The sequence below is a fragment of the Microtus oregoni genome, unplaced genomic scaffold (genome assembly GCF_018167655.1).
Source record: "Microtus oregoni isolate MIOR12 unplaced genomic scaffold, Mior012 000001F_ref0000356, whole genome shotgun sequence".
NCBI classification, from domain to species: Eukaryota; Metazoa; Chordata; class Mammalia; order Rodentia; family Cricetidae; genus Microtus; species Microtus oregoni.
In genome coordinates this window covers 63,319,821-63,379,352 of record NW_024543060.1, presented here as the reverse complement: position 1 = coordinate 63,379,352, position 59,532 = coordinate 63,319,821, and the positions used below count along the sequence as shown (strand labels likewise).

Genomic DNA, 59,532 nt, shown 5'->3' with positions numbered 1-59,532 from the left:
CAGATCTCTTTACAGATGGTTGTGAGCCACCATGTGGTTGCTGGGAATTGAACTCAGGACCTCTGGAAGAGCAGCCAGTGCTCTTAACCTCTGAGCCATCTCTCCAGCCCCCTTATTCCATTTCTTAATGCTCTTTTTCTCCTCAGAATTTAAATTTTGTGATTTACCCTTCTCAGCTTGCTCCTTTCCATTATAAGTCTTTCCAAGCATGGACACAAGTAACCACATGACAGAGTCTGTAGTGGGCTGTTCTGAGATTTCCTCTGCCTACAGAACTAATCCCAAACCTTTCACTTTAGCCTCCAGACTAACCCAGTGTAGCAAAGACCATATTCTTTTACACAAAAACATGGTCAGGCCTATAACAGCAAGAGCCCAGTCCCTGGTACCAACTTCTGTCTTAGTTAGGATTTCTATTGCTGTGAAAAGACACCATAACCATGGCAACAACAACAAAAATACACTTAATTGGGGCATATCAATTATAGTTTCAGAGATTCTGTCTATTATCATCACGGTGGGGAGCATGGCAGCTGTAGGCAGATGAGAGCTGAGAGTCCTATATCTTGCAGGCATCAGGAAATTGACTGAGATACCGGGTGGTATCCTGAGTATAACGGTCTGTCCTGTCCCTTAAAGAGACAAGCCCCACCCACTCCAGCCTGAGCTTTTTCTTTTCTGTCTCTCTCGAGAAGAGGTAGCTTCTCCTCTCCTCTCCTTCTCCCCGTCTCTCTCTTTCTCTCTCTCCCCTCCCCTGTCTGTCTTCAGAAGCAGCGCTGCTGCTGTGACTCTCCTCTCCCCCCTCTCTTTCTCTGTTTCTCTCTCTTCTCTTCCCCACTCTCCCCTTCCCCCTCTGTAACCCACTAAATAAATACCCACTTTCTCCACAGGGCAAGCCTATTTGTCTCTGTCTCTCATCCACCGCCTCCCACCCACCTTGAACCCACAGAAGCCTCGGGTGCTAAGGACCGGCTACCCCTCGTGGCCCTCTGTGGCCTCCCACCTGCTGCTGCCCTAAACCACCTACAGTGGCCTGCTGCTGCCCCTTGGGGAACTGCAGCTTTTACCATTACACTGAACATAGGAAACCTCAAAGTCCAGTGACACACTTCCTCCAACAAAGTCACAGCTCCTAATAGTGCCACACTCACTACAAAATTGTGGGGGCCAATTACAAAAAAAGCTTCCACAGTAGCTCATGATGATTTTGAACTTCTGAGTCCCCTGCCTCTGCTTTGAGAGTAGCGGGGTAACAGGCACAGACATGCATGGCTATGTTTACCATGCTTCGTTTTGTGATACTTTATACTTAGAAATTCTTTTTTGTTGTTATTGTCTTTTCTTTTTTGAGACAAGGTTTCTCTGTGTAGCTTTGGAGCCTATCCTTGAACACACTCTGTAGACCAGGCTGGCCTTGAACTCACAGAGATCTGCCTGCCTCTGCCTCCCGGGTGCTGGGATTAAAGGTGTTAGCCACCACTGCATGGCTATACTTAGAAATTCTTGAAAAAGAAATAAGCCCATCAAAATAAATAAAACTAAACTGGGCCTTAGTGGCATATGCCTTTGATACCAGCAGGAACCTGGTGGCAGGTGTTAATGCAGAGCCCCCAGTGGGGTGCTGCTTACTGGCTTGCTCCCCAAGGCTTGATCAGCCTGCTTTCTTACAGAACTCAGGACCACCAGCCCAGGGGTGTCCCCACCCACAATGGCTGGGTCCTCCCACATCAATCACTAATTAAGAAAATTCCCTTGAGGCTAGAGATATGGTTCAGTGGTTAAGACCACTGACTGCTCTTCCCAGAGGCCTAAATTCATTTCCCAGAATCCATATGGTGACTCACAACCATCTGCAATGAGATCTGGTGCCCTCTTCTGGCCTGTAGGCATACATGCAGGCAGAACACGGGATACATAATAACTAAATCAGAAAGAAAGAAAGAAAGAAAGAAAGAAAGAAGAAGGAAGGAAGGAAGGAAGAAAAGAGAGAGGAAGGAAGAAAAGAGAGAGGAAGGAAGGAAGGAAGGAAGGAAAGAAAACGCCCTACAAGCCAGATCCTGTGGAGGCATTTTCTCAATTGAGACCCCCCTCCTCTGATGGCTCTAGCTTGTCCCAGGCTGAGGTAAAACTAGCCAGCATTCTGCCCTGCTGAGCTGAAGCTACAGATTCTGTGGGTTGAGCCTGACTTTTCTGAGCGCTGGGTGTCGAACTCAGGTCCTCATGCTTACACAGAAGCCCTTTTCCATCTGCTCTTACCCACAGTCATCTCTCCAGACTCCCTTTCGCTTTTTCCTTTCTTACTTGCTTGCTTTGGTTTCTTTCTTGTATATTATAGATTTTCCTTAAAAAGATAACAATGTGGGCTGGAGAGATGGCTCAGAGGATAAGAGCACTAACTATTCTTCCAGAAGCACTAAATTCAATTTCCAGCAACCCCAGGGTGGTTCACAATCATTTGTAATGAGATCTGGCGCCCTCTTCTGGCCTACAGCCATACATGCAGGCAGAATACTGTATACATAATAAATAACTCTTTTTTAAAACTACGTAACAATGCTTGATTTTCTGTATATTTAAGAGTGAGGGCTTACCAGGCGGTGGTGACACACACCTTTAACCCTAGCAGAGGCAGGTGGATCTCTGTGAGCTCGACGCTAGCCTGGTCTACAGAGTGAGTTCCAGGACAGCCCAGGGTGATTATGATAGCAGAATTCGTGTCTGTTTCATTAACAGAAGTCTGATGATTTCCTCCCTCAAAGGCTTATTATTGCTCTCATTTGCCATTGTTTAGGGATTCATATTTGCAGGGTTGCTAAGCCAGGCACCGTTCTGTTTGCCTTTCTAAAATACCCCTATTCTAGTCTCATTCCCTTTCGCTTTGTTCTCAGAGATTTTCCCCTCACGGTCTGGAGAACTTTAACTGGAGTCCCCTTTATTTTTCCCCTCTCCTCTGCTCTCCTTCCTCACCCATGCCTGCCTTGATTGTTTTTCGTTTTCTTCAGGATTTTGCTATATATAAGCTGGGCTGGCCTCCAACTGTCCATCTTTCTGCCTCAGCCTGTAATTATAGGCTCCCAACTCCTGACTCCACTATTATTTCTTCTTCTCCTTTTGAGATGGGGTTCTCATGTATTCCAGGCTTGGACCGAACTCTGTGTAGCCGATGGTGACTGCTTGGAATCCAGCTGTACACCAGCATGTTTGGTTTATACTGTGTGGGGGTGGGGGTGGTATTGTACCCAGGGCTTCACACATGCTGAACAAGTCATCTGCCAACATATCTGTGTGTATTTGAGACAGGGTCTCATATATCCCAGGCTAGCCTCGAACTTATCGCATGGAGGAGGGTGACCCTGAATTATTGATCTTCTGCCTCTGTTTCACAAGTGCTGAGATTCCAGGCATGCACTATCACACTCAGCCCATTAAGATAATTTTATTGAAGGACAAATTCAGGCTTTGATTCAGATTATTTGGTTGCCCTGAGTAGTATATATGTGTGTGTGTGTGTAAATATATATATATATATATATATATATATATATATATATATATATGAGAGAGAGAGAGAGAGAGAGAGAGAGAGAGAGAGATGGCTCAGTGGTTAAGAGCACTGGCTGCTCTTCCCAGAGGCCTGAGTTCAATTCCCAGCATCCATATGGTGACTCATCTGTAATGAGGTCTGGTGCCCTCTTCTGGCCTTTAGGCATACACGCAGACAGAACACTGGATACATAATAACTAAATCTTTAAAAAGAAAGAAAGAAAATGCCCTCCAGGCTTGCCCACAGCCTCCACAGATCCTGTGGAGGCATTTTCTCAGTTGAGACTTATGACTCTAGCTTGTGCCAGGCTGAGGTAAAACTAGCCAGCATTCTGCCCTGCTGAGCTTCTGTATAGTAATTGTTTTGAAAAGGGAATTAAGTTACTTTAAAAAAAAATATCCCCGACCCCACCATCTGCCTCAATACCCTGCCCGATGGGGGCGTCATACATTGCAAGAAATAAGTGAAAAAATAATCAGAAGCGCTACGCTGGGCGGGGGCGGAGACAACCGGCAAAGAACACAGGCATAGACCACGCCTCCTGGGAATAAAGAGCGAGGGGGGCGGGGGTTTGATCTCGTTGATGATTGGCTGTTATCCATGGCCAATCATGAGCAGCGATTGATTTTTTACTAACCATGGTGATCCGCCTCCCTGGAGGCTTTGACGCCACGTTTACAAATGAGGATAGGTTACGTAAGAGAGATGGGCCGGGCAGCCAATGAGAGCTTGGGGCGCTAATGAGAGGGTGAGGCCGCTGCCAGGTTTGGGGCGGAAGGAATATCTCTAGCAAGAACGGAACGAAAGATGGCGACGGAAACGCTGCTGTCCAGGCTGCTGGGATTGCTATTGCTGGGGCTCCTGTTACCTGCGCGTCTGACGGGGGGTGTCGGGAGCCTGAATTTGGAGGAGCTGAGTGAGATGCGTTATGGGATCCAGATCCTGCCGTTGCCTGTCATGGGAGGGCAGGTGAGGGGTGTGGGGGCGAGGGTGCTGTGCAGGAGGAAGGGGCACAAGGCAGAGGAGGAAGGGCAGCTGCGAGCCCCTTTCTCCTCCCGGAGACTAAGGGGATGAAGCAGAGTAGGTGGTGTTCCTACGTCCTGCTGTGAATCGCGGGCAGACCCATTCCCTGGGAACCAGGCACCGGCAGGGGTGGGGCTTCCCGCTGTGGCCCTCGGGTCCCTTGTCACGGTGAAAGCACCCAGACTCCCTGGTGGGGAAGTGAGAGCGCCCTTCCCTCCGCTCACCGAGCCCAGCTGGAGAGGACTTGTGGCTTATTCTCTCTTTGACTGGGCACTTCCCCAGGGTCTGAAGAGGGATCTCGTTGTTCTTGATCCCAGCCTCTGCCTCCCTGCCCCCCTTCCCGACCCTTCTTTCCCAGAGCCAAGCTTCAGACGTGGTGATTGTGTCTTCGAAGTATAAACAGCGCTATGAGTGCCGCCTACCAGCCGGAGCTATTCACTTCCAGCGCGAGCGGGAGGAAGAGGCACCTGCTTACCAAGGGCCCGGGATTCCTGAATTGTTGAGCCCCATGAGAGATGCGCCCTGTCTGTTGAAGGTGAAAGACCTGGGGTGGGTGGAATGTAGTCTTGAACCGGAGTGGTAGGAAAGAAGTGGGACCTAGGGGGCCTGTGGGAATTAAGGGGCCACTGGTGTTCTAGTTCTATTTACCAGGGGTGGGGGAGCAAAGCCTCTTGTATCCACAGATGACCCCTTGCTGAATGCAGGGAAGGGTTATGATAGACAATCTCAAAACAGGTTAAACCAAGATCAAAGAGAATAAAGAGAGACGGAGGTGGGACTGGGGAGTAGGACCTACCTAGAACGACACCATCTCAGGATCCCATTGTATTTGAAGTTCAATTAATTCTTGAGCCTGTACTTGAACCTGCTGAGTCTTCATCGGAGAGCTTCAAAGATACCATGATTTCTTATCTTTATGGGGGGCAAGGGAGTGGCTCATGTCTGTCACTCCAGACTAGACCACATAGCTTGGTTCTGTCTCACTCCTCTCCTGACCTAAAGGAAAGAAAAAGAAGGGACCCATGTGGGAAGTAGTTGTACTTGGATGTGTGTCTGCAGCCATGAAAAGGAGACAGCTGTCCCTTCTCACAGAGTCTGGGGAAGGAAGGAGAGGACAGAGGGAGAAGAGAACGAAATGACAGTTTCTGTATTTCGGAGCCAGGAGACTCTGGTTTCACAAAGAAGGATTTTCATGTCCCCTGACTGTGTGTTTTCCAATTGTCAGACCAAGGACTGGTGGACGTACGAATTCTGTTATGGACGCCATATCCAGCAGTACCATATGGAAGGTGAGTCGGCTCCCATTTCTCCCAGGCCTTTGCTGTCCCTGTCTGGCGTGACGGGCAGCCTCCCTCCCAGTGTCCTTCCCTCTAGACCTCAGAATGACAATGTGCTCTACCATATGCCTTCTCTGACAGACTCAGAGGTCAAAGGTGACGTCCTCTATCTCGGCTATTACCAGTCAGCCTTCAACTGGGATGACGAAACAGCCAAGGTGACAGGAGTGAGGGGTCGGGATGGGCCGAGCTCAGGCAACAGGGGAGGGTCAGATTTAGCTGGTGTGTTTCCTGGGGCTTGGTGCCCATCAAGACCTAGTGCCCTGGGACCGAGATCGCTGTGTACCCCAGGTTCCTGCGGGAGGCTGGCGTCGTTCTACCTCACTTCTTTTCCTCACACCCTCCCCGTTCCGCCCGATGTTTTCTCCAGGCCTCCAAGCAGCATCGGCTAAAGCGCTACCACAGCCAGACCTATGGCAATGGGTCCAAGTGCGATCTCAACGGGAGGCCCAGAGAAGCCGAAGTTCGGGTGAGTCTCCAAAGAAGGAAGGAAAATGGTCCCCAAATAACAGTCTCTGGGAGGAGGGCAGATCTAGCTGGCGGCTGGGCGCCATTGTCTGGATTTCTAGAGGTAATTTAACGCCACGTTTCCCATATGCTACCCTCAGTATTCCCAGCCATGTGCGATCTGCCCAGCGTCTCTCCTGACTTCACCTGAGCTGTTCTTAATGTGTCTGCCTTTGACTTTCCGCCCTCTGGCTGGAGCCTTGCATTGGTCTCAACTCTTCTGGTGAAGCGGTAGCAAACAGGAAGCTCCCGCTTGGGTGGAAGGCCTGGTGTAGGGGAAGACAGATGCTAACACAAGCAATGAGTCTGAATGAAGCCAGGAAGGCAGGGGTTCTCAACCTGAGAGTCGAGACCCCTTTTAAAGGCTGAATAGCCCTTTTCATAGGGTCGCAGATCAGATATTTTTGTTACAGTCATAACCGCGACAAAATTACAGTTACAAAGTAGCAATAAAAATAATTTTATGGTTGGGGGGGATCACCACAACACGAGGAACTGCATTAAAGGGTCTCAGCGTTAGGAAGGTTGAGGACCACTGCTACAGAGTGAGGGTGAGGAGGAACGAGGTCCAGTTCTCTCTTCTAAGGATCTAGAAAAACTGTCTTCAGGGCTGGGCATGATTGCGGCAATGCCTTTCGTCCCAGCACTCTGGAGACAGAGGCAGGGGGATCTCTGTGAGCATGGTAGCACATTCCTGTCATTTCAGTAAATTGGAGTCTGAGGTGGAGGCATTGTGAGCTCAGGGCTTTTGTGAACTATGTGGCAAAATACCGTACTAATGAACTAACAAACATGCAGAAGAAAACCCCAATTCAGTCCTGTGCTGGATCTCTGAATTCCCACCTTTATCCTGGCCGACAGCCTCCTAACCAATGGTCCTTACCTCCTGCCTTGTAGCTGAGTGGGGAGGCAGGAGAGGGCCGGCTGGCAGATGTACACAGAGAGAGTCTCTCGGTCTCCGTAATCGTAGACACCTGGGGAGAACCACGAGCCTCCTCTACCAGCCCTAGCTTTGTGTAAAGTGGATTCTCACCGTCAGTTGTACCCAATCCCAAGGGTGGGAAGAAGCGTTCAGTTAGCAGTTCCCCGTGTGTGAATACACCCTCCATGCCCGGAACAAGCTGTTGGTAGGATGTGGACCGTCCTGCGACGTTGCCAGAACTTTGCCCATTGGTGCGTGTGAGGTGTGCGCCAGCTCTGATCACTTCTGCCTGGTTCTGGAAACCCTCAGAGCCCCTGCTCCACAAAGAAAATCCAAGTGCGTCCCCAGTGACCAGGTGGGACTGGGACGTGACAGGAAACAGCCAAATTCTGGATTTACTTTGTTCTTTAACTTTTTATTTTGTAAAATTATTTTTATATAAAATAGTGAGTTTCATCATAACACTTAAAAATATTTAAAGAAGAAACTGCTCTAAAGCTTTTTTAATGTGTGTTGGTGTTTTGTCTGCGTGCATGTTTGTGTGAGGGTGTCAGATCCCCTGAGACTGGAGTTGCAGGCAGTTGTGAACCTCACATTGTGGGTCCTGGAAACCGAATCTGGGTCCTCTGCAAGAGCAGTATGTTCTCTTAGCCACCGAGCCGTCTGTCCAGCCCCTTGTGACGTTTTCATATGTGTATATTACTGTGCTTTGCTTACGTCAGCCCTCCGCCATGGCTAGACACGTCCTGATGGTAAAAGAATGAGGTTTGCTGTTGGGTTGGACATGGGGCAGAGTTAAGGATGATGGATTATGACCGTGTGAGCTTCAGTGGCTGCAGACAATGGACTGTCATTTACTGCAGTGTGAAGGAGCAGGTTGCAGGAAGAGGGGTTGGGTTTGTGCGTATGGAGGTCAACGGACTGTCAGACCTCCCCCTGGTGATCTGCAGTCAGCAATTAGCTCTGTGATTCGGAATGAAATCTAGGCTGGAGATAAAAATACTCATCGTGTTTCTGTCAGTGGCCCATCCCTCTGCCAAGGATGGTGTAGCGCACTTCGAATGGCTCTCTGTGTCCCTTCATTCAGGTCATACTCAAATGATACTTGTGTGGATACACTAACACAGGTCCCCTTTCACCCTGGTAAACACTTAAAGTGTTTTATAGTGTTCGAAGTCAGTATCATAAACTGGCCATGGGATGTCTCAGCCCTATAATCTCAACACTTAGGAGTCTGAGGCAAGGGATGACTGCCATGTTTGGGGCCAGTCTGGCCTCCACAGTGAGTTCTAGGCCATTCTAGGTTACAGAATGAGAACCTATCTCAAAAACGAACAAACACAAGCAAGAACATGTATCATTGCCTGAGCTGATCTCTCATTTTGTGTTTTTGTTTTTTTCTGAGAAAGGGTTTCTCTGTAGCTTTGGAGCCTGTCCTGGAACTCGCTCTGTAGACCAGGCTGGCCTCGAACTCACAGAGCTCCACCTGCCTCTGCCTCCTGAGTGCTGGGATTAAAGGCGTGCGCCACCACTACCTGGCTTTTTGTTTATTTTATTTTATTTTAGAGACAGGGTCTCTATGTAGCTCTGGCTATCCTGTATTTTCCTGCCTCTGCCTCTCAAGTGCTGGGATTAAAAGTGCGCGCCACCATACCTGGCCTCAAATGTTACCTTGGTTGACTCACCCCGAAAGTCAGTCTTGTTCCTTCAGTGCCTCATATGCAGAGAGGCACATCCATGTGTGAAATCTGTTCCCACACCCCATTGTATTCTAACATTTGGCTGTATAGCATCTTCCCCTACCTACTGAACATACGCCCTGCGCCTTGGGATAAAAAGGCGCCTGCGTCTTAGTCTTTGCCTTTGGGAGGCAGATGTTCAAAAACACGGTGAAGCAGGATGAGTACCATTCCAGGTGAGGCTCACTCCACAGGAAAGCAGTCAGGGGAGCCGATGGAAGGTAAAAGGAAGGTCTACTAAGAAAGTGACCTTTGACCTGCAGGTGTAGGGGGCAGGAGAGAGGAGGAGGCCATGGCAGTGGGAAGGGCGGTCAAGTGTAGAAGGAAGGCTTTGGAGTCAAAGGCAGTGGTGTGACCCAGGCTCTGAGGCTCAGGGAAGAGCTATGTGGGAGATGGAGGTGGCAGCTGTTAGGGACAGGGTACAGGCTGTTAGAGGCTTTGTTCTTGTGCTGAGCCTGGGACAAGGCTCGATGCTCCCTAGACATTGGGGTGCGGTGACAGATTGTAAACACGGTGATGACGTGCTCACTCTGGCTTGTAGCCGGTGATTGAGAGATGAGTTAGGTAATACAGCAATCCACATGAGAAATAAAAGTGACCCGGGGTGAAGAGTGAACTTCTGGAGAGGGCTTTAGGGGGAAGAGGCAACAGCATAAGAATTAAGACTGATTCTTGGGTAGGTGATGGGCGGAGAGGAAATGTGGCGGAGGGGAGTGGTGGGTTTGGTTTTCCATACTTTTAGTGACTTTCAGGCACGGATGGGGGCGGGGATTTCCAAAGGAAGGAAGATCTGCAGATCTAGAGAGCTGAAATCACAGCCAGGGACTGATCCTCATCCGAGGTTGTAGAAGCCGTGGGTGTGGATAAAATACTCTAATGAAAGCATGGACTTGGGAAAGTGGGCTAAAAGTTGGACGTGTTGGCTCCTGGAATCCCAGCATTTAGAAACTGAGGACACTAGCCTGCGACAGAGATCTGAGGAAGCTATCGCAGCATTCGAGAGAGCAAGTCTGGAGGGAAACTTTCCTAAAATGTGGCCACAGAAAGCATTACCAGGAAGGACAAGGCCATGGTGATGAGTACATCTTTTTTTGTTTTGTCTTGTTTTTTTGAGACAGGGTTTCTTGCTGTAACAGTTCTAGCTGTCCTGGAACTCACTCTGTAGACCAGGCTGGCCTCGAACTTACAGAGATCTGCCTGACTCTGCCTCCTGAGTGCTGTGATTAAAGATGTGCACCACCACACTTACTTCTGATGTTCTGATGCACATTACAGCAGTGTGGGTCATTGGGCAATGCGCAGGGATTTTTGTTTTTTTTTTTTTTTTTTTTTTTGGTTTTTTTGAGACAGGGTTTCTCTGTGGCTTTGGAGCCTGTCCTGGCACTAGCTCTTGTAGACCAGGCTGGTCTCGAACTCACAGAGATCCACCTGCCTCTGCCTCCCGAGTGCTGGGATTAAAGGCGTGCGCCACCACCGCCCGGCTGGATTTTTGTTTTTTTGAGACTGGGTTTCTCTGTAGCTTTGGAGCCTGTTCTGGAACTAGCTCTTGTAGACCAGGCTGGCCTCAAACTCACAGAGATCCACCTGCCTCTGCCTCCGAGTACCGGGATTAAAGGCCTGCACCACCATTGCCCAGCAGAGCATATGTTTTATGAATGAGTCAGAGCCATCTCCCCGTTGTTCCGTGACCTTCCTTTTGGATGTAGAGACATCCTTTTAATTTTATATTATTTTTATTGTGGGAAAGAAGTCATACTGCCTAAGTTACCGATCTTACACTCAGGTGTACAGTGTGGTGGCACTGGGTATATCCCCAAGGTTGTGTGCCCGTTATTGTTTCCAGAACCTTCTCATCGTTCTGAACAGAAGTATATCTCTGTAAGCGGCACTTCCCCGTTTCTCCCTCCCCAGCTTTCTTCTCCTTTTCTCTGTATGGATATACCCATCCCAGATACCTCACGTGTCTTAGTCAGGTCACCGTTGCTGTGAGGAAACACATGGCCAAAAGCAAGGTGGGGAGGACAGGGTTCATTTGGCTTATGCTTCCACAGCACTGTTATCACTAAAGAGGTCAGAACAGCACCCAGGCAGGGCAGGAACCTGGAGGCAGGAGCTGATACAGAGGCCATGGAGCGGGTGCTTATGAGCTTGCTCACCATGACTTGCTCAGCCCCAGGATGGCACCTCCTACCATGGTCTGGGCCCTCCGCCATCAATCACTAAGAAAATGCCCTACAGGTTTGCCTACAACCTGATCTTATGGAAGCATTTTCTCAATTGCAGCCCTCCTTTAACTTGAGTCGAGTTGACATAAAACTATCCAGCACATCATGTAAGAAGGTTTATAAGGTATTTGTCCCAGTGTATTGTTTTCATGGCGTAGTATTTATGGGAGATCTGTTCCTTTTATGGCTTCATGGTCCGCCTTCTGCCGCTATCCCGTGTGTGTGCTTGTTCATGTGTTGCTGGGTACACACCCAACTGTTACCACCTTGGAGCTAATGTGAGTGATGCAGCCAGTGGGAGCACACACGCTGCTTGGCGATGTTTGCAGGGTTTCATCTGGTCTCTGCCTGGGAGTAGAGTCTGGCTGAGTGCTGTTTGTTCAGTGTTTAATTCCGCGGCAGCTGCCTCTTCACATTCCTGCTGCCAATCCTGAGGGGCTGGACCCCACTATACTTTCTTTTTTATTTTGGTTTTTTTTTTTTTTATTTATTATGTATACAATATTCTGTCTGTGTGTATGCCTGCAGGCCAGAAGAGGGCACCAGATATCATTACAGATGGTTGTGAGCCACCATGTGGTTGCTGGGAATTGAGCTCAGGACCTTTGGAAGAGCAGGCAGTGCTCCTAACCTCTGAGCCATCTCTCCAGCCCCCTTTTGGTTTTTTTTTTGAGACAGGGTTTCTCTGTAGCTTTGGTGCCTGTCTCAGAACTAGCTAGAACTAGCTCTTGTAGACCAGGCTGATCTCGAACTCACAGAGATCCGCCTGCCTCTGCCTCCCGAGTGCTGGGATTAAAGGCGTGTGCCACCATCGCCCGGCTGATTTTTTTTATATAGTGAGTTGAGTTGTATTCTAAAGCTCATTGTTTATTCGTTACATTTCTGTAGTAATGTACAGTCATAATCATGTTTAAAGACACATAAAGGTATGGTGGTGCACATCTTTAATCCCATCACTCAGGAGGCAGAGGCCGCAGATATCTTTGAGTTCAAGGCCAGCCTGGAGGATGTGGGGTCAATTTTTAAACTGACACCTTCACTGCCCATGGTAGGTTCATAAAGCCATTATTGTAAGCACATAATATACTTTAAGCTCCCTCCCTCCACTTCCTCCTCCCTTTCCTTCCACACTTGCCTTTCTCTCTGTAGTTGGCTTTGTCCCCTTGACAGTTTGACTCCTTTCGTATCATGTGTACATGTGTGCGAGATTTACAGATATGAGAAGAATGGGCATTTGTCTTTTTGAGGCTGACTTAGTTCACTTAATACGATTACTTCAGTTGAATGCATTTTCCTATAAACAGTTTGGGGTTGTTTGAATAAGAGTAGCCAGCTGGGCTTTGGTGGCTGCATGTGCCTGTAATCCAGGAGGCAGCAGCACGCAGTTCTCTGAGGTCGAGGCCAGCCTAGTCTACACAGAGAAACCCTGTCTGGGGTAGTGGAGGAGAATGGCTCCAGAGGCTCATGTATTTGAGTGCTTAGTCACCGGGGAGTAAAACTATTTGAAAGGATTAGAAGAATTCAGAGGAGTGGCCTTGTTAGAGGAAGTGGGGATGGGCTTTGAGGCCCCAGGTCTGGCTGCCTGTGGACCAGGAGTCTAAAGCTCCTACCACTGCTCCAGCAGCACCCCACCATGGCGGACTAAGCCTCCGAGGCTGTGAACAAGCCCCCAGCTAAATACTTTTTGTAGGAGAATTTCCTTGGTCACGGTATCTCACAGCAATAGGACAATGACAAAGACATAGCTGAAAAAGTATTTTGATTGTGTGTGTATAAACCGTATTTGTTTTAATCTATTCCTCTGGCTTTTTTTGACACCCAGACTTAGCTGTTGTGGATAGACCTGAAGCAGACACTGGTCTGCAAATGTCTCTTGGTGTGCGGCCTTAGAGTCCTGGTCAGGCCCAGCAGGCTCATTTGATGAACATGTTTTTTACTTACATGTTTAGTTTGTTGTGATGGGGTCTGACTGGCCCAGAACTCCCTCTGAAGACCAGGCTGGCCTCGAACTCACACAGATCTGCCTGTCTTTGCCTCCAGAGTTCTGAGGCTCACAGCATGTTTTTAGTGTTTGAGGAGCCTCTCCATCCTGACTTCATTCCCACTAGCGTTGACATCTTTGCAGCATCTGGAGGCGCTTGCTTCTTTATGGCCACCATTGCGCGTAGGGTTAGATGGAGGCTTAGTGCTTTGTTTGCAGCCTCGAAGGCTGCTGGGGTCGGTGTTTTCCATGGTCCCTGGTCATTTAGTCCTTATCTTTCGAGGACTGTCCCCCTTGTTTCATTAGCCCCTTTGTTGGTCATTTTAAAGTTTTCGTGCTGTAGAGCTCTCGAGTCCTTTGTAGACTCCTCTGCGGGATATTTAGCTAGTGAGGATTTTCTCCTCTTCCTTGGGGTATCTACGTCTGAGCGAGGAAGCTAGCAGTAGACATGCGACTACACAGTGAAACTATGTCTCAGAATAAAAGAACGGAAGCAGATGTAGGGCATTGCTGCTGCCCGTGTCCTCTGCCGCACAGTGGGACCACAGGCGTGGTTCTTTTCTTCTGTTAAAACTGTTCCGTTCAGAGCGAGGGGATATCTTGCTATGGTTCCAGTTTGCATTTCCCTGATAACTAGAGATGATGAACATTAAAAAAAATACTTGTTGGCCGTTTTATGTTTTCTTTCATGAAGTAGTCAGTTTGGTCTGTTGCCCCTTTTTCCTTCTCCTTTAGTTCAGGGACGCTGCTTAGATCCGTTGCCCATTTTTAACCAAGTCATCTGGTTTGACTGTTGCGTTCTGTGGCTTCCTTGTCTGTTAGGAGATTGGCCTCTTGACAGATAGCAAGTTTGCAAACACTCTCCTGGTCCAAAGATAGTCTTTCTTTTTTTTTTTTTCTTTTTTGATAGAGTTTCTCTGTGTAACTCTGACTGTCCTGGAACTCACCTCACTCTGTAGCCCAGGCTGGTCTCAAACTCACAGAGATCCACCTCCCTCTGCCTCCCGAGTGCTGGGATTAAAGATGTGCGCCACCACTGCCCAGCTCTACGTTTTATTTATTGTGTGTGCCACACATGGAGATCAGAGGACAACTCCTACTGCTCTCTGGATCCCCGGGGATTGAACCCAGCTGGTTGGGCCTGGATCACGTGCCCCTCACGGGCCCTGCTTCACGGGCACATGCTTTCATCTCACGCCGTGCTATGTTTTAGCCGATGCCTACTCAGTCTCTACTATTTTAATTGACTTTTATGTAATTTTCATGAGTAAATTGGTCCTTAATTTTCTTTTTTTGTTTCATCCTTATTTTGTTTTGGCATCAATGTCTGTTAACTTCATAAGCTCTCCCGAGGAGCACGCCTGGTTTTTAAAAACCAATTAATTGATTAATTTAGCATATGCTTGCATGTGAGTGTCGGAGGGCAGCTCTTAGGAGTTGGCCCTTGTCCATTTTCTCGAGGCTCAGTGGTTAAGAGCTTTACTGCTTTTGCCAGGGGCCTGAGATTTGATCTCAGCTCCCACACAGAAGCTCACAACCACCTGTAACTCCAAGTTCAGCGAGACCGACGTCCTCTTCTGGCCTCCACAGGCACTGGGCACTCATGTGGCACACGTGTAAAAATGCAGTCAAAAACATACACGTAAAATAAAAATGGATATTTTAAAACATTTTTATTTATCAGAAGGCGCGTGTGTGAGTGTGCACACATGTGTGCCACAGTGTCAGTGTGGAAGTTAGGGGACTTTTGGAAATCTGTTCGTTCCAGGGATCAAATTCAAGTCATCAGGCATGCGCAGCGAGAACCTGCCCCCACTGAGCCATCCTGCCAGCCCACATATATACGCTTATAGGCATATATCAGTGACTCTTCCCGCATGGATAGGGCAGAAGCCCTCTTCTCTTATACAGATGCTGTTTTTCTGGTACACATCTGCACCACCACGTATCTGGACATTCCCTATGGATGGATATGCAGGCTGTCTTCACTCCTTTATTAACACAGACCTGCTGTGGTGCGCCGTCTTCACGTACCTATAGAGTATATGCAGATTATATTCCTGGAAGTAGACGTGTGTGGTTTGGATATGTGCTGCCAAATTACCCTGCTTGGGAACACTGCTCTCCTCAGTGTGTGTGCGCGCCAATGTCTGTCGGCACAGCCCTGCCAGCCTGCTGTATTTTTAAACTTTCGGAACTTGGCTAATCGTTGTCTATGCATCAGATAAGGAATTCTTTCTTACAGTGGCTTTATTTTGCATTTCTCCCAAGAAAGGATGGGTAAGCTTCCTTGTCTATAAGAGTTTCCTTTTATCCCAGCATTTAGGAGGCAGAGGCAGGAGGATCACTGGTAGCCAGGGCTCCCCTGTGAGGCACTGTCCCAAAACAAGCAAACAAGAGTCCCTTGTCCCCTTTACACATCTTCTTCTTCTTTTTTTTTTTTTCCAAGACAGGATTTCTCTGTGTAACAACTCTGACTGTCCTGGAACTCACTCTGTGGACCAGGCTGGCCTTGAACTCACAGAGATCGAGGTCTGCTTCTGCCTACCAAGTGCAGGGATTAAAGGCACGTGCCGCTGCCCGGCTCCTTTACACGTGTCTTTAACCATCGTCATCTTCACCTGTTTCCTAGTGACCTGTCTGTGTGTTGGCAACCATCCTGCTGGCTTCGTAGCTTTTCTTGTAACTTCCCCCCTTGGTCCTGAGGTTTGAGTCTATGGCTTTGACTTCCTCTCCATCTGGTAACTTTCTGAGCAGAATGTCTCTCTCACTAATTTCCAGACTCTTCTTCCCTAATTTCACACTCAAAGCTAGTCATTTGCTCAGAATACTATCCGCTCGTGTCCATTTTTCAGTACGATCTATAGCTCGCTCCACAGTGTTTTACTTTTGTTGTCTTTGGTTTGGTTTGAGAGGCTGTTGTTTGTTTTTGTTTCTTTGAGACAGGATCTCGCTGTGTATCCTCCTTAACCTCCCAGAGCTGGGATCAAAGGCATGGTCTGATTGCTGGTCTCCACCAAGTTATTTGTTGTGTGGATGCTTTTTTTTTTTTTTTTTTTTTGTGCCTCCTTTTGGTATTTGTTTAGGGTTAGTTATGGTCTTTTGTTTCCTTTTGTTTAAAATATAGGTTGTTTGTTCCCTACGGTAAGCCACAATGACAAGGAACTGGCCACTTCCTGTCAGTCCTCAGAAACTGCTTTGGGTGCTGCTGTTGAGGCCAGGTGTGTCTTACTCTTTGGCCTCTTTTTTTTTTTAAAAAAAAAACCTTCCTTCACCGGTTCAGGAGGCTGTCTCGCTCTTACATGTTTCTTTCTTTCTTTCTTTTTCTTTTTTTTTTTTTTTGGTTTTTCGAGACAGGGTTTCTCTGTGGCTTTGGAGCCTGTCTTGGAACTAGCTCTGTAGACCAGGCTGGTCTCGAACTCATAGAGATCCACCTGTCTCCCAAGTGCTGGGATTAAAGGCGTGCGCCACCATCACCCTGCTTGCTCTTACATGTTTCTATGCTCAATCTGCAGGTTCATACTCCTGGCAAGAAGCTTGCCTGTAACTAAGTTGCTAGTTAGAGCTCCAACAGCCTGCACTCGACAGTAGACTCTGGGTTCGCAGTGGTGTTTTCGTGGGGTGTTCCTTGCTGAACCAGTACTGTTCCCTTTGTGTCTGCATCACCTTGTAGGTTCCCATATACGTTCTGAAAAGCCTAGAGAACTTGTGTGGGTGCCTCTCCCCTTTCCCTTTGTTTCCCTCTGGTGAGTTACCAGGCAGCCCAGCAGGGACCCCAGTCCTGGCTTACAGCACGAACTTGAGTTTTAGGTTGCGGGGGACAGACACAGGTTCACTTCAGTGTGACTCATATTCACCGCGGTGTGAGACCCAAGGCACACAGTGGGTGCCCTATGACTCAGGCTGATTGTAACCAGGTGGGCCTGGGTAAGACCAGACTTCCTGGGTGGTCCATGCAGTGGTTGCCAGTTCTCTGGACCTGGGTTTTTTCTTTTGTTCTTTTTTTTTTGTTTGTTTTAAGTATAGGGTCTCCTATAACTCAGGCTGGTCTTGAACTAAAGATGACTTTGAGCTCCTAATCTTCCTTCCACCTCCCAAGTGCTGGGATTATAGATGTGTGCCAACACAGAGTTGTGTTTTAAAGGATGTTCGCGTTTGAAGTGTGGTTTCTCTGGTTACTCACTTGGGTGTTCTCACCAGTGCTGGGCATGGTGACTGTGCACTTGTGTTTCCTGATTCGGAAGGCTGAGGAAGGAGGATCACTGGACCCTAGGAGTGCAGGGTCAGACTGGGCAACATAATGAGATGTTGTTGTGCAGTGCTGGAGCTCAAACCCGTGCTGGGCAAGTCACCGCCCGCATCCCTAGTCTGCGTTCCCGTCTCATCACTGCCCGCATCCCTAGTCTGCGGTCCCCATCTCGAGTCACAGCCTGTATCCCTAGTCTGTGGTCCCATCTCGAGTCACCGCCCGCATCCCTAGTCTGCGGTCCCCATCTCGAGTCACTGCCCGCATCCCTAGTCTGCGTCCCCATCTCGAGTCACCGCCCGCATCCCTAGTCTGCGGTCCCCATCTCGAGTCACTGCCCGCATCGCAGACTGCTAGTCTGCGTCCCCATCTCGTCACTGCCCGCATCCCTAGTCTGGTCCCATCTGGAGTCACTGCCCGCATCCCTAGTCTGCGTCCCCGTCTCATCACTGCCCGCATCCCTAGTCTGGTTCCCATCTCGAGTCACTGCCCGCATCCCTAGTCTGCGTCCCCATCTTGGGGCTCCACTCACATCGTTAACGCTTCCTAATCTCATGCCAAGTGAGCCAAACGGTATTCAAAGCGTACAATTCCCACACAGTATCAGCTCTGGTCACTTTAATTCCCCCTTCTTAATGTTTTTTTTTGGGGGGGGGGATTTTCGAGACAGGGTTTCTCCGTAGCTTTTTGGTTCCTGTCCTGGAACTAGCTCTTGTAGACCAGGCTAGCCTCGAACTCCCAGAGATCCGCCTGCCTCTGCCTCCCGAGTGCTGGGATTAAAGGCGTGCGCCACCACCGCCCGGCCTTCTTAATAATGTTTTAAGGCTATTTTAGTTTGAATTTATGTGATTTATCGATTTTCAATACTGAACCAACTTTTCATTCCTGAGGCACAGTTTGGGTGTGTATGTCCCCACCTTCCAGAATCTCAGTATGTAGCCCAGGCTGGCCTTGCACTAGATCCTTCAACCGCAGCCTCCCAAACAGAAGACAGATGGGCATCTCAGTCTGTCGATCTGAATGTGGGTGTCACTTGCCATGGTGTGTGTGGAGGTCAGAGGACAAACCCAGGTCTTGGTCTTCATCTTTTAGCCTTATATTAGCTCTTATTTCTTGCTGGCTCTTATCACTTAAATTATCTTGTTCCTCTTCATTTAGCCCCAGGGATTTTTTTTTTTTTTTTTTTTTTTTTTTGGTTTTTCGAGACAGGGTTTCTCTGTGGTTTTGGAGCCTGTCCTGGAACTAGCTCTTGTAGACCAGGCTGGTCTCAAACTCACAGAGATCCGCCTGCCTCTGCCTCCCGAGTGCTGGGCTCAGCTTTTTATTGACCTGTCAGAGGCCTCAGGCAGACAAGGTGAAACAAATGTAACAAGTCTTTACATCAGTAACAAAGGCAGCATAAACAATGTAACAAGTCTTTAATCGGTAACAAAGGCAGCATAAACAAGTCTTTGCCCAGTTAAAATACTCTTACACGGAAGGCTATCACGTAGGCTGTAGGCTGTCACGTTTGACACTTTGCCTGTGGGACTCGCAGGCTCACAAGCTTCCCAGAGGTTCTCACCACCTCCCATCTCGCTGTGGGAGCTTTGCGTGGGTTTTGGAGATTCCAGTTGAGGTGCTCACCTGGTATGGTAGAGGCTTTACCCACTGAGCCATTGCATCAGGGCGTTTGTATGTTTGCTCATGAGCAATTCTGACCTGTAACAGTCCTTAGGGACTGCCTTGGAACTTCCCAGGTGTCCCTCTACCGTTCTGTTGATAAAGTCATGCTAACCTCAGAAAATTAAAAAAAAGGGGGGGGGGCAGGGTTTTGAGATGGTTCAGTGGTTAAAAGTTCTTGTTGCTAAGTCTGACAGCCTGGGTTCACTCCCCAAGTCCCACACTGATAAAGGAGATCAGTTCTCACAGTCTGTCCTCTGACCTGCACACACCCACCCACATGCATACAACATTATGCAACACAGTAAATAACTTAAAATTTTTTAATTAAAAGATAATTAAGAATTTTTTAAACAAAATCAAAAATAGTCTTGCTTTTTCTATACTCAAGATCATGTATACTTAGAATTTTTTATTCTTTGAATGTTTTCTAGAATTAATCTGTAAAGTCTTGACCTAGGATTTTTGTTGTTTTATCTTTTTTCTTAATATTTATTTATTATGTATACAATATTCTGTCTGTGTGTATGACTGCAAGCCAGAAGAGGGCACCAGATCTCATTACAGATCGTTGTGAGCCACATGTGGTTGCCGGGAATTGAACTCAGGACCTCTGGAAGAGCAATCAGTGCTCTTACCCTCTGAGCCATCTCTCCAGCCCCCTTATTTTGGATTTTGAGACAGGATCTTGTGTTACTCTAGCCCTCCTCAAGCTCACTAAGTAGGAGACGATGGCCTTGAACTCCTGATCCCTGGCCGGCCTCCACCTCCTAGGTCAGTTGCCGGGGTAACTGGCGTGTGCCATCAAATTGTCTTCTGTAATTGGGCTCTTCTCTCCGTCCCTCTTGGATCACATTGGCTTCTCTGTAATTCTCATACCTGGGCATCACTGCTTGTCTGCCCCATGGGAAATCCCTTTCCACCTTCCTCTTTCTTTTTAACTGTGAAGATTCTTCTTTCCTTCTTTCCTTTATCTGTCCACAAGTTACAGTAAACAAATCCCTATTCCTTTGTTTTGCTTAGGGTATTTGTTTGTTGGCTTGTTTTTTTAAGACAGGTTGGCTTTGCATTCTGGACCCTCCTGTCCCTCATCCTGAGTGTTGTGTTTGCAGGTGTGTGACTCTCTTCCTTACAGCTCTTTCTAAATTAGCAGTGTGTCCAGTGCACCCGTATTTTTGCATCTGTGTAGTAAATGCCCCAGCACACATATGCCCATTGTCTCACCACCAATGCTGTTACCTGAAATTGCTTGCCCCAGCCTTTGTCATGACAAAAGGTTGTTTTATATGTATGTTTCCTATAACTACTTATGATCTGACATATTTGAATTTTTTATGATTTATTTACTTATTTTTGAAACAGGGTCTTTGCAGGCCAGGCTGGCCTCGAACTCACAGAGATCCACCTGCCTCTACCTCTCCAAGTGCCAGGATTGAAGGTGTGCACCACCATGGCCCAGTGTATCACCGTTTTATTTGTTTGTTTGTTTGTTTTTAATTTTTTTTAATATTTATTTATTTTATTATGTATACAATATTCTGTCTGTATGCCTGAAGGCCAGAGGAGGGCACCAGACCTCTTTACAGATGGTTGTGAGCCACCATGTGGTTGCTGGGAATTGAACTCAGGACCTTTGGAAGAGCAGGCAATGCTCTTAACCACTGAGCCATCTCTCCAGCCCCCTGTTTGTTTGTTTTTTGAAACAGGGTTTCTCTGTGTAACAGCCCTGGCTGTCCTGGAACTCACTTTCTAGGCCAGATTGGCCTCGAACTCACAGAGATTCACCTGCCTCTTTCTCCCGAGTGCTGGGATTAAAGGCATACACAACCACCACCCAGCTACCACCATTTTTTAGTTTTCCTAGAAAGACTTCTCCCCCTTCTCTTCTCCCCCCGCCTCCCCCTTCTCGCCACCCCTCCCACCCTTCCTTTCTTGTACTAGCAATCAAACCAATGCCTTGTGCGTGGCAGGCAAAATCCTACCACTGAGTTATGCTCAGCTCTGCCAGAAGTTTCTTCTTTTTCTAATATCTGGGTTTACTGTATATCTGTTTGGGGGATGTGGAGAGCCTTTTAAGGCACTGTTTCCTGTAGCTCAAACTATCTTTGATCTCCTGATCATCTGGCCTCCACTTCCTAAATGCTGGGATTACACAGGTGTGGTTTAGCTTTTATTGATTTCTTGTTAATTACACTGCAACCAGAAAAGTGCACCACCATTTAATTTTGAGTCCTGTTAGTTTGTAGTGTCTGGTCCCGTGGTCCAGTACATCAGTGTCTGGACGTGCATGCAGAGAACACATGCTCACATTGCCTATCATCTTAGATCATGGTTTTCAATTGTGTTGCTCAGATCTTCTATATCCATACTGATTGGTCTCCTGCTGTCGGTATCAACTTGTTTATTGTTTTTAATTAGTCTTTTATCTATGGGCTCTTTATTAATTTAGTTCACCAATGTTTATGAAGCCTTTAATGCCACGTCTTTTTCTAGTTGCAGGTGATATTTCAGTAAATAACAGGTAAAGATGTGTTCAGTGAGTTGTGAGAGATAGGCAACGGCAAGATAAAGAATGTACGATGTTAAAATTAATTTCATCCCCAAAGACTTTGTGTTATAAGTGACATCCGTAGTATTTCATCTGTCTGATATCGCTAGAGCACAGTTGCTTTCCTGAACCACTGTTTATTCATCTCTCACACCCAGCCTCCTACCTGTTCCTGTGTTTTAAATGTGTTCATCTTTTGTAACTGGTCTGACAGTGTCTTTAAGTGAAGCGTTGGGACTGTTGTGTGATGTTTTACTTTTACTCTTTTGTCTTTTTGAGGGGCCCACCACTCAGTTCCCAAATAAATACACACAGAGGCTTATTCTTAGTTATAAGTGCCTGGCCATCGCTTGGCTATTTCCAGCCAGCTTTTCTTATCTTAAATTATCCCCACCACCTTTTGCCTCTGGGCTTTTATCTTTCTTAGTTCTGTCTATCTTATTTTCCTTCTTGCTCCAAAGCTGGCTGGGTGGCTGGTCCCTACTTTTCTCCTCCTCTTGTTCCTCATTATTCTCTTTCTGGTTATCCTCTCTGCCTACCAGCCCTGCCTATCCTTGCTCCTGCCTCACTACTGACTGTTCAGCTCCTTTTTTTTTAAGATTTATTTATTTTTATATGCATTGGTGTTTTGCTTGCATTTATGTCTGTGTGAAGGTGTCAGGTCCCCTGGAACTGAAATCGCCATGTGAGCACTGGCAAATGAACCTTGGTTCTTTGAAAGAGCAGCCAGTGCTCTCAACCCCTGAGCCATCGTCTCTCCAGCCCTTATCAGGACCATTAGGTGTTTTAACAGGCAAAGAATCACAGCTCCAGTTAATCCAATGCAGCATAGACAAAAGTAAACATACCTTTAAATAATATCTCCCAACATGGGACTTTCTTTCCATGCTCAGGACTGAACCTTTCCCAGGAACTACACACCTCCTTGTTTAACCTTTGAGGTTGAACCATTTCTAAGCTAGCAGCTCCATTTCCCAATCCCACCAGTGGTTTGTAAGGTTTTCAATTTCTATGTCCTGGCCAGGGCTTGGTATTACCTTCCTCACCATAGTCTTTCTGGTGAGTGTGGAGTGGCATCTCCTTATGGTTTTGATTGGCACTTCCTTGGTAGTGTATTTTCATCTGTTTATTGATCATTTCTCTTCCCTAAAGCAACATCTATTTAACTCTTAACATTTTAAAATTGGGTTATTTATCTTTTTATTATCAGAGTGTAAATGTTCTTTTTCTTTTCTTTTTCCTTTTTGTGACAAGGTCTTACACTGTGGCTCACTCAGGCTGACCTTGAACTTGCTGGGTAGCCCTAGCTAGCCTTGAACCCCAAATTCTCCTGCCTCAGCCTCCCTGGTCTATGGTTACAGCAGCCAGCTCACTCAGTTGACTTGCTTTCCAAACTGTAGCCCAGGCTGGCCTTGAGATCACAGTAATTGTCCTAAATTAGTCTCCTAAGTGATGGGATTACAGGTTTGCTCCACCATGTTTAAACACACTCAGAAAAAATGAGGGACACGTCCTGAGTATGCACGACATTCTCGTGACACTTCCTGAGTATGCACGGCATTCTCGCGCAGGGGCCATGCTCATCTCTGTGCCGTTGCAATCTCAGCATGTGCAGTGCTGAGTTGATCGCTTTTTAAAAAATGTTCTATTATTGTGTGTGAGAGCGCATGCCACAGCACACGTATGGGTGTCAGAGGACCGTTGGTGGGAGTTGGTTCTCTCTTTCCACCGTGTGGAACCCTGGGGATCAAACCCAAATCTCTAGGCTTGATCGCAAGTACCTTGACCTCCCCAGCTGCCACACACCGTGTTTGTACAAAGCAAGGAAGCGCTACAAAGATTGATTTTCTATCTACAGTTAAGTTGCCCAATTTCTCTTCCGTTTTCACCTTACCAAATGGTCACCTGAGCAAGTGGAGCAAGTTTGATTTTGTTGTTGTTGTTGTTGTTTGGTTTTTTGAGACAGGGTTTCTTCGTTTTTTTTTTTTTTTTTTTTTTTGGTTTTTCGAGACAGGGTTTCTCTGTGGTTTTGGAGCCTGTCCTGGAACTAGCTCTGTAGACCAGGCTGGTCTCGAACTCACAGAGATCCGCCTGCCTCTGCCTCCCGAGTGCTGGGATTAAAGGCGTGCACCACCACCGCCCGGCAGGGTTTCTTCGTTTAACAGCCCTAGGTGGCCGGGAACGAGCTCTGTAGCCCAGGCTGGCCTCAAACTCACAAGAGATCTGCCTGCCTCTATCTCTACCTGCTGGGATTAAAGGCGTGCGCTGTCACTGCCTGGCATGCTAATGCCTCTCTCACTGGGTCTCTGTGACAACCAAATAAGCAAATCCCTGTAGCCTGCCACCTGCCCAGTGCCTGGCATAAGAACTGCTTAGCACGAGCTAGCCCTCTGAGAACCACAGGTATTTTGGTGGTTTTTACAACTGACTCTCCCTCCCTGCCCTGCCGCAGTTCCTTTGTGATGAAGGCGCGGGTATATCTGGGGACTACATCGATCGTGTGGATGAGCCCTTGTCCTGCTCCTACGTCCTGACCATTCGGACCTCTCGGCTCTGCCCCCACCCTCTCCTTCGGCCCCCGGCCAGCGCTGCTCCACAGGCCATTCTTTGTCACCCGGCCCTGCAGCCCGACGAGTACATGGCCTACCTCCAGAGGCAGGCCGGTAAGCACATCCAGGAGAGAAGTGGGGATGGGACAGGCGGGCGCAGCGTTGGAGCGGGTCCCTATCCTGTTTGCACACTGTTTTTCTGGTAGAGTCAAAGCAACTTGAAGAGAAAATCACAGAGGAGGTTCAAGACACAGACCACCAAGTCTGGAGTGAGGCCAAGTCTGCTGGAGTAGCCCCAAAGAAGGAAGGTAGGGTGTGCTTTTGGTCATTCCGTGGAACTGGCCACCACCGCCTTCCTTCCCCCGTCTTACTGTTCCGTGCTGGCAGTTGTGGGTGGTCTCTAACCCAGTGGCAACACAAGAGGGAGTGTGTGTCCTCCTTTCTCCCTTCTTCGCCCCCTTTTTCCACATTCCCTTTGTCCTTTGTCCCCCAGATGTCAGCCTAGCCAAAGAAGATAAGGAGTCGGAGCTTTGGAAAATGCTACATGAGCCGGAGGAACAGGCAGCAGGAGGAGAGGAGGCACAGGCAGGGGTGAGAATGGCCTCTCAGCTGCCTCTCTGGGCAGACTCTGGGATGGGTAGGGTCCCTCAAGCCAAGATCAGCAAGGTAACTTCTGTGTCTCGGGATGAAAGGATATTGCTTGAGGAGCAGGGAGGGCATCAACAAGCCTTCATGCCTGTGTCTGCCCTCTCTCATCAGGAGCAGGACTTGAACCCTGAGGCCGCAGCAGATCCAGCTCCCAACCCTCGCGATGGTTAGTCAACTCTGTCTCCTTTAGTCCTCAGGTGAGGTAGAGTAGCGCTAAACACTCAGAGGTCAACACTCCTCCCTCCCTCCCTTCCTCCCCTCCGTTTCTCATGGTGCCAAGAACTGAACCCAGATCCTTGCACACTGATGCTCTACCACTTAGCCATCCCCCTGTCCCTGGACCTCACTTTTACCGTGTTACCTCTTCCTGAGCAGCAGGACCACTTACGGAGGTCAAAGGGCGCCGGGGCGCCCCCCCACCCCCTTTACTAACTCTGCACTCCCAGGCAATGTCATGTAAAGTCAGTTTCCCCGCCTATGAAATGTGAGTGGAGCCACACCCTGGAGAGTTGGGAGGGTGAATGGAAAGGGATCTGTACCTCACAGACCCGAGACAATGCCAAGTCTCTGCAGAAAGCAGGAACTCCTTAACCCTGAGTCTCCTCTGTGGTTCTAAAAACTAGAGTGTTGACTACCCCACCCCCACCAAAAAAAAAAAAATTCAGGTGTTCATGGAGAAGGAAGGGACTTGGTGCTTTGGCATTAATGTGCCTGCCATGAAACTTGAGGGGTTTGCCTGCCTTCTGTCAGCTGCCAGCCAGCCAGCTGCCCGAGGCAGAGACCTTGCCCATCGTGCCTCTCCTCCGGCATCAAGGGAGGACTTCAAATGCCCACACCTGCTCTTTCCCGCCTCAGATTTTCAGAACAATGTGCAGGTCAAAGTCATCCGGAGCCCTGCAGACTTCTTTCGGTTGATGGAAGAACTGAAAGGTGGCGCCAAGAAGGTACGGCCCAGCTCAGGGCCGGGCAGGACATGCCTCCCGGCTGTGAGCGTCCAGGAGAGATCTGAACCTGGGACGAGCTGGCCCCACCACCACACTCTGCCACTGCTCAGTTGTGCTACACACACCTGTTGTGACTGAAGCCTCCATCTCCTTCCCACCCTATCCAGGAGAAGCCAAGCACAGAGCAGCAGCAGCCTGGAGATGATACCACGGGGGCCCCTCGGAGGGAAGCGGAGCTGAAGGAAAAGGGTGAGGAACCTCAGGCTGTTGTGGAAGATGAGGACAATGAGGAGGAGGAAGAGGAGGAGGAGGAAGATGAGGAGGAGCGGCAGCTATTGGGAGAGTTCGAGAAGGAGCTGGAAGGGATGCTGCTTCCCTCAGACCGAGAGCGGCTCCGCTCGGAGGTTAAGGCTGGCATGGAGCAGGAGCTGGAAAACATTATCCAGGAGGTGAGCAGCCCTCACTTCCTTGGCTGCCACAGATGCGCGTGTCTGTGGCGCAGGATGGGACCTCCCAGTATGGTGGCTGCTCCTTTCATTGAGGGGGATGAAAGAAAGGAAGATGGCTGGCTCTCCTACCAGCATGCCCCTGATCTCTGTCCCCCAGAGCGTTAACTACCACCTTCTTTGGGCCTTCCAGACAGAGAAGGAACTAGACCCAGATGGGCTGAGGAAGGAGTCGGAACGTGAACAGGCAATATTGGCTCTGACATCCACACTCGACAAGCTTATCAAGAGGCTGCAGGAAAACCAGAGTCCTGATCTGGTGCAGAAGCACAAGAAAAAGAGAGTGGTCCCTCAGAAGCCTCCCCCATCACGGCCTCCTACAGGTGAGGGCAGGCCATGGGAACAACCTTCCCAAAGGTGGGAGCATTGTTCTCAGTACTGACTCCTCCCTCCATAGTCCTCCCTCCTTCCGGAGGAGTTGGCCTTGGTCTCTGGTTTGCTCTTTATGCCCACTGTCTAGCAAGCACATAGACAGTAACTAACGCCCATGAGCCTAGAAGCTGAAGAGCACTCATTCACGAAGGGGCTCTTCGCCTGCCTCCTTGTGGGTGGAGGTTGGGGAAGAGGAGACAGATAGTTTGGGGGTTTCCATAGTGAAACGGTGGGAGGTGGACAAACAGGGGCAGGTGTGGTCAGTGTGAAAGGCTCCAGCTGTCAGTGCGGCCAGGCAAGCCCTTTGGCACCAGCCCCCAGCCACCAGCCCGGAGACACTTCAGTTATTCCTTCTTGCATCTCCTTAAGTTCATTTCATGGAATGTTTCTGGTGTGGATAAAGAAGGCATCCCAAATAGAATATTCCAGTTTCAAACGTTCCCTCCCACCCTTTTGGTAGACACTGAAGACTTGATTGTAAAGTCTCAGCATGCAGAAAACCGAGCCATGGCTCCCCAGCCTTCTCCTTAAAGCAAAACACCTCTGTCAGTGCAGGCTTGATTTGGCTTTCAGAAAGCAGCTGTTTTCCTATAGAAGATGGGAGAGTTAAGGGAGGGGGGGGGACTGCTACTGGGGAAGGGCATTGTTTTTGAACCCTGGATCACATTCATGGGAGGAAGAGCCACCACCCAAACCAGCCAATGGCTTAGAGAGGCAGCCCTCACAGCCCTTCACCCTGGAGTCACGATGGCTCTGCTTTGTGTCTCCCTGTGTCTTCCCCTCTAAGAGGAGGAGCCTGAGCACAGAGTCCGGGTTCGAGTCACCAAGCTCCGTCATGGAGGCCCGAATCGGGATCTGACTGTCCTGGAGATGAAACGGGAAAACCCACAGCTGAGACAGATCGAGGGGCTGGTGGAAGAAGTGCTGGAGAGGGAGGGGCTCGCCGCCCAAGGTGGGCCCTGAAGGGAGGGGCTTAGAGCGCCGGAGTGGCAGGGCTGGGTCAAGGTGGACTGGTGACCTCCGGCTTGGGACTGGAGGGCAGGGGACCCTCTAAAGCTCCAAACCTTTCCCCTCCTCACTACCCTTGTTGCGCCTTCCAGGCAAGATTGAAATCAAAATCGTGCGACCCGGGGCTGAAGGTAATGAGGAGGACACACGTTGGCTGACTGATGAAGACACAAAAAGCCTTAAGGAGATCTTCTTCAATATCTTGGTGAGGCATCCCACCCAAGTCCTGAGCCCTCAGCTCACCCCACTGTGCATTGAAATCAAGGTCTGGTTACACCAGCCGTGCACTGCCAGCCTTCCTGCTGTCTGAGGTGAAGCTACGCTTCAGCTGCTACTCAGGGAGAACTCCATTGGAAGCCATCTCCCCAGTCCCTACCTCCCACCACAGTCTCAGGACCCCCCAGATTCCACAGTCCAGGACTTCCCTTGGCTACAGGCAGCGCTTCCGGCTCAACCCCCCTTTCCTCCCAGGTGCAGGGAGCTGAAGAGGCCAATAAGGAACGCCAGCGTCAGAAGGACCTGGAGAGCAATTACCGCCGGGTGTGGGGCTCTCCAGACGGTGAGGACACTGGAGACCTGGATGAGTTTGACTTCTGAAACCGGCACTGCGGTCCTTCCAAGGATTCCAGAATCTTTCCAACTGGCTCTGCCTCCTCATCTCCCACCTTGGGGCCCCGGAGGCAAAAGGGCAAGGTGGAGCCAAGCTCTGGACTTCAGGGTCCCAGCCCAGAAGGTGTGTGTGGGCCCCACGAGGGAGAGCTGTTCCAGCTCCAGAGAGCCTCAGCCAGGCCTATGGGCTCCACTGCCCAAACATGCCTTTCTTTGACCCTTTGAGTTTCCCTGTCCCCTGATTTCTTAGCACATACCCCATTTTACCCAGAGACATGGTAAGATCTTGTGAGTGGGATGTGATGGAAAAAGCGGGCGAGCTGGACAGTTTATCAGACTTCAAGAAAGCAGACCTCACCCCCACCTCCTCACCCCCCCCCCCCCCACAATGCCCCGTTGCTGTTGAGAGCTGCTTGCCCCTCCCTCGGCTTTCCTCCTTCCTGTTCCTACTGTCCTGTTGTCTGTGCTTCTGAGTCAGGAGCCCTCGCCTCTGTCGCTGAGGGAATAGGAGACCTTCCTTACACATCACCTCACATTCAAGCCCAGCAAGTGGGTTGGATATGGAGCCACCCACCATGTTCTTCAGGTTTCTAAATAAAAAACTGGACCATCAGTGCATCGGCCTTTGTGTGGGGAGGGCTGGTCGGTCTTTTCAGGATGGGGACATGTCCTCTGATCCTATTTGCTCTACCCTCCCAGAAAGTACCCGTGTGCCTGGGGTACACGGGCAGAGGTCGGGCCAGCTGAACAAAGTCCACCGGTCTGGAGATAAATGCTGCTCTCCTCTTGGTAGACTGACCGGACACTGGCCAGAGGACGGAAGGGGAGACCCTGAGGGACACAAGTGTCTTATAAACCAGTGTCTGCGCTCTGAAGGGATGAGGATTTGGAGGCAAGTCTTAGAGGGTCCTAAGAGCAGCAGCACAACTCTGGGAGGCTTCTGATTGCTCCTTCCACCATCTATTCCTAGCCCTTATTTCTAGGGAAAAAAAACATGGATTGCCACAATGGGGGGGACCAACCCAGGGCCTCACCCATGCTAGGTGAGCGCTGTGCTGCCGGCTGCACCCAACCAGCCCTTGCACTTGAGAATTCTTGCCCAATCCTCACCCTCTTTACACCCCGAAAGTCAAGATGTGTCCTGCAGAGACCCGCCCACGCCGGGCCTCTTCCTTCCCACAGCGAGCTCCGGATTCCACTTGCTAGCCCCTCCCCCTGTTATTTACCATTCCCTAGGAAACTCCACCTACAACCATGGCAGCGCTGCTGCCTTCGCGGCCGGCTCCAGAGTATTCCAGAGACAGGTGTCTCCATCTCCTGAGTGCCTAGGACAGCTGTGGGGCCCTCTTACCCCATTTTCTCTCCCAGGTAGAGGACCCTGAGGACAATAAAGGGATAGACTCTCCTTTGGGTCCCCAGCTAAGAGATATATAGCCCCTTTTGGACACAAAGGGGGCTCCCGAGAGGAAAGGGACTGCCGCAGAAGTGGAAGTCGAGAGCTTTGGTTACTAAAGAACTCATGGGGCTGGCCCTCCTCTTGCTGAATGTGGAGGAGTGCGAATTGTGTGTTATGCTTATGTTGTGTGGAAATGTGAAGCAGAACAGCTTCCCACATCCATGTGACCCTCTCAAGGGGACAGATGTCGCAGCTGCGTGAGAACTTGGGCGTTGTGAGTGGCCACAGGCAGGCCCCTGGGTTCAATTAGCACCCACTTCAGCAGGAGAGCTGACCAAGCACAGGCCTCCAGGGGACAGCAATGAGGATGGGGGGGGGGGGTCACAGTCTGCAACAGGACAGTCTTGAAAACTGAGCAGCTGAGCTCTAAAGGGATAGGAGACAGAGGGCGTCTTAGAAGGATCCTAAAAGCTGCTGTCCAGTTACAGGAGACACCGTTGGGCTGATAAGGAAGCTGGGCAGGCTACCTTTAGTGCCTCACGTGGTCAGAAAACACGGAACCCTCACTGCACTGAACCAGTTTGTTCTCTTTTCCTGTCTATTGACTTTTGGCAGAGTTCCCATGAAGGTCAGGCAGTCTCAGCTGTGCTGAGGCAAACAATAGGAAGAGAGCAGCAGGTGTGTGGCAGACGGCACCAGAAGAGGGGAGGGAGGGTCAGGGACAAGAACCCAGTGTAGAAAGAAGCACATGGCTGCTTGTTGGGCATGGGTGTGAAGGGAGCAGCTTGCCTGTGCCCATCCAGGGGTGCCCTTTCTATTCTTCCACAGCCTGGACCTCATCCCACAAGACTAATGTAACTCATTAAAAGAAATCAATTACTTGGCCGTGGTTTGCCAACCTTCTCGCCATTTTTCCCTGGCCTGCGGATCCCTTGACAAGTGGCTTCCTTCTGTCCAGGGTCCTCATTCCTCCCCTTATCTACCACCCTGAGCTTCTGAGGAAGGAAGATGGAGATGAAGATGACCAACGGTCTCAGCTGATAGGCAGTGGGACCTGCCAGTCTTCCAATGGTCTCAGCTGATAGGCAGTGGGACCTGCCAGTCTTCCTGTCTTTCCCCAGACCACACAACTCCCGATGAGTCTATCCCTGTCCTCAAGTCTGTTTCTCCCTGGGTCATATCGGTGTGTGAGGCTCTGCAGAACAGCTTCCAGGGCTATGACCAGATCCTATCAGTTCCCTGACACTTCTAAAGATGAAGAAGATTTAGGAAGGAACCCAAGGGTTAGAGTGAACTCTACCCCAGGACGCCAATACCACCAACCGAGTCCTTAAGCTGCACTACAGCATGTGGGACCAAACCTGCATTTGCTACCAGCCTAGCCTGTATCGGGCCTGATGCTTATATAGCTTCTACACCCCAAAAACCAGCAGGGTTGACTACACAACAGGCTGTGGTGCTGTGACCCAGGTTTCTGTGACCTGTGTGACCTCATAATAAAAGTGGGCAAATGCCTACATCAACTGGCATGGATCTTGTGGACACGGGGGAACTGCGAATGGTTGAGACCCCTGCAGTCCCTGGCACCCCCTATTGGCTGATGCCTATGATCAAGGTAACCTACTGAGCAGGCTAACCTAGGGCAGTGCCTCCCCAGGGATCGCAGCGCTTACAGGTACCCTCTCAACACATGTCTCCGAAGTTACTTGCCCAGCATCACCTAACTAAGGAATGTGGGCCAGGACGTAAAACTAAATCTCATTCTTGAACCCAAACAAGCCCACTGTTTCAGACCTCAACTCCCCAGGTCTGTCTGTTTCTCCAAACACCACGCTCCAACTCTGCAAAGTTTGCCATCAATCTCCTACCATTACGCCTACCTCACAAACCCAGGATTGCACAAAGCTGAGATTACCTCTGTGCCCGTGGGTACTGTCCTGACCCCAGCCCAGAAAGGACCTCTGCCTGGCCGTTTCCCGTCTCCAGTTCCCCAACATCCGCCAAGACCATACCCTCGCCTGCCTCTTTAATAACAGACCAGCAGCTCACCCCCTAGACAAAATCACTTCCTCTTTAATTGCTGTTAAAGATTCACATAACCTGCTTTGGAGGTGAGGGGGGCAACCCCTGCCCCCTCCTCACTCCACTCTCCGATTACCTGGTCTTTTTGCAAAATATTTTAGCCAGGAAGAAAAAAAAAAAAAAGACCGGAAACCACTGACACAGACGGCCCAAAGCCTGGGCTGACTAAGGGAGCAGGGCTGGGCTAGGTAAATCCATTTCACTTCCCCCCTTTCTGGGACGGGGCCTGGACCTGGACACCTTCCCAGCCACTGCACACCCTCTCAGCCCTGGCTGGGAGGGAGCAAAGGATAGAAAAACAGATCTGGAGCTGCTCCAGTGAGAGAGGGGCTGGACAGAAAGGATTGTGGGGGAGGGGCCCCATTGTAGGGGTGCCCCCTTCCCCGGATCACCATGGGTGCTGCACAGTCACACATACGCAGTCACAGTCACAGACACAACCCGAGAGCACCCCCACCCCACCCCACCCCTGCCCACCCTTGGCTTGCCCTACCCTGAAATGCCCTCCCCTCGCCCCTACCCACCCCATCCCCATATTGGGGAACAAAGCAATAAATTACAAGGCCCCTCTCTAGCCCCCTCCTGTTCCAATCCTTCTCCCCCACCCCAAGATCGTAAGGGGAAGGACCCAGGCTCTCGGCTCCCCCTGGCTCTTTAGCTTCCATTCATAGACAGGTAGAGGGGGATTCTGATTTCCACTCCTCATGGACCCTTTCACAGAAAGGGTTGGGGACCCCTCCACCTCCGCGGGCAGCAGGGGTCCTGCCCCTCGCTGCCCTTCCCCCTCACTGGGCAGTGAGATCAGCATGGAAGGGGTGGGGTCCCATATTGGTCCCAAGTCCCAGGACTAGTCCTCCACCTACTAACCCCTCCCTCTGGCGTGGCGTTGCCCCAGGAGCCAGCCTGGGTTTTGGGCTTCGGCCACCAGATTGTAGAACGCAGGCAGGCAGGACTGGATCTTTTACCCGCCCCTAGATGGGGACGAGCCAGTAAGTCCGAGCGCCCTGGAGCCGGTACAGCTGCAAAAGCAGCAAGTAGACAGACCCAGGGTAATCCAAGTATGGAAACAGTGAAGTAGGGGCGTGTTGAGCTAGGGTCTCCATGCCTCGTGGGGAGAGGGAGGTGAGTTTGTGTCTCCTGGGAGGCGTGTGGGACTGTGCCCTCGTGGGGGATAGGAAGTGCTCCCGTGGGACTGGGTGCGGACTGGAGAGGTGAGTGGGTGCATCTGTCCAGCGGTCCACCCGGTGTGGTCGTGCCCGGCCCGCGCAGGGGTGGGAGAGTGTCTCTCCCGCTGCTGAGCAACTATACCAGCGCTATCGTAGTATCCACGCGGCCCAAACTGGCAGCGCTGCTCCGGCGCCTAGGGCTGGGCGTGGCGGTAATGCTGGGGGTGGTGGCCGCGCTCGGTGTGGTGGCTGTGCTGCCGCCCTCTCCCGGGCAACCGTGCTGGAGGAGGATGTCTGCACACAGCTGGCTGCCAGCCTGGCGGGCGTAGAACAGTGCCGTGCGGCCCTGCGCATCACGGGCCGCCACGTCCGCGCCGTACTGCGGGAGGAAAGGGCCGTATGATCACGCGCCATCCAGGGGACCTCCACCCGCACACCTCCCACTCTACGCCTCCAAATCCACCTCCGGGCTCCCTTTCCCTACCTCTCCGCTCACGTACCCACAACAGCAGCTGCGTGATGACAACGTGGGCGAGCTCAGCCGCCAAGTGGAGCGGCGAACGGAGCTGCGGGTCCTCCACGCTGGTGTCGAGTGGCCCATGTCGCGCGTGGGCCAGAAGCAGCAGAACGGTGGCCACGTCCTGGGCCTGCACAGCGGCCCACAGCTGGCGGCCCAACGGCTCCTCTGTGGTACCCAGAGGCGCCAGGAACAGCAGCTGTTCGTACTTGGCGCGAATCCACGACTCCCGCTCCTCCCTGCAGTACCAGGGACCAAGGGAAAGAGTTGTAGGGGACCTCTAATTAGGATCTCCCAGGAACCGTACCCTCTCCACACTGATGCTCTATCCTTACCGCGAAGAGTCCCGCGTGGGTTTGGCACGGCCCCGAGTGTCGCTTTCCCACACGCGGTTGGCAGTGTCGTTGCCAATAGCCATCAGCACCAGGGTCAGCTCCCGCGGCCAGTCATCCAAGTCCAGCGACCGCACGCGGGACAGGTGTGTGCCCAGGTTCCGGTGGATGCCAGAACACTCAATGCAGATGAGCGCACCCAGATTCAAACTGGCCCATGTGGGGTCTGGGGATAGGATGCAACACAAGCGGTAAACTCGAGTTGGCAGCATGTCAACAAGACACCCCGCCTTTAGCCAGACTCCAGCTAACGCCCCTAGTCTGGGATCCTGCTCCCCAGTTCCCTCAGCAGTGCCCTCGCCTGCCTCGCACTCACTGGGCGCTCCACAGTCCACGCAGGTAGCGTTTCCCTTTGCGTTTCGGATTGCCTGGATGGCCACAGCTTCACTTTGGCTGTCAGTGCGCAGCTGCAGAGAAAAGTGAGGTCGGAGCTGCACCTCTGACTCTCGGCCCCTGTTGCTAGCTAGCTTCTATCAACAGCCTCAAAACGTTTACCTTGACTTTGCTGCTCTCACAGCACTGCAGACTGGCCAGAATCTGACTCTCGATGGCCTGAACCCAGGCATCCCGCTCCTCGAAGCTGGCTGCCTCAAAGTGCCACGTCTGCCCAGTGCTGGACACGATCAGGAACTCAAAGTTTTCCTCTAGGTAGGTGGATGGGAGAGGTCATGAGGGATAGAGTTCAAGCAGGAGGCCTTCCCCAAACCCTTCCTCCCTGATGTCCTTGGAGCCCCTAGGAGTGGGACAGTGGGGGGAGGGGAAGCAGAGGGTGGGAAACAGCAGGAAGCCCGAGCACATGCAGGGAGAAGCAGGGCACCCCCACCCCTCTGCACCCCAGCTTAGCACACCCCTCCCGGCTCCCGCTTGTTACCTGCTTTATAAATATTTCTTAAACTACCAAAGGATTTTAGTTTCCACATTTTGCGCTTGGCTGGTTTCCCGAAGCGAAGGAGATAGAGACAGAATGGAAGGAACAACAGAGAAAGAGACCAAGGAAAGAGGAAGAGGCAGATGGAGAGATGGAGAGACAGTGACAGAGACAGCCAGAGACAAAGCAGGACAGACAGATGGGGAGAGAAAGCAGAACTAAAGTCAGTGGCCCCAGAGCAGAGTGGAGCGGAAGCCAAGAGCCATGAGAGTCGGCAGATCTGGAACCCAGGTCGCAGCACCCGGCAAAGAACGGGGCGGCAGGGGGTAGGGAGGCCAGGCAGGTATTGTGACTAGAGAGAAATCTGGTCTCTGTAGGGGGAGGGGTGGGTGTCAGACTTTGTGTGAACAGTAGAAAAGGGGCAGAGATGAGGGGCCTGGGGCTCAGAAGGCAGGGATTGTTACTGGGGGGTTGGGGTGGGATGAGGGCAGGTATGGGGTGAGTGCCCGAGGCCTCTTGGGGGAACCTGACAATCATAGGTTATTGAGAGCAGGGGCTGGGGAGTCAATAGGGACACTGAGTCCAGGGGTTGCAGTACCAAATATGGGTGCGAAGGACGGGGTCAGAAGTACAGATGTGGGCAGGAACTAGGAGAAAAGAGCAGGAGCTGGGAGCAGTGGGGTGGACAGGAGCTGGGTGGTATCCATCCATTTCCCCACAGCTCTGTGAGAGCTAGGTCAGGGGTTTGGATACTGGATGAGGGTCCGAAGTGGGCGTGGAACCCCACCCTGCACAGCCTCACCTTCAGCCTGCACGGTTGAGCCTTCAGTCTTGGACGGTGTGCTCAATTTCTTCCTCCTCTGCTTCTTTACCATGGGAGAAGGTGGGGGTTCCCGACTCAGGGGGCTCAGGTCTCCAGATGGGGTACAGTCTTAGGGAAGGGGACACAGTGCCTCGGTTACCCTTCCATAGACTTCCCTATAACTTGTATCCTGCCCTGAACTTCCATTTTAGGGTATTCCTCCTCAGCTGTCCCTGTCCAAGAGTTCCCCCCACCCATCATTCCTGGGCCACCGGTGAGGGCTTTAGAATCAGATCTGCATTCAACTCTTTTTAAAAATAATTTATTTTCATTTTACGTGCATTGGTATTTTGCCTTCATGGATGTCTATGTGGGGTGTTGGATACCCTGGAACTGGAGATACAGACAGTTGTGAGCTGCCATGTGGGTGCTGGGGATTGAACCCAGGTCCTCTGGAAGAGCAGCTGGTACCCTTAACCGCTGAGCCATCTTTCCAGCCTGTGCTCAACTCTTGACTGTGCAACTTACTAGCCTTGAGACCTTGAACAAGTTAATTTATTTTCTGAGCCTCAGATTTTTATTTTCATCTCTAAAATGGGGATCATAACGTTGACCCCATAAGTTTCTGTGAGAAACATTAACTAAGGTGTTACTTCCTATTCATGTCTATATTTGTATACTCTACAAATTGTATACAACTTATAGATATAATGTCCAAACACTGATGTGCTGGTCAAGGCCCTCAGCTTGTTAAACTAAACCTCGGAGAAACTTCTTATAGGGTAGACACGTCACGTGGCAAGGCAAACTAAGGATCTGAGCTCAGGCAGGCAAACTAGCTCTACTAGAGTCTAGCTGTCTCCAGTGCCAGGACAGACACAGCATATGAGCTTGGTGCCAGTCACCCAGCAGACATCCCTCGTGTTCCCTCCAACATTTGTTCCTGCACCAAGCCTCCACTTTATTCTACTTCCCACCCAGATCCCAATTGGATTTGGAAGCCAGTAGATGGAGGATGGTCCCACTAACCGGTGCTAAGGGCCCGGGCCAAATTCCGGTCTGGCTTCAGCAGGTGCTTGGATGTCTGGTCCGGTGGAAGCTGCAGGGAGCTGGGGCTGGGGCTGGGGCTGGGCATGGGAGTAGTGGCTTCTGTGGGAAGGAGAGGGAGAAATACCAGTGAGCTTGTCTCCAGCTGCCACCCCACACAGTCAGGGTAGCACCAACTCCTCTTGCCACCTTCCTCTGTCCCTGTCTCCTTCCCTGGGCACTTGTCATGGGCCCCACTTACCAGGGCCTTCGCCCATCTGCACAGTGCTCATGTCCTTGACCAACCCGTTGATGCTGGCTGAGGGTCCAAAAGCAGAGATAGCCCGTGGGGGCCGCTTGCCTGGGACTTTGACAGTTGTTCGTAGCAAGTCCATCTCTTTGCCGTGTGTACTGTGGATGTAATCCTACAGAGGTACAGGGTTGAGTGGAAGGGGGGGCTCCAGCCTTTGTGCTGGAAAGTAAGCAGTATTAACAGGATACAGAGGGGCTCTGAGAGCTGACTGGACTGGGAAGAGCTCGTAGGGGGGCAGTCCTGCCAGACTTGGCCAGAAAGCATCCCTTGAATGGCAGACTTCCCCAGGCCTGTCCATGGTACTCCCCCACTGCAAGGAGTTTACCTTCCTATGCCTAGCACAGACAAGCTTCATAGGCCTCAGAGAACAGAACTAAAGCCCCCCAGAAATGATGCCAGGACTTGTCAGAGGCACAGAAAGAACTAGAAGGACATCTAAGGTTTTCCGGCGTGGACCATCTCTGCTACTCACATTGATGCTGGGGTGGTAGAGGAGAAAGCCATTGCTAGAAAGAGTCACGTATTTCTTCTTCCATTCTTTGTTCAAGGAATTACCACTTCTCTTTAGCAAGAAGCTCTGGAAGAGCAGGAAGATGTGTGGGAGAAAAGTCAGCTAAGAACGGCTGCTTCCGACCCTTCTTCAGCTCCCAAAACCCTTACCTGTTTAATGGGGATGGCTCGCCCACTCCCTGTTGTCTCTCCCCGACTGTCTAAGCTCCGCTTCTCAGAGTCACTGCCCCGACGGTTCTGTAATGGTTACTGGAATTAGCCAGAGGATAGGTAGGACACGAGGATGGGAAGTAGCGTGAAGGAAAAGAGGGAGAGCCAACAGAGACATCCAGAGACTGACGACAGGCAGGCAACGGGACAGGAGGAAAAGGGGGCCGGTATGTCCAATACCGCAAAAAGGCTGGTCCTTCGCTTGGCTGCTCGGTGTAGGGACCCTGGGGTGCTTAACCCAGCCACAGTGGCCGCCTCAGCTCGGAGCTCCCGGTGTCCAACATTGGGCGAGGATGGAAGTGAAGAAGAGTAGTCGCTAGTGTGGCCCCCGTTACTAGCCTGGAGGCATACAGAGGAGTGAGCAGAGCTTGGCACCTATACCCACCAAGCCAAGCTGACACCTAGTATGAGACATTCCCTACTGCCATCCTTATTCACTCAGTGCCATCAGCAACACAAATCTTCCCTATCTCTGTCACACTGATTCAAGTGTGGCAAAGTCTGGTTTCCTGATAAGGGAGGGTGGCTGGCTTAGAGACACTGCTAAGGGCAGCCCTGGCCCTCCTGGAGCTCAACATGTAGATCAGATTATCCTCAAACTTGGAGTGCTGGGATTCAAGTCGTGTGCCACCACCACCCAGCCTCAATGTTGCTCTCGAAGCCCACTCATTTCCCCGTGTCTGAATTTGACATCAGTCTCCGACACCCAAACTCACCTGCCCAGCTACAGGAGTAGAAGCGGCTGAATGGCTTGGTGAGCTGGGCAGGGACTTGCAGGCAGCCAGAAGTTGCTGCTGTTTGCGCAAAGTCACCACCTTCTGGGCCACTGGAGGGGAGAGGCGTTGGAGGAGTCGTGAGCAGGAAAGATACCCAAGACCACTTTCCCAGGCTGTCTTCTGAGAAGCCCCAGAAGATAAGATAGCCCCAACTTCCTTGTCTCTAGACCCCCAAGCTATCTATAGCCTAGCCAGATTCTCCAGCCCAGAAAGAATCTGTGAATTAATCAAACCTTCCATAGGCTCCCAGACCCCTCCTCACTCCCAGAGACCAATTTCCTGTTACTGGGAAACCCAGAACAGGAAACTGGGCACCTACAGTATCACGGGGCCTCTAGCTTTCCACGCTCATGTGCCGGGGACTACCTCACTCACCCTCCTGGAAGACCCGGTCCACATTGAGCCCGTAGGTTGCACAGGTCTCATAGTAGCTACAGCGTTTCATGTCTGTGCAGAGAGCCCGAGCTCGAGCATCACCCACCACTCGCGGAGAGGAGGCACTGATCCTGTCTGAGGGGACAGGCAAAGGGGCGGGATGGGTGAGGTGCCCTTCCACCAGTGTTCATGATTCCCTTTTCTTTGTGTCTGGAGCCCAGGCTAGACCTCCTAGAGTTAGGGTGTGGGAGAACATCTGTCTGCTTGAGGACTGTTAAGTGTATAAGCCCCTTTGTGAGTACCAGGCCCAGTTAAGTCTGTGTATGTATGTGTGTTTTTCTGTCTGTCTGTGTGTGTCTGTATGTCTCTGTATGTGTCTGTCTTTCTCTGTGTATGTGTCTTTCTGTGTGTCTGTCTCTCTGTATCTCTTCTCTCTGTATCTCTCTCTCTCTGTGTGTGTGTGTGTGTGTCTGTCTGTCTGTCTATTTTTCCAGGTAATACTACTGAAGCTGAGTGGAGGTTCCTGACAATGGATCAGACAAACACCCTGAGAATCACTGAACCTAAGACCCGAGTGAGAGGAGAACTGGCCTGTGAAGGAGGAAAAGTTCAATGCCAAATGTAACAGGTGGCTACTCATTCTACAAGTCAGAAGCCAGGAGGCAAGGGACAGGTGGAGGCTTGAACCTGCAACAGCAGCAGCAGTAGGTGCAGCCACACAGAGCATCCTGCCAGCTGGACAGTGGTGGCAGAGACAATGCTCCTCCTGCCATGGCCCAGTCTGAGGGATTCTGGGCTCCTACTAGGAGAACTGAAAGTTTTTTGCCCCAGTATCTCCGTGTTTCCTCTCTGTAGAGAAATTCCTTTCTAACAGTGTCAGCCTGACCCAGCTGAAGAGAAAGGCTTCTCAGCCACACTAGGACTTGACATTTCTGTGTCCCCCCACGGTAGTGGCATCAGAAATGGCAGAGAGAACACAAGGTAGGCAACATCTCCTGAGATGGTCATTACAGCGGTCCTCTCCTCCCAGGCTGTCCTCTTTTCTCTGCTGAGACCTTGGGAGGTTTGTTTGGTTCATTATTTCCTTATTTGGACATCAGGCTCCCTCTAGAGGGTTGCTGGAATCTAAATAGCCAATTCGACACCTTGCCAAATTATCAGCCATGGTGGGCAATACTTTAGAGGTACCCTCCACCCTCCTCTAAAAACAAGGTTTCCATATCCCCTCCTTACCTTGGGTCCCAACCAGAGCCAGGGCCAGACCTCCTCGTCCTTCCCCACGAAGGGAGCTCAGCTGCCCATGGAGACGGCTCACAGCCTGGAAGCTGCTTTCATCCTCCAGGCTGAAGACGAAGATCACAGCATCCGCCCAGCCTGAGAACTTGCAGGGGATGAGAGGGCAAACACAGGGTCACACAGGCCCTATCCCCTCTGGATACTATTCAGAGGGTGTTCTAGCAAGGCAGAACGCTTCCATGTCCAATACTGACCCCAGCCAGCCTACTATGGCCATGGGCTCCATTCCTCACCTTGGCGTCAGGTGCTCCCGCTTCCTCTCGGATCAGCACCAGATGAGTCTGCCCGTCTACCAGCATCTCTTTCTTGTACTGCTCACCTGTCCAGAAGAGTTGAGCCAAGTCACGGAACCGTCTCACATTCCCTCAACTTTAGTTCTTGTGTCTCAAGTCCCATCTTGGTACCTGCCCAGGCCCGGATCTTACTGGGGGATCCCTGGCCCCCAGTCTTAGCTTACTGTGGGTCCTGGGCACTCACTCTCTGTCTTCTCCAGCACCTGGTATGAACCCGTGAGGAATCTGTGGATGAGGGATGACTTCCCACTTCTGACATCACCCAGCACACCCTAAAGGAGAGATGTGGAGCCAGATGCTGGGTCTGCTCATGCCAGAGAACCCACAGGGACTGGCCACCCAAAAAGGCCCTCCAAGGGCCTCTGGTCAGCTGGGAAGAGCAGGCATGGTATGGCAAGAAATGACCCCAAGGTTTAAACAGACCACAAGCTAAGCAATACCCTTCTGTGTTTGTGTGTGTGTGTGTGTGTGTGCACGTGCGTGAGCTGTTCACTAAACACATTAAACCGTGTGTGTAGTCGGGTATAGCTCAAGGCATTAGTTGAAAAGTTTTTACCCTATTTAAAACAAAAGAACAGCAAGAGCTTTTTTGTTTGTTTGTTTGTTTTGTTTTTGTTTTTCGAGACAGGGTTTCTCTGTGGGTTTTTTTTTTTTTTTTTTTTTTTTTTTGGTTTTTTGAGACAGGGTTTCTCTGTGGCTTTGGAGCCTGTCCTGGAACTAGCTCTGTAGACCAGGCTGGTCTCGAACTCACAGAGATCCGCCTGCCTCTGCCTCCCGAGTGCTGGGATTAAAGGCGTGCGCCACCACCGCCCGGCTGCACAGCAAGCTTTTAAAAAGAAAGTGCAGGACTGTAGAAATGGCTCAGTGGTTAGAAGCACTAGCTGCTCTTTCAGAGGTCCTGAGTTCAATTCCCAGCAACTCATGGTGGCTCACAACCATATATAGTGGGGAATCTGATGCCCTCTTATGGAATAAAGGAGTACGGGCAGATAGAGCATTTATACATAAAATAAATAAAATCTTAAGAAAAATGCTAGAAAGGAGAAGACTGGACAAATGGGAAGAGATAAGATGAAGACAAGTTGTGAGGATGTTCTGAGCAGCCAGCCCCCACAAGAAGGCTATGCTGCTAAACTCAAGTCGGGGTGTTCTTGATTCTCAAAGAGAGGAGAGAGGCAAAGGGAGAGAACTGGGCATGCCGGGGGAGGTTGCAAGCCAAGGGTCTGGGCTACCTACCAGGCGCAGTTCTGGAATTGAGCGGCTCAGAGTCCATTCCTGGCTATTGACCACAGCCTCTGCAAAGAGAAAAGTGCAGTAAGGAGGAAGACTGTGGCCTAGGAGGACTTCCAGCCCACAGGCGCTCTCTTTTCTGAGGGCTTCACCTAACCCCTAAGACCCTGCCTGCACTGGAGAGTGGTCCCCAGTCCTCCCATCCCAGCCACTCTCTCCACAGCTGTTGCCGCCGCTCAGTGGTTGCTTAGCAACAGAGCTGGCAAGACGAAAATACTTCAGTTGGCATCTCCCTTAAAACACATCCTCAAACGTGGGTCCCTGCCCCAGACCAGATCAGGACGACTTTACTAGTGATGAGTCTCCTCCCACCACATAGAATAGAGGGTCCCGTCCCCCCCCCCCACCCCGACATTCTTAGAGCAGACCTAAGGCGAAAGGCCTGAGACCTAGAATGGAGTGGGTCTCCCTCAATCTCCATTTCACAGGAGCGAAGAGCTGGTGAGGGCTTTCCTGCCCTTTTTCAAGGTCAGTGGCACAGGTAGTCCTAACTCCTGTTCACCGCCCAAGGGGGACAGAACTTTGATTTTCCTCTGCCTAGATCTCCACAGCCTCCGAAAGAACCGGGGGGGGGGGGGACGCGTAAGGCTCCATCCCCAGGCAGAGAGAAGCCACAGGCCTGGGGAGAAAAGATTCTCCTTGCACCCGCCGGGTCCAACCCCCGCGCCTGACACTGGCCGGACGTTCCCGGGGAGCCGCAGCTGCGGCGGGAACTCGGGGATCCGGAGCCATCTGCTCCCACCCGCTCAGGAGCCAAACCCCCCGGGGCCGCCCCCGCTTCCAGACCCGCCTCCCCTTCAGGGAATGTGAGCGGAACCGAGTCGTGGGTCGCTATCCACCCCCCCACCCCCGCGCGCCTGTCTCTACCATTTAGAAAATAATAAAAGCACCCCTTGGGAGGAAAAAAAATTAAAAATTAAATAAATAAAGCTACCTCCTTGTATGGCTTCCCAAGTCTCCCGGGCTAAGAATTGTCTTTACAGCAGTTCCGCCCCCTGACTCACTCCGGGGTCAGCCCTGAGCGGGTTTCGACGCCGCTGTGGGGCGGGGGTGGGTAGTGCGGGAAGCCAGGCTTCCTATCTGCCCCCCTTTCAGTTCACATTTAAATCTGCACGTTCCAGCCCCCGCTCACTCAAGAACCGCCCAATCCACCTTCAGTGCCTGGAAAAACCACCAGCCGGCTCTCAACCCAGGAAACCTGTCTCTGGCGAGGAACCGGCTGCAAGGTCAACTGCCATGCCACCTGTGCCGATTACTCGGGAAACTGAGGCTTCCACCTTCCCTGCATCTCCAGTGCCCCTCCACACAAGGCAAAGTCCCTATCGCCTGGCTTCTAGACTCCAACCAGGGCTGAAATTGGGGTCTGAGGCTTCTGTGGGATGCTTTCCTATAGTAAGCATCGACCAAGGCCACCGTTCTCCAGAAAGCACCAAGAACACTCTCGTCGCTTCAGGACCTCTTCCTAGTCTTTACCCCAGCCCTTGGTCGAGAAGCGAGCCTAACTCCTCCATCCACTCAAGAGAAAAGCTTCCCTCGTTCTTGCACAGCGTTCCCCCAACCCCAAATAAGCCTTCAGGTGTCTCCGGCCCTGACCCTCCCAACTCACTAGGGGAGGCGCGTAGCTCTGCGCCCAGCAGCTCCCTGGACCCGCTGCTGGAAGACAAGCCTGGGGGTCCGGGAAGGGGACCTGGGCCAGGAGGCCCCCCTGTGCTCTTGGTGAAGATACCGCTGATAAACTTGAGCATCTTGCGGTCACGAGTGGACGCTCGGCCGCCCTCCCGGCCCCTTTTCAGCCCTGGAGCTGGTGGCTCCAGAGTGATAGGGGGTGCAGGCCCGAGGGGCTGCGTGGAGGTGGTGGTGACAGAAGTGGCTGGAACTGGGGTTGCTGGCACGGTGAGCGGAGGAGAGCCGGCAGTGGGTCCTGGATGCAAGTCACTATTGTCCAAGGTCTTACTCTTGCCTTTCCGAGGGGACAGCTTCCCTCTCGCTCCAGCCCCAGCCCCGACCCCACCAGAGGTCGTGACTGCAGCGCCCCCTCCCCCGCTGGTCGCAGTGGCAGAAGCTCCAGTTCCGGCGCTGCTCTTTGACCCCTTGACCCTGGGCTTGCCCTCGCTTTCGGGCCATGACAGGCGGCTACCCGCGCCCTTGCCCCCGCCGGCTTTTGCTCCACTAGTGGTCACGGTCTTGAAAGGCTTGGGAGCCGGTGGAGGAGGCGCCACCTTGAGCCTTCGGCTGCCGGTGCCAGGATGCGGGGAGGACGAGCCCGGGACACCGCCTCCCGTCCGGCCTTCAGGTTCCGGACCCCCCCAGCTCGGGCTGCTGAGTAGAGGGCGTCGGGAGGAAGAGGGGGCGCCCCCCGGTTTGGAGTCTGGGCTCAGCCCCCCGGAGAGCGGGGGTCCCGGAGGGGCGGCCCAGAGGGACAGTCGGCGGCCAGGAGCCGGGGAGACCGGGCGAGCCGGACTGGCCGGAGCCGGGGACAGCGTGGGGGGCTCCGCGCCCCCGGCGCCCGCGCTACTGGTGCTGATCCACAGCGCATCCTGCCGGTGGAAGAGACGCTCGTGCCGCTTCTTGCCGGGTTCCTCCGCGCCTCGGGGGCTGCCAGGATCTCGGGGCTCGGAGCTTCTGGCCCCGGGGGCGCCGGCCGCCGCTGCAGACGGAGAAGGCGGCGGCGGAGGTACCGACTCGAGCTTGACCAGGGTCAGCGAGATGAGGTAGGTCGTTGTCCGGCGCTGAAGCGCGCCCGCGCCCCGGCTCATGGGGCCCGGAGACCCCCGAGCTGGGGAGGGGAGGGAACTCCCCGGGACTGCCTCAGGGGGGCCCGGCCATGGGGCCGCCCTGCTCGCTGCCCCCAGTCCCCGGACCCCACTGAGCCCCCAGCCCGGCTCCGCTGTCGCCGCCGCCTCCGCCGCCTCCTCTTGCGCCCCCCTCCCATCACATGGGGCGCCCCCTCCCCATGCTCCCCGCCCTGCGCTCCCACCCCCTTGGAGCCCCGGGACCTTGGTGCTGCTCCAGGGAGGCGCGCCGGACCCTGCACCCCGGCCTGGGTGGGGGCGCTGAGATGGGCGGAGGAGGGTGGGGAGGAGAGTAGTGGGGGCAAATGGGTAAGAAGGAAAAAGGAGCAGAAAAGGGGACAGGGGACTGGGGGAGAAGCACGGGTGCGGGGAAGGCAGGGGCGGGAATGCGGACTCAATGGGCAGAGGCCACGGATGCAGTGGGAAAAGGGGGGTCTTGAGGGTAGGAGACTAGTAGGGCTGTCTGTGCGGGGGATTCGCTGGAGCACGGGGAGGATGCTAGGGATGGAGAGATTGGAGGCGGTGGGGGAGGAAAGAAGGAACGGGAGGGGTAGGAACCCAAGGGTCTGGGGTCTGGGAGGGGAGGGGCGTGGATCCTGGCGAAGAGTCCGGGGGGGCCTCGCCCGGGATCGGCTCGGTCCGGATGCGCGTTGTGTCCGGGCGCTCCCCTCACATTGAGGAGGAGGCGGCCCGCGGGCCCCCCCACCCCATCTCCCCCCCCTCCACCAGCACCGCTGTCTGCTAGGGCGGTACAAAATCCAGGACTGGATTTCCCTTCCAAAACCTGGACTGGATTTCCTGGGTCTTGGATTCACCTCTGCCAACTACCTGGCACCCTCCTTTTTCACACCAAGGTTAGGGAACACTAATGTGGAGTGTGACATTTAGGGACAAAGGTAAAAACACTGATCTATTGGCTGGACAGGTACAGGAAACAGAACTCTTTTGGTCTCTGTCAATTCTGGGGAACTGAAACCGGAATGCTGTGAGCCCTGACATTCCTTCCCGGGACCCCTGTTCTTTCCTTTCTCGGGGTACCTGGATGAATTTCATTTCTCATCACCCAGCCCCCTCTTCCACCCCAACTCCCACCCCATACTGAATACTTTTACGGCACTGCGTCTTGGACTGATTGTCCCAAAGTGAACTTGGAAAGTGTTCCCCAGGGATGGGGACAAACAAGGAACTTAGTAGGGTAGAAGCGCGGGGGGGGGGGGGGGGGGCTCTCTCTAGAGGAGAGAGACTTGAGGGCTCCTGAGCCCAAGCTGCAGCGTGAGTCAAAGGCCCCAGCTCAAGGTGGAAGAAATACATCTACCAATTGACACCCCCCTATTCCAAAATGCATCTAGTCTCCATAGCAACCGTAGCTCCAAGAGTGCCTCAGAAGCTGCGGCGGGGATAAGCGGAGAGGAGGGATCAGTGTGTAGGATGGGTGGGGGACCAATCAAGGGACGCTGGGTTAGTGAAGGCACTATCTCACACCTGGTTACCCACCTGCGGGAGATTTTGCTCTCTGGACACAAGGAACCCCCTCAATTGAGGCAGCGGGAGCCGGCCTCTGAGGTATTTGCACTCAGTCTCCTGAGATCTATGTAGCCGGGCTCTTAGAGCAGGTTAAAGGGAGAGGCATAGTGAATGGACACCATTTGCGCTGTGTCCCCACCCCTTTAGGGGCTTTGGAGTTCAAGGCTTTGTCCTCCAGAGGGGCTGAGAAACATGAGCAGTTAAATCCATGCAGAAGATAGGCTGAGTCCCCATGGAGGGGGGCGGTGGGCAGAAAGGAAGAAAGTCTCCCTGAAGCCTTGGAGACCCCTGCCCAGGATTTAGAGTCTCAGCGGTCCTTTGATTTGGCTTTCCACACTCTTGACGCAGCCGAGACTATAATAAGCACGGGCTGTGGGCGGCTCTTGGAGGCAAGAGCCAGCAGTGTGTTCGGCCTGGTGGGGGGTAAGGGTTGGGGGCTGAACCGGGTTGTGGGGAGTCAATGGTTTCTTAGGGAGTGTTCTTCAGAACTAGGATGACACACGAGGCAGGAGACACACTCTAGTCTATCATGAAGGAGAGGATAATGGGGAATAGTTAGCTTCTTAATATTGGGGGGCATCTCAGTTTTCCTTTGTGTTCAGTGGGAACAGATTGCTGTCTCACCCAGAGTAAAGCAAATTACCCATGAAGAGAAGAGCTTTGACAGGTGAAGTGGTGTACCCTTTTGAGAATGCTGAGACAGGAAGATTGCTAGAAATTTAAGGCCAGCCTGAGCTACAGAGTGAGTTCAAGGCTAGCCTGAGATGGACAGTAGGATCCAAACCCAGTCTCAAAAAGGAAAAACAAAACAAAAGCTAATGTGGGGCTGAGGTGTAGAGGGGTAGAGTCTGCCTGGGTTCCGACATCTCCAACAACACACACCCCACACAGAAATATGGGGAAGAGGTCTACTCCACCTCCCAGCATCCTCTCTTTGCCCCTCCTTTTTGAGACTTTTTTCTTTTCAGTAGTTGCTCATGTAGTTGAGTCTGAGGCTGGTTTAGGATTTGCTATGTAATGCAGGCCACCCTAGAACTCTTAATCCTGCTCTGTTCTCCTGGGTCGTGGGGCTATGGTGCTAGGATTACTGTCCGTTCTCCTGGGTCGTGGGGCTATGGTGCTAGGATTACTGTCCGTTCTCCTGGGTCGTGGGGCTATGGTGCTAGGACTACTGGTGTGCCCTCTCACACTAGCTCTCCCCTTTCCTAGAACTAAGCCTGGTCCCAACCCCACTCTACTTCCGACGAAGGTGGGATCTAGAGTTCTTTCCTAGGTGGTCCTACTAGGTCTCCTTTTTCATCACCTGGGATATCAGAGGAGACACAGCTGTTGTCCTGTCAAAGGGTTGGATGCAGGAGCTGAACAATACTAGCTTCAGAGGAGCAAGGAGAAGAAGGAGGCATGGGAAGGGAATGGGACTATCCCACCAAATCCTAAACCATCCAAACCTTCCTCTAAACTGTACCCTGGTGTCAGGAGGTGTCCTTGATGGAATTTTTTTTTGACATTTCCTTCCTGGAAAAGTTGCTGAGAATGGAGATGACTGATATCTAGAATAGTCAGGGTTTGATAAAGATGGATTTCTGCCTGACACACTTCTCAGGCAAGGAAGCTTGCTTTTGTGAGTTCCTGGGCAGCCACAGATGGATGAAATATAAACAGATCCCCCAGTTCCTCCGTGGTGGGCCTTTGTGGATGGAGAACAGGCTTGCCAGGGCCCCACCACAGGATCCAAGGCTACAGTGGGCAAGGAGGATGTGGCGGATGGTGTTGCCATGACAGCACTTCCTCCCTGTGTTGTCATCACTTACTCTAATGGCACTCAGGAGGTAAAACGGAAGGCACTAAGGAGGTGAGGGGAAGACAAGAAAGGGAACACAGGAGGAGAGGGACTGTGTCAAGTCCTGGGGACCTCACCACACTGCAGCTATACAAAGCATGCCGCTTAAGTGTGAGTGTGTCCCTGACATAGCACACCTCCTCCCTTCTGCATGTGTGTTTCTCTCAGCTGGAAAGAAGAGGTCCCTGATCTTTAGTGGGTCCTGGGAATGAATACATTACCAAGTCCCAGAACCTCCTGCCCCTGAGTGCCTCTCGTTCTGGACCACCCAGACAGGGACATCTATCTAATGGGTCTGTTAAGCCTGTCTCCCCAACGCTTATCTACTCTCTGCTGCCCAGAAGGTCGGCTCCACAATGACTATTAATTTGTTCAGAGGCGATTTTGGAAAGGGGAATAATGATGCTCCCCTCCACATCTTTGGCCATCCTCCCCAAACGTTCTCATCCTGAGTCCCAGCTCCATCTTACAAACTAGGAAGTAACTGCTTGAACAGCAAGCAGTTATGTTATGACACGGTTAAGCCTTTCTGTGTCCCCTGCTGGTCCCCCAAACAGTCAAGTTAGGGATTGACGCGTCTCTTACCTCGTATGTTGTCCAGTGAGGCCTGGATACCATCTCGGAGATCAGGGTCACCCACTCTCTCTGCCAGCTTCCTGAGTCGGCTTAGAGCCTGCTTGGCCACCTCATGTCGTCTGACTTCTGCTCTCACTGTGGCTAGAGCCAACTGCCTCTGGGCATGCATGTTGCACAGACCTGGCTCGCCAGACTAACAACCACCCCTGGCCCTGAAGCCCATGACCTCCCAGCCCCCAAACTTCAGAAGGCCCCTTCTGCTGTGCCCCAGAACTCCTCAACCCTGCCCGCCCTTCCGTCTGTCGGCCTCACTTCCTGACTGGTGAGTTTCAAACCCACAACCCACACAGTACTTTACTACCTCTTACACCTCCTGCCCCCTCTAGCGTTGGCCCTGCAGCTCTGACAGTCAGTCCCGGCTATGACTCCTGTCAGGTGAAGGGAGCAACCTTAATAGGAGTTCTCCCAGCCTCTGTGGGAGGTAGCTAATTAAGATAGGTGTTGGTTCTGGGAGAATGTGGCCAGCGAGATCACAGGGAGGAGCCTGTATTCTTGGTGATCTGCAAATTTGTCTGAGAATCACACAGAAATCTCCATGCCTCGCTCTGTCACCACAGAGGCCCGTATGCTAGTGTCCAGCTATTCATTACTGTATGCCCAGCCATTAAAGCTAAGACTCAGCCTGCTGAACATCAAGAGTTCAAGTCCCAGTTATTCACACCCTCTGTATACATGTTTCTATTAGCTTCCCTTAGTCAGCTATTCACTAGAACCATCTCCTGTTTATAGGACCCAAGTAGTTATGGGAAGAATGGGTTATAGGGGAGGAAAATAACCTATAGCCAGATAAAACTATGTGCTCCAAGTCCAGCTTCTGTCATAATAATTAGCATGTTTTAAAAATAATAATAATAATTAGCATGTATATAGCATTTAATCATTTACAACATGCTTTCATACATAATAACGACAAGCCGAAAGGGTAGGATAATTTACTACCATTATGCAGAAGGGCAAACTGTTGCTCAGAAAGGTCCATATCCGGTGAAAAAAGATCCGATTGTACTTTTAATTTAATACACACACAACTGAGATACTTGCCAGCTAGTCCCTCAGTACCATTGTTCTGCTCTTGAGTCATGGCCTGATATAGAAGAAAAATGAGGAATTGGAAGCGAAAATGGAGATAAAGCAAGTTGGGGAGGTTGTAGGTAATGGGTTGGCTCAATTATTGTTATTTTTTGGCAGGTGTATGGTGCAGCACGGTGTGTGTGTTCCCATATGTTCTGGTTTCATCTCTTTTACTGTGTTACAGTTCCCTGGCAAAAAACGAACTTAGTCAAGAAGGGTTTCTTTCAGCTATGGTTCTGCGTTATAGCCATTGCTGTGTGGTGTCATAGGCTCACCTGTTTGTGTTCCGCTCTTGTGCAGTTCATAACTTCCTGCCTAGGGAATGGGGCCACCCACTGTGGACCGGTTCTTTTTCACATCAGTTAATTAAGACACCCTCACAGAGACTTGCCCACAAGCCAACCCCACATAGAAAAACTGTCACTAAGCCCCTCTCCCCAGATGATCCTAAACCCTGTCAACACAGTTAGAGCTGCCCGTCACATCATGTGTGTGCGGGTACACATGGACATGTGTGCCTTTGTGTGTGGGGGTTAGTCCAAACTCGTCATTGTGTCTTCCTCGATTGCTCTCCTGATGTGAGAATTTACAAAGGTCTTTATTATGGGGACTCAAAGGGAAATGTAGGCTCACAAAATACAGGACAAGGTAGAAACTGCTATGGGTCCAGCTGCTGAGTCCCCCTGCTCTGCCCAGGGAGATGTGAACAGCCGCACAAGCTTGCTTCTATTCTGACCTCCCAAGAGAGCCAGAGAGACCCCTCCTCTTCCTAATAAGAGATCACGTCTGCACACAGAAGCCACGCCCTAAAACCAGTACCCCAAAACTACTGGCGGAAATGAATTCCCACAACACTCTCCACTGTATTCATTGAGGCAAGGTCTCTCACAAGTCTAGAACTTTCTGATGAAACTAGCTAGCCATCTTTCCCTGAAGACCCCATCTCCACCTCTAGAGTGCCAGAGTTACAGGAAGCAGCCTGCCTGGTCTTTATGTACACTCTGGGATCCAAGTTCTGGTCCGGACACTTGCAGAACAAGCCCCTTATCTCCACAGCTTTGGCCTAATTATTCTGTTTCAAAGACAGATTGAACCTATCTAGATATACCAAATTATTTAATTTTGTATCACTTCTTTTTTAAAAAAAACTATTTTAAAAGTATTTATTTTATTGTTTTTCAAGACAGAGGTTTTCTGTGTAGCCCTCGCTGTCCTGGAACTCACTCTGTAGACCAGGCTGGCCTTGAACTCACAGAGATCTGCCTGCCTCTGTCTTCCAAGTGTTGGGATTAAAGGCGAGCGCCACTATGGATCAGCCATTATTTTTTTAAAAAAATTTATTTATTTATTATGTATACAATATTCTGTGTGTATGCCTGCAGGCCAGAAGAGGGCACCAGACCTCATTACAGATGGTTGTGAGCCACCATGTGGTTGCTGGGAATTTAACTCAGGACCTTTGGAAGAGCAGGCAGTGCTCTTACCCTCTGAGCCATCTCTCCAGCCCCTCAGCCATTATTTATTTTATTTAAAAATTTATTTTCTGTGTATGAGTGTGCCTGCACATATGTATGTGTGCTACGTGTGTGCTTGGTGCCTCCGTGGGTAAGAAGATATTGGGCCCTGTGGAACTGGAGCTATGGATGGTTGTGAGCCACCATGTGGGTTCTGGGAACTGAACTTGAGTACCAACTCTCTAGATCTTCATGCATATTTTCTTGAGGATAGTTTATGAAGGGTAACTGTGGACATCTTTATATTTGAAGAGATAGGGGTTGAGTTTGGATCATTTACTAGTCTCCATAAAAATGGGCTAAACAAGCCGGGCGGTGGTGGCGCACGCCTTTAATCCCAGCACTTGGGAGGCAGAGGCAGGCGGATCTCTGTGAGTTCGAAACCAGCCTGGTCTACAAGAGCTAGTTCCAGGACAGGCTCCAAAACCACAGAGAAACCCTGTCTCGAAAAACCAAAAAAAAAAAAAAAAAGGGGGCTAAACAGTAATAACCGAGTTGCTAGGTACGGGGTATTGACTGGGGCATTTTATATATTCTAGCTCCCTCCGTGCTCACAACAATCCGGGAGTTTCCAGAGTAGCATTGTTAGAGGTAGGTGCATCGCCATCTGTCCCCATTTTATGGCTGAAGTACTTGGCACACACAGATAGTCACAAAGTTAAAACCCTGTGGTTTGACTCCCCTGTTAGGACTAGACTGTAGGGAAGGATTGTGCCATTTCTCACTCCTATTCAAAGGGTACTACGTCCAGATGCTTATGCAATAACGTTATTGACCCATTATACCCCCATCTGGAGTGGAAGTATGGAAAATCGGGGCTGGAGAGATGGCTCAGTGGTTAAGAACACTGGCTGCTCCCCCAGAGGACCTTGATTAAATTCCCAGCATCCACATGACAGCTCACAACTGTCTAACTCCAGTTCCCGGGGATCTGACACTCTCGCACAGACGTACATGCAGGCAAAATGCACATAGAGTTAAAAAAAAAAAAAAGAAAGAAAGAAAGTATGGCCAGGCAGTAGTGGCGCACGCCTTAATCCCAGCACTCGGGAGGCAGAGGCAGGCGAATCCCTGTGAGTTCGAGGCCAGCCTGGTCTACAAGAGCTAGTTCCAGGACAGCTAGTACTATTATACAGGTAATCACTGTCTCAAAAAACAAAACAAACAAATAAAAAGTATGGACGCTCTTTATTTATTCATATTCCAGTCCCGCCCCCACACCTGTGTCATTTTGTGCCAGCCATGTGTTCTAAAGATGTAGAAGACACCAGGGTCTGCGCCTGTGATTTTGTCAGGAATGGGAATGCACCGGCTTCCAAGTCACTGTTTCCACTTGAATTTCTGGCATGGTCACACTGCAGAGGAAGGAATGCAGAACAGGACATGCGTACTAGTAGACACATTTAACAAATGCGTGAGGATTTGCCGGCTGTTGCTATGCTTGACTTGGATCCTCTCTAGCTGGGCTGCACAGCTCAATATTTGTATCCTCTTGCTGTTCCAGAGTGTGACGCACGAACAAAACGATGGCATCATCGTGAGATTACCGTGAAACACGGGGTAAACGGCGGGGAAGGGTTATCCTTGGAGGGGCAGAGCCCCTTCCTCCCACCTTTACAAGCCCCCTTTTTTTTCTGTTCACCTGAGTCTCTCCTCGGATTCCTAATGTTGCACCTCGGAGCACAGGAATCCAGGGTTTTGAAGTTTAGGCTCTGTTCCCTAAGAAACTGTTTAGAAACCCAGTCTTCAGTTTTTTTAAGTTTCGTCCAATGAAGAAACTGAGGGAAGGACTAGGAGGCGGGCTGGTGACGTAATGCAGATTGATTGGCACTGAAATCCTGGATGTCTTGGATTAGCTACGAGTTTCGCCAATCCAGAGGCAGGGGTGGGACGGTGCAGGCGCAGAGAATTGATTTGGCTGGCTTGGATTTAAAGCGATAGAAGCTGTTGGAGTCCTACAAGACGGTCCCCAATACCCTCTCCTCAAGTCCTTGGGACCATTTGGGTCCCCAGAACTGGGGAGATGGTTTGCGGCGGATTTGCCTGTTCCAAGAATGCGTTATGTGCTCTCAACGTGGTTTATATGGTGAGGTTTTGGAGGTGGGGAAAGCTCCGGGACGGAAAGAAGGGAAAATTTCTAGGGCACTTCCGGTGGGTAGAGGGGTTTACTGGGGGTTCTGGGAAGCCTCCCAGAAACTTCCGGCGAAGAGGGAATTCCTGGGGACTTCCGTGGAAGAGAAGAGACTTCCGGTGATGAGGGGTTTGTTTGGTGGTGGGGAGGGGTGGGTCGAAGACTGCGGGCCTATAGTCCCAGTCTTCACTTATGCTCCCTAAGGGGTTCGTATCTCGAGACGCTACTGCCATTGCCCTACGATCCCAGCTATTCCCAGTTACTTGCGAAGAGCGCCCAGAAAGCACATCTCAGTTGGTTACCCATTTATTACAAGGGGACGTGGACTAGCCTTTGGCTGTGCTGCATGCTAGAATTCTTTGGCGATGACAGGGTCTTTGTAGCTAGTACAGGTTAACCTAGAACTTGGTTGTGCTGCGGTTGCGTGGATCACAGGTGTGAGCCACCACATCAGGCTGAAGTGTACTCTGCTTTCTGTTTCTTGCAGCTCGTGGGCTTATTGCTCATTGGCGTGGCTGCCTGGGGCAAGGGCCTGGGCCTGGTGTCCAGCATTCACATCATTGGAGGAGTCATTGCTGTGGGAGTCTTCCTTCTCCTGATTGCAGTGGCTGGGCTCGTGGGGGCTGTTAACCACCACCAAGTGCTGCTCTTCTTTGTATCCTGACCTGGAGTAATTGGGGTCCCTGGGTAGGCTTTTGCTAGAAGGGCAGGGGACCTCAGGTGTGTCTGTTTTTATTCTGTAACTCACAGAAATTGACGTTTTTGTTCTCAACTCGATAAACTATGGTTTTATGGACAGAGAAGGGCCTTGAACTCTAATCCCTCGCCTGCCACATTGCAGTTACAAATTACACTGAGTGAGATTTTTAAAAACAAAAAAATGGGATCGTGCTACATAGTCCTGCTAGCCTGGAACTTACACCAGGCTGGCCTTCACACTGAGATATTTTCAATGGAAACCAGATCTTTTTTGCCATAACTTCCTCTCAGTACATGATCATCCTTGGCTTGGTCTTCATCTTCCAGTTTGGAATCTCTTGCTCATGTCTGGCTATTAACCGCAGCAAACAGGTAAGGTGATGCCCTCTCAAGTGCATGCTTTCCCTGCCTTTAAAGCTAAATCTGACCGTTTCATTACCTTCATCCTCTGAGATGTATGGTTATTTCCCCAAGATGTAGACTCTGAGAAACACACTTAACATTGTCTGTGACCATGACACGCGTCCTGTTTCTGTGGGATTCTGTGTGCTGATTGCCCTTGCTAGAGTGCAGGGGTAGGTTGACACTCCTCTGCCTATATGCTCTAGACAGATGTCATCAATGCGTCTTGGTGGGTCATGAGCAACAGTACCCGGCATGAATTGGAGAGAAGCTTTGATTGCTGTGGTTTGTTCAACCTTACAGCTCCATACCCACAAGACGATACTTCCTGCGGTGCGGTAAGTTCAAGGATTGGGAGCACAGTGAGGAAGAAGTGGGCAAGGGGCAGAGGTGGCCTCAGGGTGAGGTGTCAGTCTTCACTGAGTGATGCTAAAGAAATAGAGGCTGCAAGGGTTTAGCCAAGTGGGGCTCCAGTCTGGGAATGATGTGCATTGTAGCTACTTTTGTCCTCAGATGTGCAAGACCAGGAGTTCTGCATGCCAGATGTGTGGGGAGAAGTTCCTTAAACACTCAGACAAAGCCCTGAAAATCCTAGGTGGTGTTGGGCTCTTCTTTAGCTTCACAGAGGTAATGATTCCCATTTCCTTCATGTAGACACCTGTAAGCCTTAAAACCCAAGACTCAAAAATAACTTGCTTTCTCTCTCCCTTTCCTGTAGATCCTTGGTGTTTGGCTGGCAATGAGATTCCGGAATCAAAAGGACCCCCGAGCCAACCCCAGTGCCTTTTTGTAGATTCGGTCTTCCAGATAGCCTAGACTGGCTCCCAACTTTCTATGTAATCAAGGATGACCTTGGGTTCTGGATCCCCCCTGCCACAGCCCCCAGGTGGTAGGATTACAGGTGTGTCACCACACTCAGCAAGTCTCTGGGTCCTCCTGACTTGGTTTTGCATTCTCCCAGCTTTTTATACCACCCCCCACCTAGAGTTTTGAAAACCTGGGGTGGGGACCGCCATCTGGTTTTTGTTTTAAAAGAAAAAAAGGCCCCTCGCCTCATTTCCTAAAACCCATCAAGTGATAGACAAATTTTGTCTTACATATTTTGATGGGAACAAGATATAGGGAAAGGAAAACTTTATACCTCCCCCTAGAAAATACAGTATACTCTTAGAAGCATGAGCAGGGGCTGCATGCCCTTCATAACCATTTCCCCTCCTTTTGACTCCTTAGGTTGGCTCCAAGGACAAATCAGAAAGTACCAGGGGGAAACAACTTTCTTGGGTGGGGGAGGCAGTGCTGGGGCTTTAGCCCAGGGCCTCACACATGCCAGGCAAGTGTTTCCACCACTGAACTACAGCCCCAGCCCCACTCACAAGTCTTGCCAAGGCAGGACCCAGAATGAAGCAGTGAACTCAAAACTAAAGCCATTTTAACTGAGTATTCAGAGAAAGAAATTGAAAGATTCTTTCTAACCTTGTCAGCCAAAGAGCTGGGCTGCTCATCTGGGTCCTGTGTAACCGTCTACAGATGTTACAGGGAACCTTCCCACGGGGCCCTCAAATCTCCCAAAGGCAAAGCCAATCAGAAAAACATTAAAGAAAAAAAAGACCATATTTCTTTGTCTCGTTTTGCTGTATAAAAAAGATCCCAATATAAATCAGGGAGGGGAGAAGACAGATACACCCACCCCTTAGTGTAGAGAATGGGGGGGGGCAAGAGGGTAAGCCTCCTAAGGAGAAGTGGGGAAGGGAATGTCATTTAAGGCTTAAAATATTCTCTGTAAAAAACTGGAGGAGTCTCCACAGCCCTAGAGGAAGGCAGAGGTTGAGAGTCTCGTGCTCGGTGTCCAGAGACGAAAGGCAGCCCAGCCACTCTTCTCACTCTGGGTCACTTTCTTCCTTGTGCAGGTAAGAGTGCTGCAGGGCACGGAAGGCCGAGATCCGCTTATGTGGGTTAAAAGTCAGCATCTCCTAAGGGGAGAGGCAAAGGTCAGAAAGAATGGAAGAGGGGGTGCCCACCCTACCAAAGCTGCAAGGGGTTCCCTTTACCCCTACTCTGCCACCCACTCACAGCAACGAAAACCACAGCCAGTCCATTAACCAGACCTGGATTCCACGTTGGTCTTTGTGCGTGCGTGTTCATGTGTGAAAGAATTTGGGCGTGGGCGTGTCAGGGTAGTCTGGGGTGTCAGTCCTTCCCTTCCATGGTGCTTCAGAGTTTCTTGTCGATACTATATTCACCAGGCTATCTGGCCTGTGAGCTTCCAGGGAATTCTGCCCCCGCCCCCCATCTTGCTGTAGTAACACTACAGAAGCTGGCTGCCACACACAGCTTCTACATGGGTTCTGGGGATTCGAACTCAGGTCCACACTTCTGCCCTAAGAGCTTCACCCACAGAGCCACCCCCCAGCCCATGTGCAGTACCAGCAGCAGCTGTGCTCCGGATTCCTCCATCTCCGGCACCACCGACTGCACTGGCCGAGGCCCTCTCGGGGAAAAGGCTCCTCGGGGCAGAGAGACCTCTCGAGGCCAGTCGTCTTCTGGAGGCAATCCGATGAGACTGTAGGGATAGGACAACCCTGCTCAGGGAGCCTTTCAGTTGCCCACTGGAGCTGAGCAGAAGGAAACTCAGAAAGGGAGTTTCCTTCCTCCTGACTGGATACTTACTCAAAAATTTTGCCCAACTGGTCGGCTTCCGAGTTTCCACAGAAGAGAGGCCTAAGGCAGAAAAATATCCCAAGTATATATTATTTCAAGAACACGAGCATGCCAGCCATGAAGGCTCAGATTAGAGAGGACGGAGGATGAAGGGGTGTGACGTTCCCAACTCCGAGGCATTTCAGGAGGTTCGCCTGCATCTCCTGAAACACCAACAGGGGAGATTGGGACTACAGCTGGGTGGCAGTGTATGCACCTAACACATACGAGAGCCTAGGTCGGGGTCCAACACGGTCAAAAACAGATACATCTTATAAAAAGACGTGGGTGGGGATTGTAGTTTGGTGGGATAGAGGATTTGCCTGTGTACATCCAGTTCTGATTTCAGCCTCCAACACCATAATTAATAACAGGGCTTGTGGAACTGAAGGTGGCTTAAAGAGTTCCAAGCCCTGAGCCAGGCAGATCTGAGTTCAAGGCTAGCCTGGTCTACAGAGGGAGTCTACAGGACAGCTAAGGCTACAGAGAGAAACCCTGTCTCAAAAACAAAAGAGTTTCAAGTCCCATACTTTCGACGGAACATCTCCGCGAAGATACAGCCAACGCTCCACATGTCCACAGGTGTGGCGTAGGTGGACTGCAGGAGGACTTCAGGGGCGCGGTACCAGAGCGTGACAACCTGAACAGGAGAGGAGACACCAGTGAGGGTCCTTCTTGTGAATCCTAGCTGCCTGGCTTGGGAAACATCAAGTCCAGGATGGCCTCAGTCCTATGGGCAATAACATCCTACCCACCATCCCAGCCCATTTGGGCGGCCATCTTTCTACTGACCACAGGGGTGAGGGCCATCTGGTAGCTGTAGATTCGGGCTAAGCCAAAGTCAGCCAGCTTGACGGTCCCATTGCTTGTCACCAGGATGTTCTCCGGTTTCAGGTCTCGATGAACAATGCAATTTGCATGCAGAAAATCTAGGCCGCTTAGAAACTGCCGCATCAGATCCTGGTTTTGAAGGAGAAAGCACAGACCACTGGAAACTATGGAACGTGGCCAAAAATCCCAACAAGTTCTACCGCAAAGATCCCAGTCCACTTCTCAGTGTCCACCGCACTCACCTTGATGGTCTCAACTGGCAAGCCTGGTGGTGGGGCTTTGTCCAGGTATGTCCTTAGGTCCTGGTCTATGTGCTCAAACACTAGGGTAACCTTGATGTCTCGGTCAGTTCGGGAAGTAGCACAGACATCCATTAGCCTGACAAAAATAAATGGTCACCAACGGGTCAATCTCCTTCGATCCAACGTGGCCCCCTGATTTTTACGGTCCCACTCCTGACCACACACCCGAATTACAGATCCTATTCTTTCCTCCCCACCCAACTTTCTCACCTTACAACATTGGGATGTTCAAAGGCCTCCAACCTCCTCAGTAAGGCCACCTCACGAACTGTGCTGATGGGAAGGCCCCCTCCAGCTCCTCCTCCGTTAGGAACTCTCACACTCTTGAGGGCCACAAAGTGGCCACTGTGGGGATCCCGGGCTTTGTACACCGTCCCATAGGCGCCGACACCGATTTCAGCCACTGGTTCATACCGAGAGGTTGCCATACTCGGAGCAGGGGATCTCCTACAATCACAGAGGCTTCAAATACCAAACTCTCTTTCACAGCTAGTAGGGGGATGTCCCATCAGTAACAAAGGAATTCCTGCCCGCGACTCAGCAGCCCGTCCCCTTCACACTTCCAGAGCCCGCGCCTCAGGTAACACAAAAGGCTCTACCACCAAGCCCTCCAGCCACGTGATGTCCTGGAGAAAAAAGAAGAATGCTTTTCTCTCGGAGGACACCGTACTGGGCACAAAGATCAACACGGTGCACAGGGCGGGCATCGAAGATTCCACACCTCATTCTCTAAAATCACACCCTCGCCCGCGACCACAAAGGCCCCCACTTCCCGCCCTTGGGCCACCCTTCCATAAGCAGCCAGCGACGCGCACCCAAGGGGAGCGAGGCGGCGGTGGTGACGGCGACTGGCACCCCATCCCTGGAAGGGGCTGCACTTACCTTACGCCCGGCCGAGAGCTGGGGAGGTGGCCCTTTATCTGGGCCCGGGAGCCGGTTCCTGAGGCGCCATACACCGGGGATCGGTCCCGCGCAGCTGGACGCTACGGACCAGACCATAGACACAGGCCGCGAGCTAGAGAGGCCCCCTCACCCCCACCCTCACCATGTGACCAGCTGCCAGAGAGGCGCGCGGAAACTGGGGGGGCGGGGCGAACGCCGGACGTTCGGGGCACGTGACCGCCATCCGTCCTGCGCACTGGGTGACCGGGGCGGCCTTGATGGGAGGGGTGTGGTGGAGGAAGGGGGCGCGGACCGGAGCGACCACGTGACCTGTTGCTATCCCACGTGACCCCTTGACTTTGCTCTGAGAAGCAGAGGTGTGGTTACGCTGTGTGGCACGTGACACTGGCTGCCGTTCCCTGACAGCTGAGGAGGGGGGTTGTGGGGGCGAGAGGGTGGAGCACCAGGCGGTGCCATGGCAACCGGGCCAACCAGCGCTCAACACTCGGCTCAAGGCCGAGCCTGAGC

General features: G+C 51.4%; 4 protein-coding genes and 1 non-coding gene across 9 annotated transcripts; 2 read left to right on the top strand and 3 right to left on the bottom strand.

Moving 5' to 3' along the window:
* Nucleotides 1-4,321: 4,321 nt before the first annotated feature.
* Os9 (OS9 endoplasmic reticulum lectin) lies at nucleotides 4,322-28,984 on the top strand. 2 transcript variants are annotated; one of them, XM_041673164.1, is made up of 15 exons: nucleotides 4,322-4,514; nucleotides 4,927-5,103; nucleotides 5,794-5,857; nucleotides 5,987-6,063; nucleotides 6,276-6,374; nucleotides 24,188-24,398; nucleotides 24,491-24,592; nucleotides 24,778-24,875; nucleotides 25,044-25,098; nucleotides 25,788-25,876; nucleotides 26,044-26,325; nucleotides 26,516-26,705; nucleotides 27,542-27,706; nucleotides 27,855-27,967; nucleotides 28,234-28,984. In XM_041673164.1, the coding sequence occupies exons 1-15, from the start codon at nucleotides 4,353-4,355 to the stop codon at nucleotides 28,357-28,359; spliced, it is 2,010 nt and encodes a 669-aa protein (XP_041529098.1). In that variant the 5' UTR covers nucleotides 4,322-4,352; the 3' UTR covers nucleotides 28,360-28,984. The 2 variants fall into 2 exon arrangements, with proteins under 2 accessions (XP_041529098.1, XP_041529106.1); XM_041673172.1 differs by lacking the exon at nucleotides 27,542-27,706.
* LOC121465033 lies at nucleotides 23,262-23,365 on the bottom strand. The gene has a single exon (XR_005976605.1). It is a non-coding gene; the product is annotated as a U6 spliceosomal RNA (small nuclear RNA).
* A 2,833-nt stretch (nucleotides 28,985-31,817) lies between the features above and the next one.
* Nucleotides 31,818-45,176, bottom strand: Agap2 (ArfGAP with GTPase domain, ankyrin repeat and PH domain 2). Of its 2 annotated transcripts, XM_041676542.1 has the most exons (19): nucleotides 43,290-45,175; nucleotides 41,630-41,688; nucleotides 40,578-40,665; nucleotides 40,334-40,419; nucleotides 40,038-40,185; nucleotides 38,805-38,939; nucleotides 38,370-38,479; nucleotides 37,834-37,992; nucleotides 37,594-37,680; nucleotides 37,406-37,510; nucleotides 36,883-37,045; nucleotides 36,624-36,743; nucleotides 35,595-35,723; nucleotides 34,796-34,855; nucleotides 34,420-34,568; nucleotides 34,241-34,331; nucleotides 33,868-34,090; nucleotides 33,516-33,771; nucleotides 31,818-33,394 (listed from the first exon to the last, which is right to left on the bottom strand). In XM_041676542.1, the coding sequence occupies exons 1-19, from the start codon at nucleotides 44,437-44,439 to the stop codon at nucleotides 33,152-33,154; spliced, it is 3,561 nt and encodes a 1,186-aa protein (XP_041532476.1). In that variant the 5' UTR covers nucleotides 44,440-45,175; the 3' UTR covers nucleotides 31,818-33,151. The 2 variants fall into 2 exon arrangements, with proteins under 2 accessions (XP_041532476.1, XP_041532484.1); XM_041676550.1 differs by lacking the exon at nucleotides 34,796-34,855 and having other exon boundaries at nucleotides 43,290-45,176.
* A 7,772-nt stretch (nucleotides 45,177-52,948) lies between these two features.
* Tspan31 (tetraspanin 31) lies at nucleotides 52,949-55,905 on the top strand. 2 transcript variants are annotated; one of them, XM_041676575.1, is made up of 6 exons: nucleotides 52,949-53,146; nucleotides 53,679-53,846; nucleotides 54,182-54,262; nucleotides 54,499-54,630; nucleotides 54,806-54,919; nucleotides 55,011-55,905. In XM_041676575.1, exons 1-6 carry the CDS (start codon nucleotides 53,084-53,086, stop codon nucleotides 55,083-55,085), a joined length of 633 nt encoding a protein of 210 aa, XP_041532509.1. In that variant the 5' UTR covers nucleotides 52,949-53,083; the 3' UTR covers nucleotides 55,086-55,905. The 2 variants fall into 2 exon arrangements, with proteins under 2 accessions (XP_041532509.1, XP_041532513.1); XM_041676579.1 differs by lacking the exon at nucleotides 52,949-53,146 and adding an exon at nucleotides 53,245-53,310.
* Nucleotides 55,885-59,204, bottom strand: Cdk4 (cyclin dependent kinase 4). 2 transcript variants are annotated; one of them, XM_041676566.1, is made up of 8 exons: nucleotides 59,005-59,204; nucleotides 58,333-58,748; nucleotides 58,063-58,198; nucleotides 57,782-57,949; nucleotides 57,520-57,629; nucleotides 56,960-57,010; nucleotides 56,717-56,852; nucleotides 55,885-56,262 (listed from the first exon to the last, which is right to left on the bottom strand). In XM_041676566.1, the coding sequence occupies exons 2-8, from the start codon at nucleotides 58,548-58,550 to the stop codon at nucleotides 56,170-56,172; spliced, it is 912 nt and encodes a 303-aa protein (XP_041532500.1). In that variant the 5' UTR covers nucleotides 58,551-58,748; nucleotides 59,005-59,204; the 3' UTR covers nucleotides 55,885-56,169. The 2 variants fall into 2 exon arrangements, with proteins under 2 accessions (XP_041532500.1, XP_041532495.1); XM_041676561.1 differs by having other exon boundaries at nucleotides 58,333-58,569.
* Between the last annotated feature and the right edge of the window lie 328 nt (nucleotides 59,205-59,532).

Coding starts and splice junctions, on each gene's coding strand:
- Os9 (XM_041673164.1), top strand. CDS start 4,353: ATGGCGACGGAAACGCTGCTGTCCAGGCTGCTGGGATTGCTATTGCTG. Junction 6,375..24,187: donor CCAGAGAAGCCGAAGTTCGG/GTGAGTCTCCAA, acceptor GCCCTGCCGCAG/TTCCTTTGTGATGAAGGCGC. Junction 24,876..25,043: donor GAGAGGAGGCACAGGCAGGG/GTGAGAATGGCC, acceptor CTCTCTCATCAG/GAGCAGGACTTGAACCCTGA.
- Agap2 (XM_041676542.1), bottom strand. CDS start 44,439: ATGAGCCGGGGCGCGGGCGCGCTTCAGCGCCGGACAACGACCTACCTC. Junction 37,511..37,593: donor GAGCCATCCCCATTAAACAG/GTAAGGGTTTTG, acceptor CTGCTCTTCCAG/AGCTTCTTGCTAAAGAGAAG. Junction 34,091..34,240: donor CGTGGACTGTGGAGCGCCCA/GTGAGTGCGAGG, acceptor TCCTATCCCCAG/ACCCCACATGGGCCAGTTTG.
- Cdk4 (XM_041676566.1), bottom strand. CDS start 58,550: ATGGCAACCTCTCGGTATGAACCAGTGGCTGAAATCGGTGTCGGCGCC. Junction 58,199..58,332: donor GAACATCCCAATGTTGTAAG/GTGAGAAAGTTG, acceptor TATTTTTGTCAG/GCTAATGGATGTCTGTGCTA. Junction 57,630..57,781: donor AGATGGCCCTCACCCCTGTG/GTCAGTAGAAAG, acceptor TCTCCTGTTCAG/GTTGTCACGCTCTGGTACCG.
- Tspan31 (XM_041676575.1), top strand. CDS start 53,084: ATGGTTTGCGGCGGATTTGCCTGTTCCAAGAATGCGTTATGTGCTCTC. Junction 54,631..54,805: donor ACGATACTTCCTGCGGTGCG/GTAAGTTCAAGG, acceptor TTTTGTCCTCAG/ATGTGCAAGACCAGGAGTTC. Junction 54,920..55,010: donor TCTTCTTTAGCTTCACAGAG/GTAATGATTCCC, acceptor CCTTTCCTGTAG/ATCCTTGGTGTTTGGCTGGC.